Source organism: Hordeum vulgare, chromosome 2H, assembly GCF_904849725.1.
Source record: "Hordeum vulgare subsp. vulgare chromosome 2H, MorexV3_pseudomolecules_assembly, whole genome shotgun sequence".
NCBI lineage: Eukaryota > Viridiplantae > Streptophyta > Magnoliopsida > Poales > Poaceae > Hordeum > Hordeum vulgare.
This window is the reverse complement of record NC_058519.1, coordinates 591,485,716-591,557,175: the sequence shown is the minus strand read 5'-3', so window position 1 is coordinate 591,557,175 and position 71,460 is coordinate 591,485,716. Positions and strand designations below refer to the sequence as shown.

At 47.0% G+C, this 71,460-nt stretch overlaps 3 protein-coding genes and 1 pseudogene across 4 annotated transcripts; 2 read left to right on the top strand and 2 right to left on the bottom strand.

The window, feature by feature from the left end:
* Positions 1-18,232: 18,232 nt before the first annotated feature.
* Positions 18,233-18,896, top strand: LOC123428680 (annotated as a pseudogene).
* Positions 18,897-20,812: 1,916 nt separating this feature from the next.
* On the top strand, positions 20,813-23,204 carry LOC123427527 (rop guanine nucleotide exchange factor 3-like). The gene is made up of 6 exons (XM_045111600.1): positions 20,813-21,338; positions 21,435-21,551; positions 21,657-21,886; positions 21,977-22,267; positions 22,374-22,706; positions 22,824-23,204. Exons 1-6 carry the CDS (start codon positions 20,837-20,839, stop codon positions 22,938-22,940), a joined length of 1,590 nt encoding a protein of 529 aa, XP_044967535.1. The 5' UTR covers positions 20,813-20,836; the 3' UTR covers positions 22,941-23,204.
* Positions 23,205-23,269: 65 nt separating this feature from the next.
* Positions 23,270-29,234, bottom strand: LOC123427526. Of its 2 annotated transcripts, XM_045111599.1 has the most exons (8): positions 28,343-29,234; positions 27,308-27,504; positions 27,167-27,219; positions 24,982-26,443; positions 24,783-24,877; positions 24,654-24,695; positions 24,446-24,614; positions 23,270-24,358 (listed from the first exon to the last, which is right to left on the bottom strand). In XM_045111599.1, the coding sequence occupies exons 2-8, from the start codon at positions 27,456-27,458 to the stop codon at positions 23,796-23,798; spliced, it is 2,535 nt and encodes an 844-aa protein (XP_044967534.1). In that variant the 5' UTR covers positions 27,459-27,504; positions 28,343-29,234; the 3' UTR covers positions 23,270-23,795. The 2 variants fall into 2 exon arrangements, with proteins under 2 accessions (XP_044967534.1, XP_044967533.1); XM_045111598.1 differs by having other exon boundaries at positions 24,446-24,695; positions 28,343-29,233.
* Positions 29,235-46,141: 16,907 nt separating this feature from the next.
* Positions 46,142-49,928, bottom strand: LOC123430668 (branched-chain amino acid aminotransferase 2, chloroplastic-like). Its single transcript, XM_045114518.1, has 10 exons — positions 49,668-49,928; positions 49,439-49,530; positions 48,752-48,929; positions 48,421-48,597; positions 48,209-48,340; positions 48,021-48,119; positions 47,582-47,698; positions 47,187-47,282; positions 46,965-47,077; positions 46,142-46,559 (listed from the first exon to the last, which is right to left on the bottom strand). Exons 1-10 carry the CDS (start codon positions 49,926-49,928, stop codon positions 46,442-46,444), a joined length of 1,383 nt encoding a protein of 460 aa, XP_044970453.1. The 3' UTR covers positions 46,142-46,441.
* Positions 49,929-71,460: the final 21,532 nt, after the last annotated feature.

Below are 71,460 nucleotides of genomic sequence, written 5' to 3'. Positions count from 1 at the left end.
TTGCTTTTGTTTCTTGTTTTACACAATCATTTCTTTATAGACAGACCAACTTGATAAATACACATGTTCACCATAATTCGTTAGAATACTCTATGTGCTTCACTTATATCTTTTGAGCTAAGCAGTTGCTCTAGTTCTTCACTTATATCTTTTAGACCACGACGGCGTGCAAATTTTATGGAAATAATTGAAGTCTCGTTAGTTACTTAAATTATGTTGTTATTTTAATAAATAGTTAAGGTAATTTACATGGGTTATAAGACTAGTCAAAAAATAATAGGTACTCAAAGAGTGCATAATCAAAACCTTCATGTAGCACATAAAAGATAAATTGTGGGTTAATGATATTGATGTGGTAATATGAAAGGTCGTGAGTGCATGGTTGTTAGTTCGTAGAAATATCAATATTTAAAGGTGTTAATTTGTTTTTCATCTAAATTTGGTTATGGCATGGTGATGGTGTGTGAGCATTCTTATTCCTCGTTGAAATCCTAGTGTTGTTTAGGTCGGGGGCACCCGATGGTTAACTCCCCCCAACCTCCTTCGTAGGGTATGCGAATAGTACTTTGCTTCAAGAGAGCTAATGAAGCTTTGCAATAAGTATGTGACTTCTTTATGACTAATGTGAATCCATGGATGTACACACTCTCACCCTTCCATATTTGCTAGTCTCTTCGGTACCGTCATTGCCCATTCTCACATTGAGGATTGGTGCAAACTTCTCGGTGCATCCAAACCCCATGGCATGATACGCTCTGTTGCACATAAGTCACCTTATATATTCCTCTAAAAAGCCATCATACCTACCTATCATGGCATTTCCATAGCCATTCCGAGATATATTGTCATGCAACTTCCACCGTTACATCATATGACTAGTACACTCATTGTCATATTGCTTTGCATGATCATGTAGCTAACATAGTACTTGTGGAAAATCCATCGTTCATCAGTGTTTACATGTTATGCTAGATCATTGCACATCCTGGTACACTGCCAGAGGCATTCATATAGAGTCATATTGTTTAGTAGTTTTCATATCGAGTTGTAAGTAGATAGAAGTGTGATGCTTTTCATTATGAGGGCACTATCTCAGTGAGGACAGGATGATGGATACAATTATTCCCCGAGAAGTCGGGGTGAGATTCTGAACCAAAAAATAAGAAAAAAATAAATAAAGAAAGAAAAGAAGGAAAAATGAGGAAAATAAAAATGAGAAAAAAAGAAAAATAAATAAAATGAGATAAAAGCGAGAAGGGACAATGTACTACCATGTTCTTCATATAGAGAGTTTCATGCTTTGTCATTTTCATATGATAGTGGAAAATTTTCATTATAGAACTTGGATTTTATATTTTGATGGCAAACCTCCTCAAATGCCCAAGGTCGTTACGAGCATGCATATTGGATGCACAACCACTTAGCTTCGGCTGAGCTTTCATACACATATAGCTCTACTGCATGTGTTGCATGGCAATCCCTACTCCTCCCATTGATATCGGTTGATGAGCATCTCCATAGCTGGTTGATCCGCCTAGTTGATGTGAGACTTTCTTCTCCATTTTTACCCCTTTCTGAAAACCTACCATCATATTCTATTCCACCTATATTCTATGTCCATTGTTCACGCTCATGTATTGCGTGAGGTATAAAAATCTGAAGCGTGTTAAAAAGTAAGATCCAATTGATTGGCTTAATGCAGAGGTGCTTGACATTCGTATTTATGTGGTGAAGACAGAGCCATGCCATGCTAATATAATAAAATCAATGGGTGTAAACATTTGTTCAGTATCGTATATTTTGAAAATTGATGATTATGTTACTTATGTTTATGAACATTACTATGTTAATGTTTATTGATTCATTGTTTCTCGATGATCATACCTGAAAGAGATTACATGTTGGCTAGCATCTCACATCAAAAATTCTGTTTTTATCATTTACCTACTCGAGGATGAGCAGGAATTAAGCTTGGGGATGTTGATACGTCTCCAGCATATCTATATATTTTTTATTGTTTTATGCTATTATATTATCATTCTAGGATACTTTTAAGCGTTTTCTAGTTGTTTTATATTATTTATGAGCACTCATCTATTAACCTAATGCCAAGTACCAACTGTTGTTTTCTGCATGTTTTTGGCTTTTCACGAATACTGTACCATACGAAGTCCAAATACCCCAAAACTTTTTGATGATTTTTCTGGACAAATTAAGGACCTAGAAGCTTTGGAGGAAGACCGGAGGGCACACGAAGCACCCCTAAGCCAACACGGCATATGCCTAGGGGTTGGTCGCGCCTTGATGGCTTGGGGCCACCTCCCAGCTATCTAGCACTCGTTCTCTCGTCTATAAATTCACATATATTACCAAAACCATGGAGAGACTCCCGAAACACTTTCTCTGTCGCCGCAAGTCTCTGTTCTGTCGTGTGCCAATATGGAGCCATGTTCGATGCCCTGCCTAAGGGGGGTCGGTCATGGAGGGCCTCTACATCAACCTTGCCGCTCCCGTGGTGATGCGTGAGTAGTTCACCACAAACCTACGCGTCCGTAGTTAGTACCTCTCTCTCTCTCTCCTTATGTTCTTCGTTGTCATGATCACCAGGATTCCTGTGGTGATCTATCTTATGTAAGCACTCTTGTGCGGTATGTTTGTTGGGATCCGATGAATTGTGGGTTTATGTTCATATTACTCATGAATAATATTTGAGTCTTCTCTGAATTCGTATATGCATGATTGTGATAGCTTCGTAATTCTCTCTGATATATTGATATGGTTTGGCCAACTAGATTCATTTATCTTCAGTGGGAGAGGTGCGTTGTAGTGGGTTTAATATTGCGTGATCAATCCTAGTGACAGAAAGGGACATGAAACATATTGTAGTGCTGCCACTAATAGTAAAACGATGGGGTTAATTCATATTAATTGGATTTACTTTGTCTACATCATGTCATTCTACTCCAAGGATTACTCTAGTTTTACTTAATATTCTAGATGCATGTTGGATAGCGCTCGATGGGTCTAGTAATAGTAGTAGATGCAGGCAGGAATCGGTCTACTTGCTTACGGACGTGATGCCTATATGTGTGATCATTGCCATGAATAAATATTGCATAACTATGCGCTTTTCTATCAAATGCGCAACTCTAATTTGCTTACCCACTCTATTCTTTCTTCGAGAGAGAAGCCTCTAGCGAAAACTATGGACCCTCGGGTCTATTTACAAAAACTCTTAATACCTTGCTGGTTTTTATTATTTGTGTTTACATGTTATATTTAATATATTTAGATTATCTATTTATCACTACTTATCGCTTGCAGGTAACGAGTTCAAGGGGATTGACAACCCTCTTGCCCATGTTGGGTGCAAGTGTGTGCTCTTTTGCATGTAGACGCTCAAGACGGGCATGATAGGAGTCGCAGACATGCTGGTTTGGCCACATGAGCAAGTCTCTAGTGCAGTTTAGAAAGTTGCACCATTTTTTCCATGCCCACAATGTGTTCGACCGCATATCAGGGCTAGCTAGAAACATTTGTTGGGTTTTAAAATTGGTAGGATGGGCCTCATTGAGTTCTAGAGATGATGGTATACTCATATGGACAAAAGTGATAACTTGCAAGTGCAAGTTTTGGAGAAGTTCAGATGTGGCACCTAACTTCATAGAATTATTTGGTGTTCTTAAAAGAGGCAAAAAGAACTGATCTTCTCGACTTAAGGGTTTGGTAGGAAGGACTTCAAGATGGAAAATTTTCAAAAATTATAGAGCTAGGAAAATCAAGGTTGTAGTGTAAACCTCAAACTCGATGAGAATTGGAAATGGGATGATTTGCTCAAAAAAATCAAAAGAATATGATGTTTTTTTTGAATAAAATGGATTTGTAGGCATCACATGACATTTCCTTATTTTGTGGGGGGTTTAAAAGAAATATATAAAATAGTTGTAGTGCAACAAAGGCACTTCAAGACTGAAAATGACATTAAAATAATTGAATTTCAGCATGTTTTATTATAAAAATATTTCCTACTAAATTTGCAAAAAATAAAATTGAAAGATTTATGAAAACATGTGAAGCTCAAAATACTTTCCAAAAAATTCTATTTGGAGGGAAGAAATTTCGAAAACAGAGAACAAAAAGGGTGCTCAAACCAACATAGAACCAAACATAATTAAGTAAATTATTTATGGCGAAATTTTAATTGATAAAAACATGGTTAAATTTCTGGGGTGTTACAAACTCTACCTCCTTAAGGAAAATCTCGTCCTTGAGATTTGCTAATGCGGTTGCTAGAATTACTCCTACTCCTCCGTGGGAATACTACGAAATTAAATATTCAACTCACGTGATCCGACATGGTTATAATGATGGTGCTAATAATTGGTGCAACTACAGTGAGGTACTGTGGCTATGAGTAAAAATCTACGGTTGGGGCAATCGGGGGATTCCCACTTCGAACTACGAAAAATTTGGAAAAAGTATATTTTTCAATTCCAAATTTTGCTTGTCGTACCCTAGTGTACAGTGTTTTCTCTGGCTGGACCCAGGGCCCACCATCATTATCTTCTTCTACCTCCGGCTCTCCTCTTCCTTCTCTATTGTGCACTTTCATGTGCTTTCTCTACTTGTGGCGTCTAGCGCGTAGGGGTCTAGGGCCGTATTGTGGTAGTGTGTGGCGTGTTTGTTGTCGGCGCAGGTACAACATGCACTCACCTCGCGGGCTAATACCTGTCGGCACTGCTCGCGGATTCGTCGTCGAACACCGGTGATCGTGCGAGGAGCGGCACTGATGGACTTCGCTCACCGTACACCGAACTCGAGCTATAAAAACGACTGTGCTGTTTCGCTCTTCTTAGGTCCCTTTGATGAACCCTATGAAAATACTAAAACCTAGCGGGAAATCATTTTGATGAGCGGTCAAATATGAGTACACTACTAAACAATGTAATCCTAAATAATCCAAGATAACTCTCTTAATATCCATGACTCCAAAAAGAAGCTCAAAAAATGTATATCCATGATCCGCTGCACTTATATAAACATACAGCACAAGTCAGCGAGAAGCCAGCCAGCCAACCAGACTCAGCAGGCATCATCAGCACAAAGCATGTCATTAGCAAGCAGCTAACCGCGTGGCGCTACAATCGTAGGCTATGATGCGGCATACAGGCTAATCAAGAGTTGTTATGAGCGTGCCACGGATAAGCTAAAAAAATACACTACTAGCATTAGCGCCTTAAGCTAAGCCGAGCGACAGGCTCACGCCAGAGCTGGATCTATTTTATTCTGCCTCACCTATGCATGATCTGAACCCCTCGTCCTACTCTCCCTCCAGGTATGCTACTAGTCCTGCACTAGTGCTCGTGGGCCGTGACAGCAAAGAAACACCCAGCTTTTCTGTACTTTACTTACTACGGCACCAGGCAGATGATTAGATTAGAGCGCCTTTGCGTCTATCCTAGTAGTTGCAAAGGCTAACGAACAGAGGACGATGAATACAGGAGATGAGGAGAGAAAGCAACAGTTTCCTTTTCGATAGAGAGCAAGGGTGTAATAGCACGTCACGACCATGGACAATGACTGGTCTGTTCTCAAATTTTCTCGTCTACGCCGACGTACGTCATAGTAAAATCTCAAATCCATACAAAAATATGCAAAGGAAAAAATTACACGTAGTACATAGATCATCTATCCGATTCCTCGTTAGAGATGTCCACTCTCTTCGTGTCGAGCTCCGGATACATAGGCGACAGCTACAACTCATGCTCCTCCGATTCCTTCCTGCTCGCTTTCGCGCTCATCTTCGCGCTGAATTCGTTGAAAAGAGCGTCGGTTGCTGCCCCGCTCCTGTCAGATATAGGGATGACAATGCATACTATTACACATGTATTCGGCGGGTAAAAACCCTATTAAAGTAAGGGTATGTGATAAAAATTTATCCATGAGTATATAAAATAGAAAAAATCTGAAACTCATTGGATAGAGTGGATACGGGTATGGATCATATAACCATACCCATATACTCATGTATCCATATAAAATCTATGTTAAACTTAAATTTATATCTACAATCTAGACTACGTCAAGAATTTGTGAACATAAAGCGTTTCTTGTTTATGACTATATGATGTTGTTCTTAAGTATATATTGTTATTATAGTCTATTTTGTAAACTATATTATATGATGTAGTTTATGACTATAAGTTGTTCAAATTGATATTTTGCAAACATGAATAATTTTACCTGTGGGTAGCCATCTACTCTATCGGGTGACGGATCTGGAAAAGAATTGTATCCATTGACGGATATAGAGAAGGGTGATGGATAAGCCCAGACGAGGCGGTAAGGGTATGGGGAGGCTCCATCCGTATCTATACCTCACGGGTGCCATCCCTAGCCAAATGAAGCTTCGGTAGGCATGCACATAGGCCTCATCCTAGATAGACTCCAGGATGACTGCTGCTTCGCCATCTTCTATGCTTGGGCGACGGTGAACTCTGCCTCCGTGTGCTCCATGTTGAAACTCGGAGCCAGCGCCATCTCCTGCTCCCCCCTTTTCGTCTGCCTGCTCCTCCTCCATCGGAGCGAGCTGCTGCTCCTCTCCCTACTCATCCTCCTTATCCTTCGGCTTCGACGAGTCCAGAGACAGCCCGACAACGATGTGGGCGGCTCGTCTTCATACCGGCGCTCCGACATGAGCGTGACATAGGTGGTGATCTTCGTACGGATCATCGCGTTGCCGGAAAGCGTTGGAAGAGCGCCGGAACGGGAGAGAGGAGATGGATGGGCTCGGGCAGGTGATGCGGAGAGGGATGAGGTGGATGGGATATGGTTAGGAGACGACGGTCGAATTAAATTGCCGGATTTAGCCTCGGGTGACGAGTTGGGCCGGTGCCACATGGCGTTCACCCCCCCCCCCCCCCCGTCCACCCACCGGAGCAGGCGTCCGACGGACCGTCGGGTTTCTAAGCAATTTCGCATGGGGCCACAATGCGACGTGGTGGGACGCCCTATATCCGCCTCATATTTGGGATGGATATAAGGGATGTCGATCAGCCCGGGCGTTTCAGCCCTACTTCGGACGCCCGTCTGCATCATGTTTTATCTGTCAGTGACCCGGGCTTTAAGGTGAGTTTGAGAGGTCCAAACTTAGATGATCTAAGAGAAACTCCAACGGGGCGACCCATTTCGTTGGCCCATGTCTGTTAGGCTCGTCGCACAAAAAGACATCGGCACAACGCGCCGACCCATTCCCATAATTTGCTTGCATCGCGTCCGCACGGATCCATTTTCGGGCCAAAATTGCGCATGAAATGCGTCGGCGCGGACGCGACGCGCGTCCCCTCAATGTCCATCGCGGTCCCACTTGTCAGCCGCCCAACCACCAGCCATGTCTTATTAAATGCCAGCACCTACCTAGGGGGCCGCCTGGCTGTGTGTGGACGGTTCGCATGCCCATCCTTTTTTATGGAAGCGTGTGGTAGGGCCGACCTCATTCACTTCCAACCTCCGTCCACATGTGGCCATGCCGTGCTCCCTCACCGGCGACCAAGAACCCTAGCAAGCCCAAACCACCATGGGGCTAACTCTTCTCGCGGTCGCCGGGGCGAGCTCCTCCGCCCCCGCCTACTAGACGTGACTCCCCACTAAAGCGGCAGCGCCTATACATACCAGTCCACCAGGTGTGGTGGCACTGGCAGTACCGCTCGCTAGTGTAGTATACGAATGTCAACCTGCCTCACGACTGGCATCTGGATCCGCAGTGGATCCCTATTCCGACAGTGCCATGCTCGGCGCGGATGCACACCCACGAGGTTCGCTGGTGTTGCGAGGCCCTCACTCCGGAGTGGCGGGATATGTGTGCCTACTCGCTAGACTCCCCCAACTGGGAGCGTTGGTTCGCGCTAGAGCATGAGGAGGAGCACCACTGGGGCGTCCACGTTGACCACGACGTTCCTCCGTCGCCGCCTGAGGTTCTGCCGCACAAGAAGGGCAAAGAGGCAACGTACCAAGCCGCCCTCGAGTGCGTCGTGTAGCAAGCGCTGGAGGCGAGCAGGATCGAGGAGGAGGCCCAATGGGGTGGGATGGAGCTGTTGGAAATATGCCCTAGAGGCAATAATAAATTAGTTATTATTATATTTCTTTGTTCATGATAATCGTTTATTATCCATGCTATAATTGTATTGATTGGAAACATAGTGCATGTGTGGATACATAGACAAAACACTCTCCCTAGTAAGCCTCTAGTTGACTAGCTCGTTGATCAAAGATGGTCAAGGTTTCCTGACCAAAGGCAAGTGTTGTGACTTGATAACGGGATCACATCATTAGGAGAATCATGTGATGGACTAGATCCATACTAATAGACATAGCATGTTGATCGTGTCATTTTGTTGCTACTGTTTTCTGCGTGTCAAGTATTTGTTCCTATGACCATGAGATCATATAACTCACTGACACCGGAGGAATGCTTTGTGTGTATCAAACGTCGCAACGTAACTGGGTGACTATAAAGATGCTCTACAGGTATCTCCGAAGGTGTTCGTTGAGTTAGTATGGATCGAGACTAGGATTTGTCACTCCGTGTGACGGAGAGGTATCTCGGGGCCCACTCGGTAATACAACATCACACACAAGCCTTGCAAGAAATGTGACTTAGTGTAAGTTGCGAGATCTTGTATTACGGAACGAGTAAAGAGACTTGCCAGTAAAGGAGATTGAAATAGGTATGCGGATACTAACGATCGAATCTCGGGCGAGTAACATACCGAAGGACAAAGGGAATGACATACGGGATTATATGAATCCTTGGCACTGAGGTTCAAATGATAAGATCTTCGTAGAATATGTAGGATCCAATATGGGCATCCAGGTCCCACTATTGAATATTGACCGAGGAGTCTCTCGGGTCATGTCTACATAGTTCTCGAACCCGCAGGGTCTGCACACTTAAGGTTCGACATTGTTTTATGCGTATTTGAGTTATATGGTTGGTTACCGAATGTTGTTCGGAGTCCCGGATGAGATCACAGCCGTCACGAGGGTTTCCGGAATGGTCCGGAAACGAAGATTGATATATAGGATGACCTCATTTGGTTACCGAAAGGTTTTCGTGCATTACCGGAAAAGTTTCGGGCTCATCGGTAGTGTACTGGGAGTGCCGGGAGGGGTGCCGGGGACCATCAGGAGGGGTGTCACGCCCCAAGGGGTCTCATGGGCTATGGGAAGAGATAAACCAGCCCCTAGTGGGCTGGAATAAGTTCCCACTAAGGCCCATAAGGTTTGAGAAGGAAAAAACACAAGGTGGAAAGAGTTTCCAAGTGGGAAGGTGGAATCCTACTCCAAGTAGGATTGGAGTAGGACTCCTCCACCTCCAATTTCGGCCAAACTTTTAGGTTTTGAGGCTGCCTCCTCCCCTCCCTCCCTCCTATATATAGTGGGGTTTTAGGGCTGATTTGAGACAACTTTTCCAAGGCAGCCCGACCACATACCTCCACGGTTTTACCTCTAGATCGCGTTTCTACGGAGCTCGGGCGGAGCCCTGCTGAGATTAGATCACCACCAACCTCCGGAGCACCGTCACGCTGCCGAAGAACTCATCTACCTCTCCGTCTCTCTTGCTGCATCAAGAAGGACGAGATCATCGTCGAGCTGTACGTGTGCTGAACGCGGAGGTGCCGTCCGTTCGGCACTAGATCGGAGTAGATCATGGGACGGATCGCGGGATGGTTCGTGGGACGGTTCGCGGGGCGGATCGAGGGACGTGAGGACGTTCGACTACATCAACCGCGTTCACTAACGCTTCTGTTGTGCGATCTACAAGGGTACGTAGATCGGAAATCCCCTCTCGTAGATGGACATCACCATGATAGGTCTTCGTGCCCATAGGAAAATTTTTGTTTCCAATGCGACGTTCCCCAACAGTGGTATCAAAGCTAGCTTCATGCGTAGATGTCTTCTCGAGTAGAACACAAAAGTTTTTGTGGGCGGTGATGTGCGTTTTGTTGCCCTCCTTAGTCTTTTCCTGATTCCGCGGTATTGTTGGATCGACGCGGCTCGGACGACATTACTCGTACGCTTACGAGAGACTGGTTTCATCGCTACGAGTAACTTCGTTGCTCAAAGATGACTGGCGAGTGTCGGTTTCTCCAACTTTAGTTGAATCGGATTTGACCGAGGCGGACCTTGGATGAGGTTAAATAGCAATTCATATATCTCCGTTGTGGTGTTTGCGTAAGTAAGATGCGATCCTACTAGATACCCACGGTCACCACGTAAAACATGCAACAACAATTAGAGGACGTCTAACTTGTTTTTGGAGGGTATGCTTGTGATGTGATATGGCCAACGATGTGATGTGATATATTGGATGTATGAGATGATCATGTTGTAATAGTTAATATCGACTTGCACATCGATGGTACGGCAACCGGCAGGAGCCATAGGGTTGTCTTTAAACTAACGTTTGTGCTTGTAGATGCGTTTACTATATTGCTAGGACGTAGCTTTAGTAGTAATAGCACGAGTAGCACGACAACCCCGATGGAGACCCGTTGATGGAGATCATGATGACGGAGATCATGGTGTGACGCCGGTGACAAGAAGATCGTGTCGGTGCTTTGGTGATGGAGATCAAGAAGCACATGATGATGGCCATATCATGTCACTTATGAATTGCATGTGATGTTAATCCTTTATGCACCTTATCTTGCTTAGAACGACGGTAGCATTATGAGGTGATCTCTCACTAAAATTTCAAGACGAAATTGTGTTCTCCCCGACTATGCACCGTTGCGACAGTTCTTCGTTTCGAGACACCACGTGATGATCGGGTGTGATAGACTCAACGTTCACATACAACGGGTGCAAAACAGTTGCACACGCGGAACACTCGGGTTAAGCTTGACGAGCCTAGCATGTGCAGACATGGCCTCGGAACACATGAGACCGAAAGGTCGAGCATGAATCATATAGTTGATATGATTCGCATAGAGATGCTTACCACTGAAACTATTCTCGACTCACGTGATGATCGGACTTGAGATAGTGGATTTGGATCATGTACCACTCAAATGACTAGAGAGATGTACTTTTTGAGTGGGAGTTCTTAAGTAATATGATTAATTGAACTAATTGTCATGAACATAGTCTAATGGTCTTTGCGAATTACGATGTAGCTTGCGCTATAGCTCTACTGTTTTTAATATGTTCCTAGAGAAAATTTAGTTGAAAGTTGATAGTAGCAAACTTTGCAGACTGAGTCTGTAAAACTAAGGATTGTCCTCGTTGCTGCGCAGAAGGCTTATGTCCTTAATGCACCACTCAGTGTGCTGCACCTCGAGCGTCGTCTGTGGATGTTGTGAACATCCGACATACACGTTTCTGATGACTACGCGATAGTTCGGTGCAAAATACTTAATGGCTTAGAAGCATGGCGCCGAAGACGTTTTGAAACGTCACAGAACATGAGTGATGTTCTAAAGAGATGAAATTGTGATTTCATGCTTGTGCCCTTGTTAAGAGGTATGAGACCTCCAACAAGATTCTTTGTCCACGAAGTAGAGGAGAAAAGCTCAATCATTGAGCGTGTGCTCAGATTATCTGAGTACGACAATCGCTTGAATCAAGTGGGAGTTGATCTTCCAGATAAGATAGTGATGGTTCTCCAAAGTCACTGCCACCAAGCTGTGAGAGCTTCGTGATGAACTATAACATATCAAGGATAGATACAATGATCCTTGAGCGATTCGCGATGTTTGACACTGCGAAAGTAGAAATCAAGAAGGAGCATCAATAGTTGATGGTTAGTAAAAACACTAAGTTTCGAGAAAGGCAAGGGCTAGAAGGGATACTTCGTGAAACGGCAAAGCAGTTGCTGCACTAATGAAGAGACCCCAGATTAAACCCAAGCCCGGGACTAAGTGCTTCTGTTATGAGGGGAACGGTCACTGAGGCGGAGCAACTCTAGATATTTGGTAGATAAGAAGGCTGGCAAAAGTCGAAAGAAGTATATTTGATATACATGATGTTGATGTGTACTTTACTAGTACTCTTAGTAGCACGAGGGTATTGGATACCGGTTCGGTTGCTAAGTGATTAGTAACACGAAATGAAAGCTACTGCATAAACGGAGACTAGCTAAAGGCGAGGTGACGATACGTGTTGGAAGTGTTTCCAAGGTTGATATGATCAAACGTCGCACACTCCCTCTACCATCGGGATTGGTGTTAAACCTAAATAATTGTTATTTGGTGCTTGCGTTAAGCATGAATGATTGGATCGTGTTTATTGCAATACAATTATTCATTTAAAGAGAATAATGGTTACTCTATTTGCTTGAATAATCACCTTCAATGGTTTATTGAATCTGGATCATAGTGTTACACATGTTCATGATATTGGTGCCAAAAGATACAAGGTAATGATGATAGTACCACTTACTTGTGGCACTGCCGCTTGAGTCATGTTGGTATAAATTGCATGAAGAGGCTCCATGGTGATGGATCTTTATACTCACTTGATTTTGAATCACTAGTGACTTGCAAATCATACCACATGAGCAAGGCCTTGTTTTCATTGAGATGAAACAAGATAGTAACTTGTTGGAAGTAATACATTTTGATGTATGCAGTCCAATGAGTGTTGAGGCACGCAGTGGATATCATTACGTTCTTACTTCAATGACGATTTGAGCAGATACAAGAGTATTTACTTAATGAATCACAAGTCTAAAATATTGAAAGGTTCAATTCTGTTTCAGGAGTGAAGTTCGTCGTAACAAGAGGATAAACTGTCTACGATATGATCATAGAAACGAATATCTGAGTTATGAGTTTTGGTACGCAGTTAAGACAATGTGGAAATTGTTTCGCAGTTCATGCCACCTGGAACATCATAGTGTGATGATGTGTCTGAACGTCATAGCCACGCACTATTTGGTATGGTGCATGCTATGATGTCTCTTATCGAATTACCACTATCGTTTATGGGTTATGCATTAGAGACAACCACATTCACTTTAAATAGGGCACCGCGTATTTCCGTTGAGATGACACAGTATAGACTGAGGTTTAGAGAAATCTAAACTGTCATTTCTTGAAAGTTTGGGGCTTCGACACTTATGTGAAAAAGTTTCAGTCTGATAAGCTCGAACCCAAAGCGGATAAATGCATCTTCATAGGATATCCAAAACAGTTGGGTACATCTCCTATCTCAGATCCGAAAGCAAAGTGTTTGTTTCTAGAAACGGATCCTTTCTCGAGGAAAGGTTTCTCTCCAAATAATTGAGTGGGAGGGTGGTAGAACTTGATGAGGTTATTGAACCATCACTTCAACCAGTGTGTAGCAGGGCGCAGGAAGTCGTTCCTATGGCGCCTACACCAATTCAAGTGAAAGCTGATGATGGTGATCATCGAGCATCGGATCAAGTTACTACAAGCCTCGTAGGTTGACAAGGTCGCGTACTACTGCAGAGTGGTACGGTAACCCTGTCTTGGAGGTCATGTTGTTGAGCAACAGTGAACCTACGAGTTATGGAGAAAGCAATGGTGGGCCCGGATTCCGACAAATGGCTGGAGGCCATGAAATCCGAGAGAGGATCCATGTATGAAAACAAAGTGTAGACTTTGGATGAACTACTTGATGGTCATAGGACTATTGAGTAAAGATGGATCTTTAAAAGGAAGACAGACGATGATGGTGATAAGTCACTATTAAGAAAAGCTCGACTTGTCGCGAAGATGTTTCCGACAAGATCAAACAGTTGACTATGATGAGACTTTCTCACTCGTAGCGATGCTAAAAGTCTGTTAGAATTATGTTAGTAGTTGTTGCATTATTTATGATATATTGCACATAGGATGTCAAAACATTGTTTCCTCGACGGTTTCCTTGAGCAAACATTGTATGTGATACAACCAGGAGGTTTTGTCGATCCTAAAGATACTAGCAAGTATGCAAGCTCCAGCGATCCTTCAATGGACTGGTGCAAGCATCTCGGAGTTGGAATATACACTTTGATGAGATGATCAAATATTTTGGGTTTGTACAAGGTTTATGAGAAACTTGTATTTCCAAAGAAGTGAGTGGGAGCACTATAGAATTTCTGATAAGTATATGTGGTTGACATATTGTGGATCAGAAGTAATGTAGAATTTCTATAAAGCATACAAGGCTGTTTGAAAGGAGTTTTTCAAAGGAATACCTGGATTGCGCTACTTGAACGTTGAGCATCAAAGATCTATGGAGATAGCTCAAAAGCGCTTAATAGAAGTTTCAACAAGATGCATGCCTTGACAAGTTTTTGAAGGAGTTCAAAATAGATCAGCAAAGAAGGAGTTCTTGGTTGCGTTGTAAGGTGTGAATTTGAGTAAGACTCAAAACCCGACCCCGGCAGAATAAAGAGAATAGACGAAGGTCGTCTTCTATGCCTTGACCGTAGAATCTGAAGTATGCCATGCTGGGTACCGCACCTGATGTGTGCCTTAACTCAAAGTCTGTTGAGAGGTACAGAGAGTGATCCATGATTGAATCACTAGCAGCGGTCAAAATTTATCCTTAGTAACTGATGGACTAAGGAATTTTTCTCGATTATGGAGGTGGTTACAAAAGTTCGTCGTAAAGGATTACGTCGATGCAAGCTTTGACACTAATCCGGATAACTATGAGTAGTGAAACGGATTCGTATAGTAGAGTAGATATTTGGAGTATTTCCGAATAGCACATAGTAGCAGCATCTATAAGATGACATAAAGATTTGTAAAGAACACACAGATCTGAAAGTTTCACAGCCATTGACTAAAACCTCTCTCGCGAGCAAGACATGATCAGACCCCATAACTATATGGGTGTTGGATTCGTTGGAATCACATGGTGATGTGAACTAGATTATTGACTCTAGTGCAAGTGGGAGACTGTTGGAAATATGCCCTAGAGGCAATAATAAATTAGTTATTATTATATTTCTTTGTTCATGATAATCGTTTATTATCCATGCTATAATTGTATAGATTGGAAACACAGTGCATGTGTGGATACATAGACAAAACACTATCCATAGTAAGCCTCTAGCTCACTAGCTCGTTGATCAAAGATGGTCAAGGTTTCCTGACTATAGGCAAGTGTTGTCACTTGATAACAGGATCACATCATTAGGAGAATCATGTGATGGACTAGACCCAAACTAATAGACATAGCATGTTGATCGTGTCATTTTGTTGCTACTGTTTTCTACGTGTCAAGTATTTGTTCCTATGACCATGAGATCATATAACTCACTGACACCGGAGGAATGCTTTGTGTGTATCAAACGTCGCAACGTAACTGGGTGACTATAAAGATGCTCTACAGGTATCTCCGAAGGTGTTCGTTGAGTTAGTATGGATCGAGACTGGGATTAGTCACTCCGTGTGACGGAGAGGTATCTCGGGGACCACTCGGTAATACAACATCACACACAAGCCTTGCAAGCAATGTGACTTAGTGTAAGTTGCGGGATCTTGTATTACGGAACGAGTAAGGAGACTTGCCAGTAAAGGAGATTGAAATAGGTATGCGGATACTGACGATTGAATCTCGGGCGAGTAACATACCGAAGGACAAAGGGAATGACATACGGGATTATATGAATCCTTGGCACTGAGGTTCAAATGATAAGATCTTCGTAGAATATGTAGGATCCAATATGGGCATCCAGGTCCCGCTATTGATATTGACCGAGGAGTCTCTCGGGTCATGTCTACATAGTTCTCGAACCCGCAGGGTCTGCACACTTAAGGTTCGACATTATTTTATGCGTCTTTGAGTTATATGGTTGGTTACCGAATGTTGTTCGGAGTCCCGGATGAGTTCACGAACGTCACGAGGGTTTCCGGAATGGTCCGGAAACGAAGATTGATATATAGGATGACCTCATTTGGTTACCTGAAGGTTTTCGTGCATTACCGGAAAAGTTCCGGGCTCATCGGTAGTGTACTGGGAGTGCCGGGAGGGGTGCCGGGGACCATCAAGAGGGGTGTCACGCCCCAAGGGGTCTCATGGGCTATGGGAAGAGATAAACCAGCCCCTAGTGGGTTGGAATAAGTTCCCACTAAGGCACATAAGGTTTGAGAAGGAAAAAACACAAGGTGGAAAGAGTTTCCAAGTGGGAAGGTGGAATCCTACTCCAAGTAGGATTGGAGTAGGACTCCTCCACCTCCAATTTCGGCCAAACCTTTAGGTTTTGAGGCTGCCTCCTCCCCTCCCTCCCTCCTATATATAGTGGGGTTTTAGGGCTGATTTGAGACAACTTTTCCAAGGCAGCCCGACCACATACCTCCACGGTTTTACCTCTAGATCGCGTTTCTACGGAGCTCGGGTGGAGCCCTGCTGAGATTAGATCACCACCAACCTCCGGAGCGCCGTCACGCTGCCGAAGAACTCATCTACCTCTCCGTCTCTCTAGCTGGATCAAGAAGGCTGAGATCATCGTCGAGCTGTACGTGTGCTGAACGCGGAGGTGTCGTCCGTTCGGCACTAGATCGGAGTAGATCGTGGGACGGATCGCGGGATGGTTCGTGGGACGGTTCGCGGGGCGGATCGAGGGACGTGAGGACGTTCGACTACATCAACCGCGTTCACTAACGCTTCTGCTGTGCGATCTACAAGAGTACGTAGATCGGAAATCCCCTCTCGTAGATGGACATCACCATGATAGGTCTTCGTGCGCGTAGGAAAATTTTTGTTTCCAATGCGACGTTCCCCAACAGGAGCAAGCCCTCACCTTGTCGGCGGCAGGGGACTCCGTCAATGCCCCTCTCTTCGTCCCACCTCCGCCACCGCCGCCGCTGCCCAGCGTCGAGCCCAAGGCGCTCCCGGAGCCCATGCCGACGCGGAAGCGCTCGCCGCCTCCACCCAATTGGCCGTAGGAGTCCTACACGTGGACCGACGAGCTCCGCGAGTGGGTGAGCGCGCCTCCGGTCCACTACGCCTTGACGCCGGAGGAGGAGGAGGCACACCTTGAGCGCTGGAAGGCGCACTGGCTCGCTGAGGAGGAGGTCGACGGCAAGCGGCAGAGGCTTTGGGAGCAGCAGCTGCGCTGCGACGCGGAGGCACTACAGCTTGAGGAAGAGGAGGAGGAGTGCACCCGGCGAGCCGCAATGCCGGCGCCCTAGCAGCCTCCGGAGGAGGCTGCCCTGGCAACATACCAAGCGGCGTTTGGGTGGGCTAGCCCGGCTCCCGTCTTCATCGACCTCACCAACGGCGATGGCATAGTCAAGTACAAGGGCAAGGCCGACGACGTCTAGGGCAGCGTGTAGGCGTGGATTTTTTTATATTTTAATTAACGTTTAATTAGGTTTAAGTTGAGTTTGACCAGCAATTGACTGGCCACTGATGTTTAATTATGTTTATTTCTGTGACGTGTTGTTCATTTTTCTACACAGATAAATTTAAGTCCTCCATTCATTGGACGCTCAAGCCGATCCATATAAAATGCGGACGAGCCTTGTCGACCCAAACGGACGAAAAGCAAACAAAGTGTGCGTCCGTTTAGATCGACGCCTTGGAGTTGCTCTAAGAGCAACTCCAACGGGGCGACCCATTTCGTCCGCTGGCGTCCATTTGGGTCGACGCGGACACAAAATTCGGCCCCAACGCGCCGACCCAAACGTACGCGCTTCGGCTTGGTGTCCGCCTGCCGACCCATTCCCGGCCCATTTTTGAGCCAGATTTGCATCGGCGCGGACACGAGACGAACGGGCACGCGCGCGCCTTCTCCTCCTCCCGGGCCCGCTGGTCGGTGACAGCCTCAACCATTTCCCTCTATTTCCCCCAAAACCCCTCCCTCCCCATCACCGCCATGGACGACGACATCGACGCCGCCGTCGGCCTCGCCTCGTCCAGCATGACGACCGCCCCCTCCATCTAAGGCAAGCCTCGCTTCCCCCGCAAGACTGTCGTCGTGCCCAAGCCAAAGAAGATGGTGACACCCGAATAGCGCTCAAGAGAGTCGGCCAAGAGGAAGGGTCGCACGCACGTGGCGGACGCGAGGGATGAAGCCATCGCGGCGGCCACCGTTGCCGCCGCCGCGCAGCAGGAGGTCACCAACGCCCGCGTCGCGGCAATAATGAGGGAGGCGCTCTATATGCTAGGGCACGGGCTCGTCGACGCCGCCGTGGCCGCGGCTAGCACCGGCTCATCCGCGTTCCCACGGATGGTGCTGCCTAACTCGCCCCGCGCGTTGGCTTGCACCCCGATGCCCGGCTTCCATGTCTACCATCAGGCCTCCCGCCTCTCCGGGGAGTTCTCGCACGAGGTGAGTGTGGTGGCACCTTCCACGCCCGTGCCCGTGCCCATCAACCTCAACGCCACACCGGTGGCCGGTGCCTCCTCATCCGGAGGCGCGAGGAAACAGGCGCGGCAAATGCCAGCCGACGTGTTGTCGGGCGCATGCGACCTGTTCGACAGAATGCCGGTCGCCGACGACGAGGACTACATGCAGAACTTGATCTTCGAGGGTGGTGCGCCGGCTGCTGGCTACGATCCCGACAAGACACAAAGCCAGGATGGCTGAGGGACATTCACGCCGTCCACCTTTATCAAGATCAGGCGGCATTCATGCGTAATCAGGTCGACATGGACCTGGACGGCTTCCCACTCGACCACGAGTTTCCGGAGGACTATGGGCAAGAGGAAGAGGACAGTGCGACGTCGAAGGGGAGCCTTTGTTCGAGGACGAGCTCGCCAACCAAGCCGCCTGGGCGAAGGCGAAGCGCAAGAGCAAACGGACCAAGGCATACACAGCGGCCGAGGACAAGCTTCTTTGCGAGTGTTGGAGAGACATTGGGCAAGACCCCAAGACGGGCGCCGAACAAAAGCAGTCAACTTTTTGGATTCATGTCCACTGTGAGTTCCATTAGCGCAGGAAGTTTCCGCCGTACCAAATAGTAAGCACACGCGGGTGGGTGTCCATTTTGAAACGATGGAGGATGATCCAACAAGAGTGCAGCAAGTTTTGTGACACTCTTGAGAGCGTCAAGGCCCGACCCGTGAGCGGCATTAGCATGTAGTACATGGTATGCTAGCAAGTCGCCCTCTTTTGTGTCATCAAGTTTATGCTTGCGTGTTCATTTGCATACATTTGCCAATATGCTTGCATGAAATACATTTGTAGGCACTTGAAGCTTTGGAGGCATTCAAGGTCCAACACAATGGCAAGTGCTTCAACCTCTCACACTTCTTTAGGGTCATCAAAGATGAGGAGAAGTTCAAGGCGCAATATGCCGCCCTTAAGTCGTGTGAGGGGAAGCAAGCAATGGAGGAGGTTGGGGACGGCGAGAAGGCACGGTCACGGGGGAAGACCAACTCCAAGAAGGAGGACAAGCGGGATGCGGTGTCGAACGCTTGATCGCAAGCGTGAAGGACATGATGAGCAAGAAGGACTGAAGGGAGGAGGAGCGCTGGCATTACAAAGAAGAGCAAATGAGCGCCTTCATAGAGATCCAAAGGAGGAGGCTTGAGATGGACGCACAGAAGCAAGCCAAGATGCTTGAGATAGAGGCGGAGAAACAAGCCAAGATGCTAGAGATCCAGGCCGTCAATGCCAAGACCAAGGCAAAAGAAGTGGCTCTCGCGAGCATGATGACCGGGGTGGAGATCATGAAGGTGGATCTCAACCCGTGTCGCCAAGGAAGAGGCCGTGGTTCGAGAAGATGCAAGCCGAGATGCTCATGTTCGACGATGTGTGATCTATGACGGCGAGCGCCATCCTTTTTTTGTATGCCGACAGGTGTGATGGCATGACCACGGGACGCGATGACATGGTTGAACTCAAGTCTCACCTCTTTTTTGTGTACTGACATGTGTGTCGGCCACTGGCGAATGCGTCGGCATGAACTGTGTGATGATATTTTTTGAAACCAGCATTGTATGCCGGCGCTGACATGATGCCGGCATGAGACATGATCGCTGACATGATCTATGACCGCTGGTCTTTTTTTAAATTATGTACGGACATAAAATGGGTCGACGCATTGGGCGTACTGTTGACCTAAATTTTGAAACAGGGCGGACGTCAGACGGGCGACCGATCTAAACGAACAAAAAATGAACAAATATACCGTCCATGTGAGTCGGTTCGGTAGAGTTGCTCTAACATAAAATAATGACGGCTTTGCGAGGAGGGGGGAGGGGAGGGAGGGGAATACGATCGGACAGTCGGACACTATGCTCCGCTCCTCGGGGCGCGTAGCTGCCGGGTCATGATCGGAAAGGCCGAGCGGCGAGGACGGTTCCCTTTCCTTTTTCTTCTACCTTTGGCCGCCTTTGTCCGTCCGTAATGTCGCCATTATTGCTCCGGTGGGGGTGGCCGGCATGCCCGCGACTTTGTGTCAGGTAAAGCCCACGGCGACGCGACCTCCACGCCAGCCACTGCGCTAATGAACTGCGGCTGCGGTGTTTAGGGGGGACAGATGATGATGATTGATTGGTCGTTACTGTGTAATGTTGACGACGCCGTTAAGCAAGTGGGGGGCGGGCACGTGATCATATGCCGATGCCACATGGCAGAGCCCTGCCCGCCACCGCGGTCCTGCCTGCCAGTGCCAGGCCAGTGGCACAGTGATACTCCTAGTTACAGATTACTGGTGGCAGTAAGTTGCTGCACATTTCAAAGAAAATTTCCCGCGGCAGGCAGGCACGCAGGCAGGAGGCATCGCCGGCGTCAGTGAGGGAATCGCACGCTGGCCAACCTCCCTCCCCGTTTACCTCATGGCCACCGGGCGGGCGTCATCGTGGGGCCTCATGATGGCGATGCCACCTATTTCTGCTCATCCATTGTTCCCGCTGCCACTTCCCCCGCATGTTCCTACTCCTACGCCACCCGCTTTGTCCTCCACTGCGCCACCACCATCGCTATCCCATTCCCATTCCCATTCCTTCCTGCCCGGGCTCGATCGCTCGGCGCGCACCATCACGACGCACGCCGCACGCGCCGCCCAGAGCTCTGCGTGCGTGTACAGAGCGGCCGGTGGTGCTGGTCGACGGTGCATGCGCGGGGATAGGCATGGACACGCCGACGTCGTCGACGTGGGAGGAGGGCTCGCAGTCCGACTACGCCGACCTCGACGACGATGACATGCCCATGGAGCGGCAGCGGGGCGGCGTACTGCGAGCGCTCAACCTCCGCCGCGACGACGAGGACGACGACGTCTCGTCCGAGTGCAGCGGGGAGCTCGGGAGCCCGTACGGGTCGCCGTACCCGCGCTGGCCGGTCTGCAAGCTGGCAGCGCGGTTGCCGCCGCCGGCGCCGCTGCTGCAAAGGCTCGGCGCGGAGCCGCGCGACCGCAAGGCCGGATGCACCGGTACGTGCGTCTCTGCTGCTCTCAGTTAGTTTCTTGGCTTCTGTGCGTCATATAGATATGCTATGTGCTAATGTACTCGTGGATGTGAACTGGCAGAGTTGCAGCTGATGAAGGAGAGGTTCTCCAAGCTCCTCCTCGGCGAGGACATGTCCGGCGGCGGCAAGGGTGTCTCCACCGCCGCCGCCATCTCCAATGCCATCACTAACCTATACGGTAACTGAGCACGCCGGCCTGTCCTTGTTTGTATTACAGCTTACCAATAGAAAACAGAGGACGTCCCCTGATAGTGATAGCATCCGTCGCTTCCTCTGCTCGCAGCGACCGTTTTCGGGAGCTGCCACCGGCTGGAGCCCCTGCCGGTGGAGAAGAAGTCGATGTGGCGGCGGGAGATGGACTGCCTGCTCTCGGTCTGCGACTACATCGTCGAGTTCTTCCCGTCCAAGGACATCCTGCCCGACGGCACGACCCGAGAGGTGATGGCGACCAGGCCGAGATCCGACATCTACGTCAACCTCCCGGCGCTCGAGAAGCTCGACGACATGCTGCTCGTAAGACTAAGATCCGAAGTTCATTTTCTTCGCACCTTCCAAGAGATAGAACTGCTGTTCACGTGGCTTAATTTGATGGTGTGCGCGCAGGAGATCCTGGACGGCTTCCAGAAGACGGAATTCTGGTACCTCAACGACAAGGCGCACAAGGACAGCTGCGACGACTCGGCGCCCTGCCGTCCGGCGAGCCACCGCGGCGAGGAGAGGTGGTGGCTGCCGGTGCCTTGCGTGACAAAGTCCGGGCTGACGGAGTCGGCCCGGCGGGACCTGCAGCAGAAGCATGACTGCGCGAGCCAGATCCACAAGGCGGCCATGGCCATCAACAACGGCATCCTCGCGGAGATCAAGATTCCGGAATCATACACGCAGACGCTTCCCAAGGTGGGTGGGCTGGGCGGCCTCAAACCTCCCGCCATGGAAGTGGAACCGTAACTTTTCCTTTGAGTTTCCCGATCGCGATTCCCCTGACAAAAAAAGTCATGTGCAGTGCGGGCGGGCGAGCGTGGGCGACGCGCTCTACCGGGGCATGTCGTTCCCGGGCAAGTTCTCGCCGGAGTACCTGCTGGACTGCCTGGAGATATCGTCGGAGCACGAGGCGCTGGAGGCGGCGGACCGCGTGGAGGCGGCGATGCACGTGTGGCGGCGCAAGGCGGACCACGGCCACGCGAGGTCGCCGTGGGGCGCCGTCAAGGACCTCATGGAGTCGGACAAGAACGTGATGCTGGCGAGCAGGGCCGAGGACACCCTGCTCTGCCTCAAACACCGCTTCCCCGGCCTCTCCCAGACCACGCTCGACGCGAGCAAGATACAGCATAACAAGGTAGGCGACCAAACCAACCATGATCAGCACAGCACACCAATGCCGCCTGCAACTGCAACTGCCCCAGACATGAACTGCGAATTTGTCATGTGATGAATCTGCTTGCTTGTGCTGCAGGACGTCGGGCAGGCCGTCCTGGAGAGCTACTCCAGAGTGCTGGAGAGCCTGGCGTACACCATAGTGACATGTATAGACGACGTTCTTTTCGCCGACGAATCGGCGAGGAAGATCTGATCATCATTTCTTCATCCTCCCTGGCCCTGGACAAGAAACCAGAACATGGGTCCATACATGATACATCCATCCAACAATATGTACATTATGTCATAACATGTTAGTGGTAGTAGTACACTAGTGGAAGATAGCAGCATGAGCAAAGCAGGCTACTCTCCTCCTAGCACAGCCATGTTTGGGGCTACATTCATTCCCATGGTCCATCAGTTACATTGCATTCTCTATCATGACAATGGATGTCAGAGAGTACTTGTCACTTGTGAATGTTTCTCTTGTATGGATGGGCATGGGCCTCTCAACTTGGCAACTGACATGATTCAACCAGAGTATGAACTGTAATATATCTATCATAAACAGGGAGAATTTATAAATCCTGCCCCTGAGGGAAATTATTCTTCAGACAGTTAAGGGAACAATCTATACACACCCAAACTCATCTTTCCTATTCTCACACTTTTTTACAGCCAACATCAAGTGAGAAGAAAAGCATAACCAAACCATTTCTACTAGTGTTTGGAATTGGAACCACATTTATTCAGAATTATACAACTAACAGCATCGGGCTGTGAAAAGAAACTGTTATTCGCTCCATCCGGAAAATGGGATTCAACCCTATCATGCTGAACTGCCTAACTCTATAATCTTCTGAGATCTCATCTATCATACTCACTTTACTTCCCCGTTATCTCCTAATAACAGGGCGTTTCTGAATCCTCGTCTTTTCTATAAAAGAAAACACTGCCGAATCTATAAAATCCTTTTCAGTTTTTTCCGATGTAACTTTTTTTCCCATAAGACCAAAAGGCCGGGTTTGATCCGATGTAACTTCATGGATGACTAGAAGGATCTACAGTCTCAAAACCACAGGTCAAATACCATCTCCTCCAGTAAGTCATCAAGCATACCATCCCACACATCAATAACAGCGTCTTCAGCATCGCACCGAAGGTCCATCCACGGTCCACCTTCCAAGTCTTTCATCACCACCTCATCTAATGCTTTTGGAGCTTCAGTATCATCGACAAGACAATCAATGCACTTAGCCACCTCTTTAACGAGTTCCATTCCCAGTGGCGCTGGTCTCACGTTGTTCTTCAGAAAAGCTACCCATGGGTCAGCCCCGAAGAAATTATCGCTTATCTTGAGAAGAACTTCCTCAACGCAATCAAAAAGAAGAACCACATCGTCTGTCAGGCAGTATGACATTCCTATTTCAGCCAATACAGATGTCTCAAGCATCAACACATCCATATACCATCTCTCCGAACAGCCCTCGGCCAACGATTCTGACGCTTCTAGCACAGACTTGATGAAGGAAACCCTTTCATGTTTATCATAAAGAACAGTAGTCTGCGAGGTCTGGGATGGAGTGTCAAGTTCTTCGAAAAGAATTCTTGAGCTAGGCATGGACAACTCATCTGCAAGCACACACAATTTTTTTCTCTGTTATCAATCAATTGCAAAAGGAAAAAAAAAGGTGGAATTTCTTATTTTCACTCAAGTACCTTGCTTTCGACTTTTATGGCTAGGACTAGTACTATTTGCCAAGGAAGGATCCAGAACAGAATGTGGGCTCAGTTTCTCCTCTTTTTCATCAGCATTCTCTGGCAAGCAAGAGAATGTCAACATGATTGGCTTGGCTAATCCAACAACTGCTGATGGACTGCGATCGTCCTGTTCCTCAACGGGATGTTCAGGAGAATGCATGGTCACTTGTGGTAACGCATTCATGGGATATGGTTCTTCGGAAGATAACTTCAGTAGACAGGGAAAGTTTATTCATCAAATTTCTGTAGAAAAAAGCACAACTTTGTATCGAAATTGCTAATAGGTATGACTTACCTGGTCAGAATTTATTTGTTCAAATCTTTCACTTGTAGTTTCGACCTCGGTAGAGAGTTGTAGGTTGTCCACTGCATCCTGCATGTTCTTAACATCTGCAGACAAATGGATATGTATATTGCATTACAACAACAACAAAACTAAATCTGAAGAGAAAGCAGTGTTACACTTCATAATACATGAGCAGCAACATACATACCTTCATCGGTTAGCTCCTGAGAAATAGTGTGCTCCTCCGGTAGATGGTTGCCACGATCTGTCCTGAGGTCATCCAGCTCTTTACTAGCTGCAGAGCTTGCATTGGTCGATTCTGTCTCTTGGTCTTTGCTTGGTGGGCTAAAATCTGTTGAACTGTCATCTTGCTCAATTATTTGTGACCTTGAGTCTGCAGCTTCCTGAGATATACTAATCCCCTCCTCTGGAGGGGAATTACTGGGCGAAAATGCATCATCCTCCGGATATGAAATTAATCTCCCAATGGATTCTGATTTATGTAGAATCTGAGAGATGTCTTCATCTTGATTGTCTAGCTTCTCAATTAGATGCTTCCTAGCCTTTTCATAGGAAAAGGAGCTGACACCATGAGTGGCATCATTCCCCATGCCAATTCCACTATCCCTAAAGTTTGTTTTCTTGTCAACAATGGATTGTTCCTTAGCTATCTCACAGTCAGAAGAATCTGTACTTTCTGAACTTACCGACATACTTTCGACAGCAAACTGCTTGGGTGGATCAGCATTCTGGAAAGTACTACTACTCATGGTGGCAAGCCTGAGCCTCCTTCTAAGCTCTCTAAGAGAGAAATGGTGAGGAGGCTTGCCGCTTTCAACCTGACCTTGCAAATTATTATGATTTGATAGTGGTGAAGAAGTTACACTACTTGAGATAAGGTTACCCTGACTTCTTGCAGGACTTGGCTTCAAGATTACTATTGTGCTAAGGCCACGGGAGGTATCGTTTAGCTGTGATGGTTTCCTCATGACTAACTTATCCTCTTGCAAGAAAGAATTATGCTTTCTTCGCACTTTATTTGGTGAAACCTCTGACTGCTCTACGCCGTTACTTGCACCTTGCAGCTTAGTTACTTCAACATATTCTGACGGTTCTAACTTGGGACCTCCTAGTGATGTATAGAGGTTCTGGAGGCACTGTAACAATCTAGAACTCGGGTCTCGCAGAAGCATCAGAAACAACTCTTTGTTTGAGCTCAGCAGCTGCAGTGCATCAACCAGTTCCTTGGACCTAGCTTCACCGCTGCTGGTTATGTATTCTGCATTCGCTTGTTGATGACTTATTACCGCTTCAGCCACATCTTCTAGTGCTTTTTGAATAACACAGGGTATACGACTGGGAGGTGCAGCAGCATCAGTATTGTTCTCTTGGTCAACTGAATAAGAAATGTTACCAGATTTAGCCGACTCGCTACTGTCTTGACTTTCACTGTGACTTCTGTAAATTTCCATGAGACTCGCAGCCAAGTTTAGGTCAATCTCAGATCCTTCAGGCAGATTCAGAGACTTAATATCAGTAGAGAATATCCCCAGTGTGTTTCTTTCTTTTGGCTTCAAGGGCTGTGTGCCACTGGCCATCTCCTCCTCCATCAGTGCTCTAATACTTGGCCTGCCGGCATAAATTGCTTCAGCCCCATGGTTTCTGTCATTCTGAGAAAGGCAATTGATTGTATTCACGGTTATTTTCAAGATCTTAGAAATACTTATGACCATCTTAAACTCCAATATACAGCATAATAAAAAAATGATTGCATCTGTTTTGTATGCTAATAAATTTGATAGTATTACATAGTGCTTTGCCATACCTAAAATATTCCTACATAAGTGTCTTCAAAGTTTTAAGGTTTATAACGCTATTTTGTTGCTTAACGGGGGAAGTTATGTTTTGTCTAATCCACAGAAATAAAGATCTGCAATTTAAAATTTCAAAACCTACAGTCAACAAGTATTGCTTGACATTATTAGAAGAAAATATTTATGGCAAACAGTACTATGCACACAATTATACCAGTATACTCCCTCCGTTCCTAAATATAAGTCTTTCTAGAGATTCCACTAATGGACTATATACGGATGTATATAGACATGCTTTAGAGTATAGATTCACTCATTTTGCTTTGTATGTAGACCCTTAATGAAATTTCTTAAAAGACTTATATTTAGGAACAGAGGGAGTAGTATGCAAGTTCCATTAACCTTTAAAAATAGTTTATGCCAGTAGATGAACCTCCATGCTTTTCTTACTTATTAAATAATATCCATATTTTATCATTCCTTTTCTAGTCTATCTATTTATTAAAATGGTCATGTGAATTTTGTACCTCCTATGTAATAAACTGGGAAAAAATAGTTTTCAGTGGATTCAAAACTTACATCTGCAGCCATAATTCTATTGTAATCTCCAGAGCCTTTTAGATTCCTTTTAACTGCACAAAGCACACAGTTTACTTTTAGCAAATTCATGGACCAGATAATACATTAACACTTACTAAGGAATGTCACTGAGTTCCTCACCTGAATATGTATTCATCCGCCGGCTCCCATCTGAAAGATATTTTTGACCACGACGGAAGTCGAACATGCGGAGCAGCCCCGACATACAACCAACCTGAACCTTCTCGTTCCGCTGTTTGTAACTTTTGTTTGCCATGTTGGGGGACAACATGGTCAAATGGTGTTATCTTCTAAGGACTCTCTTCAGACGAGTTAACCTGAATGCATAAAGCACACGCGTAAAACGAAAGTTGTGTGAACACTGAACGGCACAAAATTAGGAATATATAATGGCAACAAAAGTGTCCCCCACTTTTCTACTCTCTCAAGTCCCAACAACTCAGATTTTCTCAAAGTATGTTCCAATTAGTGAACGGTGGCGTAACTAACTTGATAAACAAATACAACGCGTCAAATAAATGAATGGGAAACCCAAAAGACAAAGACCATATCGAAAAGAGACAAAGATCACATTGGACTTGCCGGATGCAAATGCCGGCTTCGACGTGGTTAGAGTTACGGTCTTTCGTGGTTTAACATTACATTCTTTAGTAAGTTTAACCTTGTCACAAGAACTGAAAGAATCGAAGGAGCAAAATTTGATGCACGAAGCTTTTCGGAATATTGAAAAGGCAAATACGCCACATATTATTTAGTAAAACTAGAGACAGGAGTTTTCCAGGGTACCGGAAAGGTAAATATGCAGAACAGATTAACTGAAACTGGAGGAGGCAGAAGTATTTCGGGGTGCCGAAAAGGCAAATGTTGAACTCTGAAGATTTCAACTCAGTCCCCCCTCGTTTGTCCTGAAAACGAAAGGAACAGCTATGGTGTTGGATTTAGGCATCTCCCAAAGCATGCAAAGAACCGCTGCTATCTGACCAAGATGCCCGTTCCATAAAACAATACACAATACGGAAATGGACTTTGCGTCATTAAAAAACAAAGCACCGACGGAGCACTACAACAACTGAAACCTCTGTTCGTATTGGACCGAGTTAATCAGACTGTTTAGCCAGATGAAGGAAACATCAAGAATAAGATTGGTTAATTTACCTGTTTGCCGGCGAGTGCTGATCACAGAACCCACCAAGTGACAACCCGGCTGTCGCCTTGACCACTGTTCTTGGAGAACGGCCTGCTGAATCGCCTTGTGTTCCGCCTCCGGGGACTCGGCGCCGATATTCCGAGATTAACTGGGAATCCAACCTCCGGGCTTTCAACGATGAAGAAGCTATGTGAAGACGGGCGGGGAAAGATTGGAATGATCTTCTGACAGACCAGGAAACCCTCCTTGTTATTGCCGTGCTCCCTCGGTTTCCACGAGGAAGGACGCCAAGACTTGGAACCCACGTCCGGAATCGAGAAGCTTGGCGCGCCGGAGGGGGGACACCTCGGAAGGATCTAGGCACGCAGAAGGAAGGAGGAGGGCGGAGCAAACATGCAGACCACGCCGTAGCCCGGAGCCCCGGTCCTCCGGCCTCCGGCGATCCAGAATCGCAGAGGCAAGAAAGCCCCGAGCGCCCGAACAATCTCCGATTGATCCTCCTCCGTTTCTTGGCGGCGGACCGGCGAAACGCGGCGGCGGAGATCGAGTTAATTAATTCCCCAGGCCTTCAGAGATGGAAGGAAACGAGCGCGGATGAATACAGGGATGCTGACGGCCGGCCCCTTCCTTTCCTTTCTCACGGGACCGTGTGGGAATTCTAGTTGCCTTTTTGTGATGACGACGACGGTCCTTTCTCCCTCCCTGTGTCCCTCAGCAAACTGAGCCGTCCGCCATGGGGAGGCATGCACGGCTCCTCCTTAGCAATCGGCGGGCTTCTTGGGACGTGGAGGTGGAGGAACCCCTTGCCCTCACTGGCTACTCTGCTCTCCTACCACCACCATCTCTCCCTCTCTCTCTCTCTCTCTCTCTCTCTCTCTCTCTCTCTCTCTCTCGGTGATGACGATGGAGGGGTAGGGTGGATTTGTGCTAGCGGGTTAAAAGAGGGGTGGGTTTGGATTTGATATATGCCTCTGTTTTGGTATGTCCCTCGTGTCCCTCTTTTTGTACGTCGTAGCTGCCCGGTCAAGCTCAGCACGTACTGGATGGCAAGGAAAGGGAAAGAGAAGAATAAATATACACCCCTGAACATACCACCGTATACTAGATTTGTATTTATTTAATATTAAATGTATATTAATTTAATATTAAATTTGCAACACTTATTTTTGAAATGGAGGAAATAGATTGGACAATAGGCATGATGTGATAAATTGTCAACATCATTTATGTTTCTACTAGCAAAAGGACCCGTGCGTTGCAACGAAAAAAAAACTATACAGTCTTAATTTATAAAAAATTATCTATAATCTGAGACTTCGTAGTTACACTCTTAATTTATAAAAAAACTACACACTCTCAATTTCATCTCCAATCCTGATTTTGTGACGTGTCCATCCCCAATCTGGATTAGTACTGGTATGAAAGAAAGACGAATAACGAATTACTTATTAAAATTGCATCCTAGATAAAAAAAATATTAAATGTTTAACATGTAAAATAACATCACATTCAAATTATACATGTTTTTCTAATCATTCCACATATAACATGTTAAATTTGGAGTTACGGTTTAGAAGATATGAGTATTTTTAAAAACATTTAATATGTACTTCGGGTTTAATGTTACAAACATCAGGGGTTTTTATATATAATAGCAAGACGGACTAAGAATACCTATTTCTTTTATTAATAAGTATAGACTATATAAGAATAATAACTACCACACAAACTTCCCGCAAAGAAAAAACTACCACACAAACAAATTTCATAGTGTTGCATCTAAAAGTGTGGCGCATGAAAAGTTGGTAGCTAACCAATTGACTTTTTTTTTCTTGCATGCATAGTGGGCAGATAACTTTTGGCATCAAACCATCAGTTTCTAAAAGTGCAATGCATTAAAACACTTTCTAAACATGAAGCCCGGGTTGCTCCACGTCCTAATAAAGAACGTGCTACCAATAAGAGGGGTGCTTTATAGTTGGATGATAGTTCATCTTCAGTTTACTTGGTGCCTCACGACACCGTGGTTGTCGCCAGGCGATGCCTTGTGATTTTTTTGAGTGTCGTCTTGCATGTATTTTTGATTGCTTTGCCAACAACCGAGTTGATGGAAATGATGATCCGACGAGGAAAGGGCATCCTCGTGTTGAGCTTTGTTCTTCGGATATTTTGTTGTAGCATGCGGTGAGTAACTAAGGATATATCGCCTCAATGGTGTTATGATGTTGGTTGTGCCTCGTACAAACGTGGTCGTAGTTAAGTGTTATCGTGAGGTCTTTGTTTTGTGCCGCCTTGCAAGCATACGTGGTTACTTCACTAGAAACCAAGTGATGAGGATGTCGGGTCAACGAGGCAAGGGCAGCCTAATGTGCTCCACTTGCAGGTGATCGGATTTATTCTCCATTTGTTACCACTTTCCAATTTTTGATAGACCTTCTCTCAGTCTTCGTTAACAAATTTTAGTACTTCCATATAAAATTTACGTAAGCACGGAAGAGGGAACATGGAGTAAGCAAGGATAATTACTCAATGTTCGTGCTTATGTTTTCCTCTTGGGTGCGTTGAGTATGTTTGTGCGCATTTTCGACCAACCACTCTCCTCGGAGCACCGAGCATAGCAACATCCAAAAAAGCGCCACTTCCATTTCAACATTCAACATGAACCACTCGACGAATACCATCATAGCTTTTTTTCTCTCTTCATGTTAATCCAACTCTTAAAATGAAACCCTATGACTTAATAGAGGTGAAGTTGAATTCAAATGTCAAAACAACTACAGCTTACACTAGCTCATTTATGTGAACTATGATTACGACAGTGAACAATAATCAGAGTATACAATTATTCTTTTATATATATATTTGGATCTAATATAAAAGTTCATCGGAAGTATAAAACACTCAGAACATAATAATTACATCAAAGTCATTGAAGCACCGAACAACCACTACCACTGCCAGAAACGAGTTACCGACGCATCATTGTCGCTACTCCCATACCGAAGCCAGTCTGACCTTGTCGATGATAACTGAAAAATCTTCATGCACACGTACCTGATAACGAACATCCTGGAGCAGCAATCGTCGTTTTTGAACCCTTGAATCGATCGGAAGCGGTTGGCACCATATATCGATCTCGTGCACACATGACGAGAAATTATAACCTTGACGTCCCAAGGAGAAGGCATGAATCTACTCGGGAGCTCCGTCATCTTCATTATGACGTACGTATTCAAGGATGATCGAAGCTCGAAAGGCCAACTCAAATATGAATCATCAACCCTTACTCCGAACACCGCCCCTGCAATGACTAAAACCCTAGCTTAAACTACTAGTCAAAGTCAACGCAGCAGGATTCCCCTTCCCGCCAACACCAGCCAGAGAGGTGGGTAGAGGCAAAGAGAACCACGGGTTGAACACCAAAACTTGGAGTGGGGGAGAACATTTGCCCTACCGCGTTTGTGTGGGGAAAGAAAAACAGTCTCAACCCTCCTTTGTTTCAACTAATTAGAGTTACCTTCTGAAGAAAGTCTCGCGTTGAATTAATTATAGCATAAAAAATAAATATATCACTAATCTCTCTGGCTTTTTCTTGCAAATAGTATCTCTCTAACTTTCTAGTTTACCAATCCTTATTGGTTTTGTCTGACCAGAAAAGGCACTAGTTAGGACAATAAATAAGCTTCAAAAAATGATTGTAATACAATAATTCTAATTCAAATAATTAGAATTATCTCCAGTTAAAAAATTACTCTGAATTATTCAGGAATAGATAATTCATCCTCAATCTCTCCCGCTTTTTCTTGCAAAGCAATATTATCTCTTAATTTTCTTGGTTCACCAATCCACATTGGTTTCTTCTGACCAGCATTTGCAGGCGAATGGAAACAGCCTGAAGGTTGCAGCTTGTATAATAATTGTCCTCCGGGCACCGCAGCGGCAGCAAGTGTCATCATCCAATACTTAATTCGGAGGATGTGACAAACCAACTAGAATAAGATTCGCCAGAAACCAGTTGGATTAGCATGAGATAAGAAGCGTCTAACTAAAGCATTCCGGCAACACCCGTTCCTTCTCCTCCTTCATTATTTTTCCATGTCAAACATTTTTTGGTAGCACCGTTAGTAGTATGTGATGCATTTCGTGGACCTCGTATTTTTTTTATTTATTTTTTGAAAATGTGGACCTCGTATTATACGCAAGTTTCTTTTCTTTCGCCTGTGTATACACGCGGATACAGCGGGCCTCGTATTATACGCACGTATATATGCTGGATACATGTCATACGGTGCTGTTACAGCACGGACGTACGTAGCTGGTCTGGATGGCTCTACGGGGCCGTAACGAACATGCATGCATGTGTACTTCCGGCAGTCGTGCTACGTCCGGTTAGCGCGATGGAAGGCCGGGGCGTACGTGGATCGCGACCCGGTCCGACGGCGGTCGATGCAGCATGGTCAGGTCATGGAGGCGTTGGCGGAGGGGTCGCAGTCGCTCGTGTCGGCCGGTGGGCTTCGCGTCTAGCCATCATTGCGCGAGGCGAGCGACCGTGTATGCGTGCGTACGCTGGGCGACCGGTATTCTATTCCGGCGACATCTCAACCTCCCCTTCCCCGAGCTGCCACGGGTTGCTTTTCTGCGGCAAAATTAACAAAAATGTTTCCTGGGGAAAGAACCCACAGAATGACCCCTCGAAGAAAATATTTCACCCGACTGATCATTTTGTATGGCGTCCGACACCTAGGCGTCACACTACACTATGTGACGCCTAACCGTTCGGCGCCCCCCCCCCCCCCCCCCGACCACCTGGCAGAGAGGGTCCATCCCCCAGGCCGTGTGACGCCTAAGCCTCAGGCGTCACACATTGTAATGTGTGGCGCCGAATGCTTAGGCGCCACACATTGACTTTGCCTGGGCCAGCCCCCTCCCCACCCCCTCCTCATTCCCCTCCCCCAGCCCCCTCTCCCAACCACGGGCCTCTCTTCAAATCATTTTCCAAATCATCAAATCTGAAGGTTTGGACCGGGCATTTGGTGTCCAATCACTCCCCTAAGGTAATCCCCACCTCTCCCCTCATTCTCATTCAAAGAAAAAATCTCTTGTTGTCTTTTTTTTACAAATTTGAGAAAACCTTAGTTTTTCATGAAATGTGGGATGTATATGATATTGTTGTATTTGTTTGTATGTTATGATAAGGGGTATGATGGTGTTAGGATTAGGGTTGTTTGGATGTTTGCATTATGGTTGTTTTAGGGTTAGGCTACGGTTAGGCTATGGTTAGGCTATGGTTAGGCTAGGGTTAGGGATGTTTGGTTGTGTTAGATTTATGATGGGGTTAGGGTTATGGATGTTTGGAAGTTAGTAAGTAGATATTGTAGTTGTATGATTGTTTATAAAAAAGTTCTATGTTTTGTTGTTTAGGGATGGGAAGAACATGTGTTTATGTTCATCACATGGACAAGGATGCCTTTTTAAAAGGCAATATTGATCCGGACCCAGATGAGCTTGACATGGTGTTCGATTTGTGTCCTAGCTATGGTGAATTGTTGGAACAAGTCCGAAAGGATTTGAATTGGATGGACCCTAGTGATGTAGTTGAGTTTGATGGTAGGCATAATGTGGGATTCGGAATGCACATTTGTTGGAAGACCATGCGTGTCAACTCCGAGCAACGTTGGCTTGCATACAAGGATACGGTGGCCGAATCACTAGACAAGGCTCTAGAGTTATTTGCCATCAAAACAAATGTTCCTAACTTGTTGGATTTGAACCGGGTTGCCTCTCCGATTGTTGAAGCTATTCCTGCACCCATCAACGAAGAGGCCAACATTGAACCTCTTTCTTGTGTCGATAAGGCCAACGAAGAGGTCAACATTGAACATGAACCATTGCTAGAGGCTAATGATGAGCACGGTGATGATGAGAATGATGGTAATGTTTTTCATGACAACAATCTTGGTGATTTGGACAAATATAATTTGCAAGAGACAATGGACCATTCTATTCTGTACTCACGTGGCTATGCATCTGAGTCTGATGATGAGGGTCCCGATGAAGAAGTTGATGAGGAAGGGTTCACGGCAAAGGAGGCTGAAGCTTTCAGGAAGGTATTAAAGCGTGATCACCGGACAGCATTGTTCGAGGATCTTAGTCTTGCGGATGAAGCCGTGGTTGACGGAGGCGAAGGCATATTGTTTGGAGTTAGGCCACCTTCTCATCGGGACAGACATGGGAGAATATTATTTTGCCGGGGTCAAAGTTCGAAACATTCTTTGAACTGAAGATGTGGTTGGATGAATATTCTGTTACGCATTATAGGCCACACAGAGTTGTTAATTCAAACATGAAGCTGCGTTACACGGTTGCATGTGAGGATAGAGGGTGTCCTTGGATTGTCCGTGCAAGACCATGGAAAGGAGGGCCAGGATGAAACATTGTCAGTTGTATGCCTCACATGTGTCGAGGCAAGAGGGTTGATGGTGCCCTTTCATCGCAAAGCCATAGACAACTCACCTCCGAGTTCATCGCTTATAGGCTTTCCAACTCCATCTCCTCTCTTCCTACAATGAGCATAAAAAGCGTACAAGACCTTTTGAAAGCCATCTTTCACTACGAGGTGAAATATGGTAAGGCATGGAAAGCAAAGCAAGCCGCATTCAAGATGTTGTATGGTGATTGGGAGCAAGCATACAACCGCATACCTAGGTTGTTGGGAGCTATTGCCCACACTAACCCGAGCATGGTTCATGTGGTCGAGCCGTATGGGGAGAAAACAAGGATTCTCAATGGAAATAGGGTCCGCGTATTTGGCCGTGCATTTTGGGCATTTGATCAATGTGTGAGGGCTTTTCAGCACTGTCGTCCTGTCGTCTCCATCGATGGCACGTTTTTGACCGGACAATTCAAGGGCACTTTGTTGGTTGCAATAGAAAGTGATGCCAATAACCGGTTGATGCCTTTGGCTTTTGCTTTGGTTGAGGCAGAAAACAATGTTAACTGGGAATGGTTCTTGCATATTTTGAGAACCAAAGTATTACCCTTTGAGAGGGAAATATGTGTCATATCGGATCGCCATCAAGGCGTACTTGACGCGGTTGACATTGTCATTCCCGGCCATGCTCCTTTGCATCATCGATGGTGCATGAGGCATTTATGTGCAAACTTCTACCGGGCATGTGGTAGCAAGGAGTTGGCGGATGATCTTCAAGATTGTTGTCAAGCATTTTCGGACAAACGATTTGCAAGATTGTACAACGCTTTGCTTGTAAACAAAAAACTTGATGCAGGTGGGCTTGAGTTTCTCAACAGGCACATTGAACTTTGGGCCAAGTGGGCACGAGCTTATGACGAAGATGGCCGAAGATATGGTCAAATGACAAGTAATATGGCAGAATGCTTCAACCGGATGCTGAAGGGTGTCCGTGCGTTGCCGGTGATGGCAATAGTTCAATACACATTCGACAAGTTGAGAGAATACTTTCTAAAGTACTCGCAAGAAACAGATGATCAGATTGCGGGAGAGAACAAGAAAAAGTACAAGTACCAGTTTCCACCAAAGGTTGACAAATGGATGGTTTTCAATCACGGAAGGCTGACTCCCAAACGGCTACCCTGTACAACAACGAGGATTGGACATACCAAGTGAATGAGCCCGGAGGAACGACAAACGATGGCCAGCAACACGGAAACAGGGCGTTCAAGGTATCTTTATCGTTGTGTGATTGCTCTTGTGGGAGGCCAAGGTTGCTTCATCTCTCGCATTTGTACACGGCAGCTCGCAGTAGGAATGTGGACATCAACCATCCACTAACCGTGAGGGAGTCCGAGTTCTCGATCATGACCAGAAGCATACATGGGCTCCTAGATTTGAACCATACTTTGACCAATCACAATGGCCGGAGTATCATGAAGTACAACTATGGCCCGACCCAGAGTGGAAGGTTGTGAAACGGGGAAGACGAAAGACAAAGCGTTTTAGAGGAGACATGGATGGATGGGGCCATGCTGGTGGCAGAGAAATAGGGAACAACCAATTCCAAGAGCCTACTGAGAGATCACATTGTGGAGAGTGCGGTGTAACAGGGCACAACACAAGAAGGTGTACGAAGCCAAAGAAGAAGTCCAAAAACAATTATTCCAGGTCAAGCCAACCAAGTCCTAGCCAACCAAGTTCAAGCCAACAAGGGACGGGTCAAGGAAGCACAAGTCAACAAGGGACGGGTCAAGCAAGCACAACCCAACAAGTTCCTACTCAACAAGAAAACCTGCTGGAAGCTGAATTTTGACAGCAATACAACATTTTGACAACATATATTTAGACATCATATATTTTGACAGAAATTGAAAGCATATATTTTGATAGCATCATCATCATCGTAAGCAAATGGTTCACAACTCCTAATGGTTCACAACAAGTGCAACACCAACTAAATGGTTCACAACTCGAAATGGTTCACAACAAAAGTAAATGGTTCACAACACAAGTGCAACACCAACAAGTGCAAATGCTTCACAACTCCAAATGGCTCCGGTTCACATCTTGGCGCCTCGTCCTCTCTTAGAAACTAGCTTCTTTCTTCTCGCAACTACAAATTGCTCCGGGTCATCCGACTCATCGTCATCGTCATCATCATTCTCATAGTCCATGCTTCTCATCCTTGACAAACGAGAGCCCCCGGCGACAGGGTTCTTTCCTTTCGCATAATCATCCGGGGAGTACCGCCTAAATTCCTTCCTAGGCTTCAACATGTAAGCGGAGCGTTGGAAAGCCTTCAACATCATCCCGTCTGCAACCTAAAACGATATCGTCATACATATGAAGGTTGAAAGTGCACAATGTTTTATGGCTATGTCATACCTCTGGAGTGTCAACATCATCCTCTACAGTATTTCTTTGGGTATTAGCTGCCGAGGTAATGTCACCATCGTCCATACGAGCGCCAAAAGAAGCTGAATCGTCTAGAGTATTTCCTTCGGATGAACCGGATCTCGAAGGTGAAATATATTCAGGGTCACGACAACCTAAAATGTTGGATAGGCGCCGCAACTTCTTGCCCTGTTCCTGTTAGCTTCAAATATAAATGACATATATAAGGAACCGTATGTTGCATTCGTGGGCAAAATAATAATAATGACACAGCACCTTTATGAAAAGACGAAGTGCAGATTCTCCCTTTTTTCCTCCAGGTGTCTTCTCTAGAATATCTTCGGACTCATCAGCTTGTTTCTTGACCTCTTCGCGCTATGATCACAAGACAATGACATGCAAGTGAATAGGTGTACTAGCATTCATACTTAACATAGGTGAGCACACTTACCACAAAGTTTAGGACAGGGGCGAAGGAAGTTTGGTACCCTTCGTGAATTAACTTGTTGTAATCGCCATGGGCAAGTGCATCGTACTTAGTGGGTTCTTCCAATATGTCCTCCTCGTAAGCCGGCGGACAAATCTCGACACGAGTACTCTCCTGAAACCTTCTTAGGTAGTTGTTGAACGCAAGCAGACAATGCTGGCGGTGTTGGGTTCGTTCCGCACTCGAAGCTGCCTGCACACTTTGCTCGAACATAATGACATACTTCTTATGATGCTTATGTCAATCCTTGATATTTCGCTGCCTCCTCCTATCCAACCTGCTTTTAACAAAACCCATCAGTAGCTCTCTCAACACTAAAAACAAAACTCATTAGTACTTCTTTATTGTGCATGATTTTGTTACGTGTGAAGCTGTGTGTCGGTGTCCACCCACTCCGGCGGGTGTGGCTGAAACAACCCAAATTGATGCATCACACGATGCGGGAGATGAAACTCAACCGCCCAATTGCATATAAGGGGACAATGCATTAGCCAAAGATGTTTTTCCTCCAGGCATAGTGGATTGAGCTCGAACGTGTGTGCATCACCAAAGTTTGGCCAGGCACCATATGGCTGCCATTCCACCTACAACACAACATAAAAGGCACAATTCATTTTACTCACAACATAAAAGCTGAAAGTCAACTCTGAAACCATCTTACCTGCTCGGGGGTAAGCGAATCCATCTCGTTGGTGTATTGCTTGTACAATAGGTTCACTTTGCTTGCCACCTCCGATACCAAGTCCCACTTGCAAGCCCATGTAGGAAGCCGTACAGGGTTGCCGTGGTCATCCCAGGTATTTCACTTTGAGCTTTTAGGGCGTCCAACAGGAAGGCGTTCCCAGCTCCATACTGAAAGTAGGAGCATACAACCACCAACTCCACCGTCCTTTGTGGACCTGCGACAAGCATCGTCCAACTACAAGTAACAACAAACATGCATCAGTTTAGCAGAAAAGGATAACAGAGAGTACTTACTATTAACAATTTATTATCTGCCGATACAAGTAAGCAGTGCGGCCGAGCCCCAACTAAACTTGTTGTCGAAAACAGTCAACGCCTTCAACCACATCCATGGAGCATTCTTGCTAGTTCCATTAGCGAAGATAGTCCTAGAGATGACGTACCACATGTACACGCGAGCATACCTCTGGATCACCTCGTCATCTGCGTCCTCAGGACAATGAACAAAGTTCGCGGCAATCCAAGTGAAAGGAGCGCCGGCCGAGACTCTATCTTTCTTCCCTCCATCTTCTACCTCCGGCTCCTGAGGCGACATACCAATAAGGGCCTCCATTTGTTGCCGTCATCCCTCGGAATCAGTGCTCATACAAAGAGGCTTCCCCTCGATCGGAAGTGCGGTGATCATGGAAACATCTTCAAGAGTAACTATCATCTCTCCGGTCCGGAGGTGAAAACTATGTGTCTCCGGCCTCCACCGATCAATAAGTGCGGTGAGTGCCGCAGCGTTTAGATTGGGCGTTGACCGACTCACAAGCTGAATGAATGGAAGGAGTCCTGTCATCTCGATGTATGGGGTGTACCGCTCATCGTACTGCATTACAGACGATGCCCCGTGAGACCGGATCTTCAAGGGCGTAAGCTCCTGCAAACAGATAGGAGTAAGTGATATCATTACATTTTCAAGTGCTTATTAAATACATGATTTTTTATCATATGATCTACTTACCATTTTCTTCGCCGACATCAAATAGGTCCGGTGTTCAACGTCATAAACATCATTCAAAAGCCACACCATCCTACAAATCACAAAAAAAAATACTCATATTCAAAAAATTACTCATCTACTAATCCACTCATCTACATATTATTCAAATCCTAATAACTCATATGAATCTACTCATATCCTAACTACTAATATCCTAACTACTCATATGAATCTACTCATATCCTAACTACTCAAATCCTAAGAACTCATATCCTAACTACTCATATGAATCTACTCATATACTAACTACTAATACTAACTACTCATATGAATCTACTCATATCCTAACTACTCAAATCCTAAGAACTCATATCCTAACTACTCATATCAATCTAGTCATATCAATCTACTCATATCAATCTACTCAACAAAAACCTATTCCACTTGGATAGAAGGATGGGAAACGGAAGAGATTACCTAGTAGCCAACCTTGGGGGATCAATCCAAGGAAGAAATCACCAGATCTGAAGGGGATGGGGGAGGGGATTCGGGCTTGGATGAGAGCCAGCCGCCGCCGAATTGAATGAGGGAGGGGATGGGGAGGGGGGCCGGCCCGTGCCTGTTTAAGTCAATGTGTGGCGCCTAAGCGTTCAACGGCACACATTACAATGTGTGATGCCTGAGGCTTAGGCGTCACACGGCCTGGGGGGTGGGCCCTCTCTGCCAGGTGGTCGGGGGGGGGGGGGTGGCGCTGAACGGCTAGGCGTCACACAGTGTGTAGTGTGGCGCCTAGGTGTCGGGCGCCACACAAAATGGTCAGTCGGGTGAAATATTTTCCCCGAGGGGTCACTCTCTGCGTTCTTTCCCCCGAGGAGTCATTTTTGTCAATTTTGCCCTTTTCCGCCTTGGTACAAATGAACGGGCGTGCGTGGTCAGCGACGCGTCGCTCGGTTTGGGTCAAACGCCAAAGAGGGAGGGGGCCTCGTCGGACAAGCTTTTCTATCTTAGGGCATGTACAAGGCCGTCTACTCAGCCGTCTATAACACCTGCCACATCGGATTTTTTATTACATGAAGGAAAGAGAACAAGGAAAGAGAAAGAGGGAGTCTGCAATTAACAGATCGTCGATATTCCCTCAAAATCGCTACTTACCGACAGCCTTTTCCCGTTGTACGCTCCAGGGTCGCTAATTCACGGTTTTCCTGCTGAACCATCGTGTCAACATGCTGCAGCAGGATGGACGCTCGCTAGCGGAAGTCGACTGATCCAATGTCCGCCATGCCGCACGTGTCCACTGCATCATGGAATGCATCTATTTGTACATGACTTCTACTCCCTTTGTTCTTAAATATAAGTCTTTTAAGAGATTTTATTAAGGGACTACATACAGATGTATATAGACATATTTTAGGGTATAGATTCACTCATTTTATTTCGTATGTAGTCCTCTAATGAAATCTCTAAAAAAACTTATATTTAGGAATAAGGGAGTATTTCCGACACCGTCATGCTTTTGGGCATGCAAGACTTCATTGAAATCACCTAGAGCTACCCATGAGAGTGCGCTCGCGCGTGCTATGCCTGTCAACATGTCCCATGTTTTGTAGCGTTCCTTCACCTGCGCCTTCCCATATACAAATGTAAATCTTGACTTTGTATTGTTGAAACTCAACGAGTGGCATTCTCTCCGAGCCTCCGTGTCTATCGTTTCCAGCATTCGAGCTGCCTGCATGTCCACCTCTACCTCCTCTGCGTCCTTGACCACCTCCCGGGCCTTGACCTGTCTGCATATCCTATGAAGCTCGAAGGTCTTTAAAGTACAACGCCGATGGTGCGTGAACTCCATCATGGTCTTCCTTGTAGACATGGCCAAGGTGCCCACACACCGCACACCAATCGGATAGTTTTTCATACATCACCCTGTAGGTCTGTCGCTCACCCTCTTTAATCATTGAGACGGCATTCTTGAGTGGTTTTCGAACATTGATCTTGACCCACAACGGTAGAAATTACCCGCGAAATCTTGAGATGGTTATGTGTGAAAAGCACTTCACCAACTCTGTTTGCCACAAATCCAACAAGGTATGCATACTTGTCAGGAACGTCGTGGATTTGCACCCATATGTCAAGTGTGTTGGGAGGGACCCTGGACAGTTGTGTAATACCATCATATGGTGCAAGGATGACCGCGCCTCACACAGAAATTCCAAGGGCCTTCTTGCATCACACGCTCCCAATCACCCAAGCAGAAGAATTGCACGGTGTAGAGGTTGTCCTCCAGCGGCCGGAACTTGCAGTCATGGACGAGATCCTGATATGCCTCTGTCGTATCTATAATTTTTGATTGTTTCATGCTAATGTTCTACAAATTTCATATACTTTTGGCAACATTTTATATTATTTTTGGGACCAACTTACTTATCCAGTGCCCAGTGTCAGTTTTTGTTTTTATGTGTTTTTTGTTTCTCATAAATTCCATATCAAATGAAGTCCAAACGCTATAAAAAATTCCAAGATTTTTTATGAAATATATGTGAATTTTTGAAAGAAGAATCAACGCAACATGGTGCCCGAGGGAGGCACAAGCCAACAGGACGCATGCAGGGGGGTTGGTCGAGCCCTGATGGCTTGTGGCTCCCCCATAAGTCGGTTCGGGCCCTACTTTAGCCGCAAGAAAGATATTTTTTTGATAAAAATCCCCTCAAAATTTCAGCCGGAGCGGAATTACAGATCTCCGGCTATTTAAAAAACGGTGAAGGGACAGAAAATAGTAGCGAAAAGAGAAGAGAAACAGAGAGATAGATCCAATCTCGGAGGGGCTCCTGCCCTCCCGGAGACATGGCGGCCATGGACCAGAGGGTAAACCCTCCTCCCACCTAGGGAGGAGGCCAAGGAAGAATAAGAAGGAGTGGGGCTCTGTCCCTCTCTCTCCCGGTGGCGCCAGAGTGCCGCCGGGGCAACCATCGTGACGACGATCTACACCAACAACTTCGTCGTCGTCATCACCAACTCTCTCCCCCTCTATGCAGTGGTGTAAACCCTCTTCTCCCCGTTGTAATCTCTACTTAAGCATGGTGCTTAATGCTATATATTATTACCCAATGATGTGTGGCTATCCTATGATGTTTGGATAGATTTCTTTTGTCATATGGGTTAATTATGGTATGATGTTATTGATATAAGTTGTATCTTGATATGGTGTTGTCCTAAGGCGCCCTCCATGAGGCACACAAGTGAGATAATCCCGCTAGAGGATTTGCAATATGTTCATAATTCGCTTATAGTGGATGACTAGAGTGACATAAGTTTACACCCGAGTAAGAGGATTGTTTGCATACGGGGGTAAAAAGGACTTGATGTTTAATGCTATGGTTGGATTTTACCTTAATGATCTTTAGTAGTTGTGGTTGTTTGCTAGAGTTTCAATCATAAATTCATATGATGCAAGTATGGAAAGTGTGTTAGTGTATGCCTTTCCCTCATTGCATATGATAAGTATCTATCATGTTATATTCAATTGCCTCTGGACAATCTTTCTCTTGCGTTACACAAAAAAGTTTTCTACTAAACAACTAACTAAATTAATATTTATTAAAACAATACCTAACTTTTATTTCCATGTTATTTATTACCTTACAAACCTATCTATTACACCTACTAAGTACTTCTAGTTTTATTCCCGCAAAGTAGTTGCGTACTTGTTCTAGGTAAAGTAAGCATTAGCGTGCGTAGAGTTGTATCGATGGTCGATAGAACTTGAAAGAATATAAATTCTACCATTAGCTCCTTGTTGGGTTCGACACTCTTACTTATCGAAAAAGCTACAAACGACCCCCTACACTTGTGGGTTATTCGATCCCATGTCGCTTGCATGTGTTTGAAGAACCAAAATTGGCTGTAGGGTTTTGCTAATGTGCTTTCGAGCGACGGTAGTCCATCTAGCCTCGTCTGGCGGGGCCTCCTTCTCGTCATAAACGACATCATCTAGGTCTTCCTCGTGAAGCCCGAGCTCCATCATCATTTTCTCCACCTCGCCAGCGGAGTCAACGCTGGTCGCCTTTGCCGACGCTGAACTGTTTGATGCCATAGCTTGAAACCCTAACTTGATGAAGATCCGATCAGGTGTTGCAAAACCCTAGCTCCCGCCTCGCTCCGGATAGGAATAACAAAGGCCGAGTGGTGATCTAGGATCACCCCTTGATCAACCCGAGTTGAACCAGTGGATTGCTCGGGGAAGGGAAAGGAAGGTCTCAACGGCGGGAAGTATCGCCACGAGAGGAAGAAACCCTAGCGAGAGGGGATGCTGGTGGGGGCGGTGTGTGGCCAGTAACGGAGTTTGGGCTGAATTCTAGGTGGGTGGGTGGTGGGGGGACAATATTCCGGGCTGATTTTCCTTGACATATGGGCTAAATACTAAGGGATGCTTCAGAACGGTCAAGGTTCGCCCTAAGAAGCTCAGATGTTTGATGTGGTGATGGTGGAAGTTCGTCGAAAAAAATTGACGAGGCACGAGGCTAGAGGGATGGCCGGGGGCGACGGCAAGACCAACAGTGGGAGGGAGGTTGAAGGAAGGGCGGTGCAACGAGGTTGTCGCGGGAGCGTCGTCGGTCGTGGGGGATGATAGCCTGTCGTTCACCGGTGGAACGTTGGGAGAAGGAGGAAGAAGGGCCACGGGTCATTAGATCTGCATCCAACGTCCAAAATGAATCCACTGGTCCAATTTAAAAAATTAGTCGGCTTAGAGCATCTACAGCCGAACTTAGCAAATATGACCCTCTAAACGTCAGTGGACGTGTCCAGTCAGTGACCAGACGTGTCCCCTAATTGTCTGTTCGTGTAGTCATACTTCTTATTTTGTTCCTCATATGTCCGGTCACTTTGCACGTAATTGATGGAGACGAAGATAGAGAAAGAAAAGAATGAACAAAGAAAAAAGATATGGTGGTCCGGGATGGGATCCTGTCCTACATGGCGAAATTGACCGGGCGCGTCCGGCCCCGTCCGCGAGCCCTCATATCCTTTCATATTTGTACATAATATGAGCGTTCGCGGACAGTCGGGACATATAGGGATGATATGAGAGATACGATTAGGTTTTTTTTCCTTGTTTCTTCTGTCGGTCACTGATAGCATGTATCCGCGGGCGTATGAAAGATCGTTTGAGCCGTGAGGTTATAGAGCATCTACAACCAAACTTAGCAAGTATGACCTTCTAAACGTCCGTGGACGCGTCCGGTCACAGACGTGTCCCCTATTTGTCCTTTTATGTAATCACACTTCTTAATCTGTTCCTCCTATGTCCGATGACTTGCACGTGATTGGTGAAGACAAAGATAGAGAAAGAAAAAAATGAACAAAAAAAAGATATGGCGGTCCGGGATAGGATCGTGTCCTACATAACGAAATTGACCGGGCGCGTCCGGCCCCGTCCGCGAGCCCTCATATAAGTTAATTTAGTTAATTTTTTTTTCTTATTTCATCTGTCGGTTACTGATGGGATGGATCCGCGGACGTATGAAAGGTGGTTTGAGCCGTCAGTCAGGTTATTATAGACGCTCTTGCATGTAGCCACTCCCTTTATTTCGGCAGCAGTCGTAAGCTATATCATGGCGCGGTTGCTCACCGTGTGCTGCAAGCGCTGGCGCTGGGACGACGATGGTGAGGTTCGGCCGGTCAGGGGATGGATGCGCCGGGCGCAGCCATCGACATGAGGTTCCGCTTTCTCCGCGCGCGCGCGGACGGCATCCAGCGGCGACAGTGCGTGCGGCATCCGCACGGTGACGCCGACCGCTGTCCGCCGCTAGGTGGGCGATCGATTCCGTCACGTACGCGTCGCCCCCTGGCTAATCAATCGGCCTCGCGGAAGAAAATAAGGCGATTTGGATATATATATATATATATATATATATATCATCATTCCTGTTCCATCGGTCAGTCGCTTAACACGTAACAGCCCAGGGTTTTGTTGCCAAGTGTTACTTATTCTCGAGGCCAACGCCTCACCAGCCGTCCAGCAGGTTTTTGTCCCCATTCATCTGTCCGCGCGTCAGACCAAGAACTAAAACTGGTTGTTACGGCGTCCTAATCCAACCCCAAACCCCCAACCCCATGCAAGATGCAACTGCCGATCCATCTCCCTCTTCCACAGTTCTAAAGTACAAAGAAACACCAGCAACTCTGTCTTGTCTTGTGTGCTCTGATGTGACCCGCTTTTTTTATTTCTTAGTACTTCTCCGTTTTAAAATAAATATTTTAATTTTGTACTAATTTTAATACAAGTTGTATTAAATTTGAGACATTTATTTTAAAACGGAAGGGAATATTATTTTTCCTGAGTTCCCAACAGTTTTGAGAAAGGATGGTTGATCTGGCAGTTTGTCTCCAGCTAGGTACAGTAAGAATGTATCGCCCGCCACCTGATGCCCCCCTCTTTGATCCACGAGACGGGTGACAGCAGGAGAGCCAAGAAGGGTTTATGGCTTATGAACCCAGAAAGAAGATAATAATCATAGGGATAGCCTTTTAACTAGATATATATGTCACATGTGTAGGTAGCTGCACGTGCTGTAGCAAATTTAAGGTTTTCAGATCAGCAACAGTGGCATGGCGTGTGCTGTTGCACCGAGAAAGAGGAGACCAGGCGAGACGAACCCCAAGCGTAAATGAGATGCAGGGAGCCATTATTGACAAACTGTTGCCACCTGACCAAATATAATTATGCACTGTGCTAATAGCACACCCATTGTCCATATCAATACATAATAAAGGATGTAGGTGACCAGTAATGAACCCAGTTGGTGCAACAAGTATATGTCAGAGTCATAGGATGCAAGACATGCAAGCAAGGCACACTTATGCACAGTGATATTGTAGTCAGTCCAACTGGTAAACGAAATGAGAAGAACTTTATTTGGACCCAGCTTGGTGCTTTCTGCACAGCAAATTGTTGTTCTATTATACGTACATGGTGCAGATTCCGGCCAAGAAAAAACGGCGACTTAAACTATGTTCCGGCCAACAAAATGAGGAATTCGTTAATACCATATGTAGATGATAAATTTGCCGCTTCAGTTTAGATGTTAATTTTAATTCAATTGCACACTCCATCCCATACTGTCCTCTGCGAGGCCTTTCTGGATGGCTGTAAGTGCCGAATACAGTTGCTGGGAGACAGCTCCGACCTTGCCGTTCCCATACTCCACTCTGCAGATGAACATGTGATCAGCGAGAGTTGATTGGTTTCAATAAAGGAATGGTGATCAATAGACGACACGACTGGAAGATCCCATCAGTTTTCCAATATTGCGCCAACTGGCAATTGCAGATTTTGTATGAATAGAATAGAATCAATGCAAGAAGATAATAACTGGAGAACACATAAGCGGCCCAACAATTCAGTGAAGCTAGTACATTCATAGAGAAAACATGAAATGCTGCTGCTCTGCTGCTAGGCGCTTAACTCATAGTTACACATGCAATATGTCTGAATACCAAATTTCATAAGCTTATAAATCCTACCTATCCTGCCTAGATTTGGTAGCCCCATTCATCGAACATGTTAATGGGATACTGGTAGAAAAATAATTACTTCAAGACTATGGTATTTACCTTCTTCCATGGTATACTATGCAACCGACAGGTGATAGTACAACGGCAGTCCCTGTACAGAAGACTTCATCAGCGTCAAGCAACTCATCTATCGCAATAAGGCGCTCTTCGACCTGAAAATAAAAAAACTAGTATGTTAAAGGAAAAGATCGTATTCATATCTCATATTGTTGCTCCATATAGATGATCTGAGCAGAAGCTGAACATCCCTGTTTGAGTTACCTGAATTCCAAGATTTCGGGCAATTTCGATTATACTTCTTCTTGTGATCCCAGGAAGAATTGTTCCCGTTAATAGTGGAGTAGAAATAACATTATCCTGTCAGGAAAAAATGCAATGGTAACATTCCTGCCAGAATATAGTAATTAAAAAATAGTGCCAATAGATGTACAGTTTGGAGCAGTCATTGAATTAAGAAAATATCCTGGGTGCATGTTAATTAGGTGATGATATTCTGCATCCTAGCCTTGTTTCAGTTCTTCCAATAGACTACGCAAACTCTCCCAACATCATTGTCAGAGAAATCGTAGGTATTAATACTCAAACTACTCTACACTGTTGCTTTCCTAGATCCACTTGGAAAGGAAGTCAAATGGAACAAAGTCCAGTATACATACCTTCACCATGAATATATTACAGGAAGAAACTTCCTCCACAAACTTTTTATGCACGGGATCCAAGTAAAGAACATCAGAATGACCTTTCTCCTTGGCCCTTCTCTGAGCACTAACAACCTGCATACAGGGATCCAACAAAAGTGCAAAGCATCAGGAGTCACGTAACCATATGGCAATGTTCTTCTTGATCTTATCAAACCGGTGAGATCAATGTATGCATTTATGTACACCAAATATTTTAAGGAAAGCTACCACTATCCTAGTACAAAATTAGAGTTGAGATGCACTTAGCAGCACAACAGTAGCATGCAAGTTGAGGGTAACTGCAAAATATTGGAAGCCAAACTCATATTCAGAGAACCAGGGAGTAAAGATGTACACAAGCTAATCATGGATCAGATGAATAATATCACACTTCTCACAGAGAAAGGTGTGTTACCGAAGCATAATTTCCAATTGTCTTGATATCACCAGTTCCACCAGGTGCAGCACGGTGATATTCTTCCTCAGTCAATAAGCTAATTGGAGACAGGCCATCCTGAAAGTAAATAAGACATCGAAATATTACTGTTCTAACCATAAAAAATGGATATAGTATGAAATAGAAAATAAGCCATATTCACCAACCTTGAAATAGTGACCAACTGGGCAAACATACACGACAAATGTATACTCCGGGGCAGGTGCTACACCTAGCATGGCTCCACTTCCAATCAGCAGCGGTCTTATATACAACGAACCTTTGCCAGTGGGGGGTACCTACAATCTCATCAAGCACATAACCCATGAGAAACAAAAGATGAATCACAATGTCACTGTTCAAGAAGAGATGTCCTTACCCAACGCTTGTTTGCCAATATAGTTTGCTTGACACCTGATAGGAACTGCTCAACGCTTGGCGCAGGCATGCATAACCGATCTGCACCTATCCTCATCCGCAATGCGTTTTCCTCGGGGCGAAAAACAATTACTGAACCATCCTCCTTTCTGTGTGCTCTAAGACCTTCGAGCAATCCCTGCACGTTTTACAAGCATGTTTGAGCATATCCAACAAAAATGGAGCAAACAAAAACAGCCTACATATCTGAAACCAACACTACTATTATTTACATATCACTGTTCATCAATCATGTAGTGATTGTTCAAGGCAGAGAAGGGAGATAAACAAACCTGGCCATAATTTAACACTGCAGCAGCGGGGTTCAGCTCGATTGGCCCATATGGAACCAATTCACCCTTGGTGAACACCCCATCTGACGAACATTTCATTATATACATAAAGTCCGTCGGGACCAGTTGAAATCCAAGAGTCTCCCAGTCGAAGTCGACTAGGTCCGGAGTTCCTGTGCTGGAACATGCAGCTCACATGAACAAACAATAATTCGGCAAAACAGGAAAAATGCCCATAATTGGCACAGCCAGAACACAGAAGGGAACCAAGCCTAGCAGCTACTGAATGCAGATGCACACTGATACAGTGATAGTACTACCCCGATTTCTTCTTGTTTATTTACCTCCTCGTAGCTAGTAAACCATTTGACATGATCAATTGTGGATTGTAGCGATCTTTCCATCTTCGTTTAACTAAATATCGGTTGCAAAAATAGTTTCCTTCACCGGGACATCAATTGTGCATAACTACGTTTTATGCAAGACAAATAGACACTAGCAACGCTGCAGTGCGAATCAATCATCCTATATACAACCTATAATTTTAAACTATGTCTTATTCTACCAGCATTACAAAAATCGATCCTCCTCATTCATGTAGAACCAATAATTAATTTTTAGCTATGTTCACAACGAAAACAAAAACCAAAGTGCGGCAGCGCGGGGCGCCGGCTCAAGTTGTCGTACTTGTATGATGCCGTCATGAGGGTGGAACACGGGCGCCTCCGGGCCGCAGGGCCTCGTCTGGGGACGGCGCTGCCGGCCAATCGCTTCTGAATCTGCAGACAGCCACACCCTATCAGGTGTTTGATGATTTGCCCCGTAGCTACAGGCAGCACGACTCAACCGATCGCCGTGCTGCAGTCGAAATTCGCAGATGGAAACTCGCCGGCAGTTCGGTGGCTGTGCGACTTACGGGGCGCGAGGGTAGGCGCGGATACGGCCTGGGGCAGGGGGAGACCACCGTGCCGCGCGGAGAGGCGGAGGCTGGGGACGCCGAGGCGCGGAGGCGGAGCTCCATATCTGTACGTCTCGCCGGCGCGGGGGGGCGACGGTGGGCGGGGGTAGGTTGGTTGACTACTCGGCAAGGTGGGGGAGATACATATGAGGAGAAGGAGTCGCGGGGTGGCGGCTGCGGGACGCACGAACGGCGAACGTGCCGGCGGCTTGTTGACATTGGTTCGCCCGCCGGGTGGCGAAAAGGGTCCACCCTGTCAGTGCGGGTGCGGAGGCCGGAGGCGGCGGGGCAGGCAGGGATTTGGCCGTCTAGGTCCACCGGTCAGTATTGTCAAAAAGAAAAAGAAAAGGAAAACGTTTATACACGGCGCGCCGGTCGAACCGTCGGACGCACCGCGTTCGTTCGATCTGCGCGGATTGCGCGTTCCCTTTTACGCAGGCCGCCTCGTCCCCTCGCGTACTCCCCCCCCCCCCCCCCCCCCCGCCCTTGCGTTGCTGCCATCGACATCGCCGGTCCCTGCGTGCGTCGGGCAAATCCGTGGTGTTCCTTCAAGCCGACATGCCTCCCCTGTTGGATCTCGTCCCGCCGGTTGTCATGGAGTCGCATCCAATGCCACCGGTGTTGGAGACGAAAAGCTATGACAGAGACGACGATGTTGCAACCGGCGACGAAAAAAGCTTCAAACCGGCGATCAAAAATGCTACAACCGGCATTGTCAAAAGCTTCAACCAGAGACGAGGGCAATCAAGGGCCACCCACCACGCAAACCGTGAATGCTGCAACCGGTGATGAAAAAAGTTTCAACCAGCTAGAAAAAAGCTTCAACCGACGATATAAAAAGCTTCAACCGGCGACAGCGGAACACAAAAAGTTGCAATCGTTGACACAAAAGCTTCAACCATATGTTTGAAAAGCTTCAACCACAAACCAACGAGAAAAGCCTGTCATTTTTGCTACAACCAACAAAAAGCTTCAAGCAACATGAAAAAAGCTTCAACCGTTGTGGAAAAAGCTTCAAGCGACATGAAAAAAGTTTCAACCAAAGTGAAAAAAACTTCAAATCGAAGTTCGGGGGGACAAGCCTGTGCACGCACGAGCGTCGACGACGACGAGCAGCGGCGACGGGAGGAGAAGGATGGGGTGCTCGTGCGACAAGAGATCGGAGGCGCGCGGGGCTGTGCGCCGACGCAGAGCGGGGACGAGATGCCAGATCTGATGGCTATCACAGTCAGATCGAACGGCTGTCGCCCGACCGACGGGAGCGCTCGCGCCGGTGCGTCGGTGCAGAGTGGTGCCCAAAAGTAAAAGGTCCACCGGTCAACGAGGCAGAGGCATCTTTAGATCGGGTCTCAGGTGTAAATATAAATGATAAAAACCAGTTGCGTATGTGTAAATGATAATTTGATAACGCCACATGTGTGGTGTGCCACCCAACCACACGCTCCATGATCATAGATTGGATCACATCATCGTATGTGTGCATAAATGACGAAACTAATGATATCAAAAGGGATCTTTCGTATTATTAGTTTTTAAAATATTTTATCTATTAAATAAAAAATCAATTGAAAAAACATCGCTACAAGATTATCAAAACTAGATCTTATATCAATATGTATGGATGACTTTTTTGTCAAAATTTATCATGTCTATTACACATAAATTACCATCATAATTACATTGAGGTTATTGTGATATATTTTAATTATTTGTTCTTCTATGTTTAAAGTAAATTTTGACATGTTATAAAAAAATTAAAAACTAAACTTATCATGATGAATTACTAAAATTTTCCATGATCCATGAAATAAATTTGACATGAGTCATAAATAAATAAGAAAATCTATCGTTAATTACTTTAAAAATGCATGGTGAATGGCTCCAATTTACCATGAACCATAAACTAAAATTGTCATGATGAATTACTTAAATTTGTCATGGCTCATACATAAAATATTTTTCATGTTCAAAATACTATAATTGCCATGGTCAAAATACTAAAATTGCCATGATCTGTAAACTCAATTTCCTATGATGAATTGCTAAAAATTGCCATGATCCATGAATTAAATTTATCATGGTTAATTACTAAAATTTGCCATGGTCAATTAATAAATATTATCGTAAAAAGTAGTTGAAATACAATGGTAGCTTTAAACGAGAAGAAAAATTTAGATGAAACATCGTGGCAACTTTATTGTAAACACTATGGCATTCAATGTAAACATCATGACAATTTTTGCTCTCAAAAAAAGGTCATCGAAACATATCAATATGAGATCTAGTTTTAAATATCTCGTCTAGATGGATTTAATGATGAAAAAATAATTTTAATTGGATTTTTTATTTAAGAGATAAAAAGATTTTTAAATCCAGAAAAATAAAAAGATTTCGTTGATGTCATATGATTGACGTGGCGAGATGGATGATTATGAAGGCGTGTGGACCATGTTGCCTCGTGTCACACGTGTGAGCGTTATCATTTAGGTAATTTGATGCATCAATTATTTCTAAAACACATGGATGCAAATAACAACATCTCTGCTATATAAAACAAAAGAATAAATAGCACTAGAAGTTGTAGAACTTGTGCTAGGTGTTCAGTTTGATGCCAAAACTTTTAAAAATATGAAATTACGGTAATTTAACTTGGCATCTAGTGCAAATTAGGGATGACAATGGATAGGTATGGGTGGGTACAACCCCCTTGTGCTCGAACCCATACCCAAAGAAACATGTATACCCACCCACTTCAATACTTGTGGACACAAATTGGCACCCATACCCATACCATCGGGTATCCTATATCCAATGATTATCCAGTGGATACAATATATAGTATTTACATTTTGAATAATAGAGAAATGAGTCTAAAACTCAAGTGATGATGGATGATCAATTTTCAACCCTTTCTGGCTTCATTTGCTATTTTTCATGAATGTAATGATTTTTTGAGCTATAAAACTAAAAGAGCTAAACAAAATCTATTTTTGATTAAAACATCCATTTAAAATGACCTAAAAATTACCAAATTTAATATAATGATAAAACACACTAATATTAAACAACAGGAAAAAGAATCACCCAAAAATCTATTTTTAAAGTAAAGTTATTCACAAAGTAGTGATTCACACAAATTTAAAATAATTCAAATTTAAACTATTAAAATTTGAAAACTACTCACACTAACAAAAAGTTTATAATTTTTGTGACCTAAAGAAAAAAACATTCATTCAAAAACTATAAATATTCTAACAGTTTTTCCAAATCTAAAAACAGAAATTGTCATGTTTAGAAAAACAAAACAAGCCAAAAAAGATAAATAGACCTTTAGTCCCGGTTGGAGACACCAACCGGGACTAAAGGTCCCTTGCCACGCGGAATTTGGGCCGCCAAAAAGGAGACCTTTCCTTTAGTCCCGGTTGATGGCTCCAACCGGGACAAAAGGGAGGGCCTCTAGTCCCGGTTAGTCCTAGTTCGAATGAGACCTTTAGTCTCGGTTGGAGACACCAACTGGGACTAAAGTGCCACTTTAGTCCCGGTTGGTGTCTCCAACCGGAACTAAAGGTCCCATTCAAACTGGGACTAATGATTATCGAGCTCCGTATGGCATCCTAGTCGCTCGAACCAGGACTAATGCTCACATTATTAGTTCCGGTTCGTAACGTGACCGTGACTATTGCTCCGATCCGGCTAGGATGAAAGCCCTGTTTTTTACTAGTGTGAGGAGCCAATTAACGACGCGGACTCCTCCAGTGGGTGGCCTATTGGATGCATAGATTAATGTCACCGTGGGAACCCGCAAGGTAATTACCAAAACATATATGAAGTGAATCAATAGAACACCCCATTGTGAACATGGGTATCCACATGGAAGACATATATCAAGTGTTCTCAAATCCAAAGTATTCAATGCAACATAATGTGATCTCAAAGGGAAAGACTCAATTCATCAGAACAAGATAGAGAGGCAAGAACACCATATGATCCAACTATATTAAAAAAGCTCGTGATACATCAAGATTGTGTCATCTCAAGAACACGAGAGAGAGAGAGAGAGAGAGAGAGAGAGAGAGAGAGATCAAACACATAGCTACTGGTACATACCCTCAGCCCCGGGGGTGAACTACTCCCTCCTTGTCGTGGAGACCGCCCAGATGATTAAGATGGCCTCTGATGATGATTCCCCCTCCGACAGGGTGCAGGAACAGGGCTCCAGATGAGATTTCTTAGATACAGAGGCTTGCGGTGGTGGAGCAGAAGTTCTACGTTTATTTATGAGGGTTTCTCTATTTATAGGATTTTTTAGCGTTAGAATCACGCGGAACAAAGCCACGTGGTGGTCCCCAAGGTAAGCACGCGCGACCATCCCCTGGGCACGCTTGGTTACCTTGGCACCTCCTCGTGAGTCCCCTAGTACTCTATTGAAGCTTCCTCGGCCTCTTTCCTTCCACAAAAAATTGTCAGAAAGTTTCGAGCGATTACGAGAACTTTCATTTTTTGCACGAAAACAACACCACGGTAAATTCAGCTAAAAACAACGTCAATCCGGGTTAGTTCCAATTAAATAATATAAAGTGCATCAAAACCATATAAAAAATTGTAAACATAGGTGAATATGGCATGAATACTTCATAAATTATCGGTATGTTGGAGACGTATCAATCACTTTGTCGTGTGGCTGCTGGACTCCTCCGGAAGCTTCCAGGGTCTATTTTGGTCCAGTCAAAAAGTTTCGTCGTGTTTGGACTACGTTTGGTATGGTTTTTTCGTAAAACCAAAAACAAGCAGAAATCAACAACTAACACTTGCACTGGCTTAACAGGTTAGTTCCCAAAAATGATATAAAATGATGTATAAAGCATACAAGATTGATAATATAATAGCATAAAGCAATCAGAAATTATAGATGTATTGGAGATGTATCAGGGATGGCCACGCGCCCTTGCTTGTGTAGGAACCACACATATCACCTTGAGCTGATTGCACTGCCATAAATCCCTATAAATACTGAAACCCTCTGATGTATTTTCAATAGAATTTATCGTCGTTGCAAGTCTTTGGTCCGCGAAGATGCCATCTCGAGCCCTGCTAGGGGAGCCATTTTTGGAGCCATCTTCATCAAATTTGTTGCCTCCATGACCATACATGAGTAGTTCCCCTTAGGACCTACAAGTCAATAGTAGTAGCTAGATGGTTCTCTCTCTTTTTGGTTCTTCAATATCATGTTCTCATTCTCGAGATCAATTCAATGTAATAGGTGGTGTGTTTATTGGGACGTCATGAATTGTCACTTTATGATCATATTGCTCATTGAAATAAATTGAATCTATTTGGTTTCTTTGCTGCATAGTTAAATAGCTTTGTATGCTCTCCGATCTATCTATCTTTGCTGGCCAAGTTCGATGTGTTTTTCTGTACAGAGAGTTGTGCTTCGTAGTGGGTTCAATCTTGCGGTGCTCTAACCTAGTGACAAAAGGGCCAGGACACATATTGTATTGTTTCCACTAAGGACAAAACGACGGGTTTTACTCATATTGATTGACTTTGTCTTGTCTAATTATGTCATCTTTCTTATTGCGATGCTCTGTTTCTTGCAAACCAAACACTCTGAGTTGCATGTTGGATATAGGTTTCGGGATGGAGTATTTGTAGTAGATGTAGTTGGATTAACAGATTACTTATCACGAACGTAATGCATATATGAGATTATGCTATGAATACTCGTAAATATTGCATTCTTTTCAATTGCCCAACTGTAATTTGTTTACCATGTCATTGACCTATTTTCGAGAGAGAAGCCACTAGTGAACCTATAGCCCCCGGGTCTAATATCAATTAATAAATTCTTCTACAAAAATTGCTTCTTTATTTTCCTTACTATTTTACCACAATCTATCTATATTTGCATTTAATCTTGTATTCCCCCCGTCCGGAAATACTTGTCATAGGAATAGATGTATCTAGATGTATTTTAGTTCTAGATACATCAATTTCCATCCATTGATGCGACAAGTACTTTCGTATGAAGGGAGTAACTAGCAAGACAAGGAGCTTGACAACCCTCTTTCCATATTGGGTGCAAGTTTTTTTTGTTTGTATGCATGTGTTGTTTGTCTTGTTAGCTTAGTTTATTCCTACTGGATTGATTACTGTCGTGGGTATAAGCCTGACAGTAGATGTGTAGGGTACGAAAGGATGGGCAGAGCCTTAGCTACGGCGAGGTTGTATGAGTTCAGGCCCCTCTGCGGTGGAGGTAATAGCCCTACGTCTCAGTGCTCTCGGAGCTTGTTGTCGAGTGGAATATGGAATACAATGAGTTGCTAACCCCTGCACCAGTGGGAGAGGGTGGCTTATATAGAGTGCGCTGCCCTCCACAACGGTTCGGTGCACAGGGGTGGAGTAGTGGCGAATAAATGCCTACGTTACAGGTAACGTACGTCTTAAATGCTAATAAAGGCACATGGAAACGTATGACCGTTTCCCTCCAGGGGGGTTACGATGCACAGAGTGGAATCCAGTCGGTTAGTTTGATAAACTCCGAATGCTAATCCCCGACTGGACGGTCGAGGATCTGTTACCGACTGGATGAAGGGAACTCCTTAGTTCAGTCGTAAGTGACTAAGGGCCTTGTCCCTTATGAGGGGTAGTCCTTGGGTTGGACCTTTAGGGTAGGCCTATGACCCTACCCTAGGACTATAACCCCATCATTAGTCCCCGAATGGATTGGGGTTGGAACGACGAAGCGATGCTTGAAGTTTGGATCTGACTGGAACGGATGTGACTTTGGCGTTGCTTGCCTCGATCTATTTTATCTTTTCTGACCAACGATCCGAGTGGAAGTATTGGTGGAACAAACTGTCGGAAACCGAGTGCTTCCAGGGTATCTCCTGACGTGACCAGTCAACTGACAGCGGCGGATTTTCCAGGATCCTCAAATTTCGGTTACCGCGCGCTCAGCGGGGATGACGACATCGCGCTCGAGTAGCGCCTGACGCCTCGATTCCCGCGCCTTCATCTTCTCCACTGATATCGCCGCGGTTGGTCGGGGGATAAGGTTTCGGGGCCACCTGCCAGTGACGCAGTCGGAACCTTACTTAAACCTCAGCGGCGAGGGTTTTCTCGTTACGCTCGCCGGATCTCTTGCCTTTGATTGCTCCGCTCCTCTCGCCTCCTCCTGCGCACCCAAGCTCCTTCCTTTTCCTTCTCCTCCACGGACCCGCAGCTTCCGCCATGACCAAGGGACAGACTAGCAAGCTGGAGGCGAAGAAGAAGAAGGGGAAGGCGGCGGCTCCTGCTCAGCGGCGGCAGCGAGCGTTGCCGACGGGGTAGATCCAGGGGGACTTCCTCCCCTCCACGGTGATGGAGGGGGATCTGCTGGAGCTGGTGGAGCACGGGATGATCGTGCACAAGTCGTGGAGGTTGCCGGAGGAGATCGAGATCGAGCCGGCGCCCCGGGAGGGGGAGCGCGTCCTGCTGCTCAGCCACGTATATCGAGGTTCCTCCCTGCCCCCGCATCCTTTCTTCAAAGGCATAATGAACCACTTCGGGGCGCAGCTTCACCACTTTGCCCCGAATGGTATAGCTCATCTCTCTGCTTTCATAGTCTTGTGCGAGTGCTTCATCGGCTGTCCCCCCCATTGGGGGCTGTTCAAACATATTTTCTCTGCTAGATCCCAAACTATCAAACGACTTCACCAGTCGGATGATAAGACACACCTTCTCCAGCTCTGCGGAGGCTTAGGTTTCCAGAAGAAGAGTAGAAGTAGTTATCCTGCTCTTCAGCTGAGTGAGTCGGTTAGGAACTGGCAGTCGACATGGTTCTACTGCCAGGACGTTGCCTTCCCGAATGCCACGACAGGGTTGCCTCCTTTTAGCTTAGATCGACCCGCTCCGCCTAAGCAGCTTGCGCTCACGAAGGCGGAGAAGATCGACATCCAGCCTCTGGTCGACGCACTCGTAGATGTCGTCAGAAGGGGAGTCACCGGCATAGATTTGCTGGAGATTTTCCTCGGTCGGCGCATACAACCACTGCAGGCTCGCGACCACGCCATGTGGCACTACACGGGGCCCGAAGACTCCACTCGGACCAACGTCTTGGGCGTGACCGAGGAGAAGGTGGCATCGTGGGTGCTCCAGATCACAGGCGCCTGTGAGAACCCCAGAGGGTCTCGGCGAGTGAGGGCTTTCTGCGCGGACAATCCTCCTCCGAACCAGGTGAGTACCACTTGTCGAGTGCACGTAACTGTCTTAGTTTTATCGCTTTCTTGAATCTCTGTCTGCGTCTGATGTCGCCGACTGTATTTTATGCAGAAGTGGACCAACTAGTTTTCCCCTGTCTCGAACGAGAACCCGGCCGAGGAGGAGGAGGAGGGCAGCGTGGAGAGCGTCGAGTACGTCTCCGACAGTGGGGAAACGGAGGAAGAGTCTAGTGAAGAGGAGGGGGAAGACAAAGAGCAGGACTCGCCACCCCCGCAGCCAGAGCATCGAACCAAGCGCCGACATGAACCTGCAGCTCTCTCGGCCCTTCCAGCATCCTCGAGTGCTTTGCCAACTGCTCCTACGGTTCCGAGTGCCCCGTCAACTGTCCCCGGGGGTCCGAGTGCTCGGAGCACCAAGAGGACCAGGGACGCTGCTACTGAACTTGCGGGGCAGCCTTCCAAGGTGGCCAAACCGAGCGGATCTAAACCTCGGAAGGCTTTACCGCGGATGAGGGTCGCCGTTCCCGTCACCTCGACGTAAGTGTATTGTTCTTCTAACTTCTTCTGATATTTGATTGGACTCCTGTTTATCGGTCGAATGAATTTCACTCGACAGAGTTGCTACCTCTGCCACCTCTCCGGCACGCCAGGGGGATGACCCCATGGACATGGACAACGTCGTCTCGTCCCAGCCAGGTGCGTTGTAGCGATTCCGAGAGTTTTACATTATCGCATCGCGAATTCTGTCTTCGGTCTTGCCCCTTTCTTTTTCTGAGATCTCACGCCGTTCGGTCTGGCAGGGGTGATTTATGTGGATGAAGATGACCAGGGAGACCTGAGCAAGCTGCGGTGCCTGTCCTTGAGGCTGTTCCGCCAGTTACTGCTCTCGCCGCGGACGTGCCGCCGACTGAGGCGATGCCGTCGACTGAAACGGCGCTGGTTGCTGCTGAACCGACTGGAGCGGGTCTTGGGATGCCCAAGGAGCCTCCAACGATGCCTGGCCCGTCGAATGTCGAGTACAACGTCCATCGCCTCCCGGAGGATCAGGTGGGAGCGGACAAGGGGGCCATGGTGCAGGCGGAGCTGATGGCGGGAGAAGCCAAGAAGGCATACGACTCCATCGCATCCGTGTACCAGCGAAGCTTGGAGCTGCGGGACGATATCCGAGTAAGTGGGCTAGTAAGTATTTACTTTTCTCTTGTAACCCACTGGGTGTGCTCCGATATAGTATGATGTTTGCAATGGGTTCACTCTTAGTGAACCCAGTGGGTGTAGTCCCCGAGACTTCTGTCGAGTGCTTGCACCGGCAGTTGTCTTTATACATATTGTGTTTGACTTGATCAGATCCATAATTAATCTGGTCGAATGCTAACAGTTGGTGCACTCGGAGTGCATGTACTGTAAGAGTCCCCGAGAGTAATTTTACTCAGGACGGGTAGTATTAGCCTCGTAGGCATAGGTGTTGTCATGAAGCTCAATAGGGCGGACCTGTTTGAGTGTCAAGCCAGTGGGGTCACTCTCAGTGAACCCACTGGGTGTAGTCCCCGAGACCGCTGTCGACTGCTTGCGTCGGCAGGGGTCTGAAGAACTTAGACTTTTTATTCTTGGATTTGACTGATCGTCTCTTGGCGCTGGCTGGCAGAAAACTTGCGAGATGGGGACAGCGTACGAGACTCTTAGGGCTGAAAAGGTTCAGTTTGCTGGTGAGCTGGATGCGGCACTGGTTGCCATGGCTGGTATGAAGGATGTGCTGGCGGAACGAGAGAAGTCGTTGGAGCAGGCCCGCGAAGCAAACAAGGCACTGACTGCTGAAGTTGAGAAGATGAAGGCGCATAGGTCTGAGCTGATGGGGCAAATGAATGTGCTGAACAAGCGGTGTATAGCGCAGGAAAAATACATCAGTGACTGGGCCCGGCAGATGATAACGTGTCTGGGTGGTAAGTCCTGTTTTTCCGAGTGCTTGTGGTATGTGCGTTACACTCGGCGCTTATTGTTTGCTTGTCCTGTGTTTGCAGATTTTTGCATGGACGCTGAGGCTAAAGCAGCTGACGTGGAGCGGTCGATTCGCGAGAACATTCCACTCGGCGAGGACGCCAATCGAGATCTGCTCCGAGCGCACATTCGCCTGGGCAAAGTTGGTCCTTTCATCGGTCGACTGAGAGAAGTCGTCGGCCGGATCGATAAGGAGCTTTGGCCTGAAGATGAGTCGCGGCATGAGATGGAAGGCTTGATGACTCGACTGGAGGAGGTTCCAAACCGAGTGCAGTCATGGAAGAAGTCTGCGGCTCGTTGTGGTGCAGACGTTGCCCTGTCCGTGGTCCGAGTGCATTGCAAGGAGGTGCGCGAAGAGAAGCTGAAAGCGTTGAAGGTCGCCAACACGAAGAAACTTCGATTCGAAGACTTCATGGAAACCTTCCTTGAGAGTGCCACCCGCATCACCGACGGGATCGACCTGGACACATTCGTGGAGCCCTCCAGTCCTGGCGCCAATCCGGACGACGCTTAAGAAAACTTTTACCTCGGTATGCCGAGTGTTGGTTGTAAGAAACCTTTGCCACTTCTGTTGGCCGTCATATTTTTGGTTCGGTGCGGGTAAACTTGATCCGCACCGAGTCAACTATCTTTAGGTGAACTTCGAATTTAAATAAAATCTTTTGCTCTTCTGCTGCAATTTTGGCTCGAGTTTTTGTTTGGCGTTTCTTGGATAAGCCAATGGCAAACATGCGGAGCATGTCAGTGTCAGTTGTCTTGACAGCTGCATGAGCCTCTCTGAGGGTCTGCCGAGTGTCCGAGTGGATCTGTAGGATACACTGGAAGGTAATAGAGTACTTAGGCGATTCATGATTGCGGCTAAGTCTTCGAGTGCGACGGCCAGGCCGCACTCGAAGTGAGTTGGTACTGATGTAATTGTCAGTGTTCTTGACATCCACATGAGCCTCAATGAGGGTCCGCTACTCATGTAATTATCAGTGTTCTTGACATCCACATGAGCCTCAATGAGGGTCCGCTGAGTCCCCGAGTGGATCTGTAGGATACACTCGGAGGTAATAACGTACTTAGGCGATTCATGATCGCGGCTAAGTCTTCGAGTGCGACGAACATGCCGCACTCAGAGCGAGTTGTTACTCATGTAATTGTGAGTGGTCTTGACATCCACATGAGCCTCAATGAGGGTCTGCCACTCATGTAATTGTCAGTGGTCTTGACATCTACATGAGCCTCAATGAGGGTCTGCTACTCATGTAATTGTCAGTGATCTTGACATCTACATGAGCCTCAATGAGGGTTTGCTGAGTCCCCGAGTGTATTTGTAGGATACAGTCGCAGGAAGCTTTCCCATTAAAGAGATTCTTGATCGCGGTTAGGTCTTCGAGTGTGACGAGTAGTGCACGCTCGAAGGAAATTTGTACTGAGGCGATTCTTGATCGCGGCTCGGTCCCCGAGTGCTACGTTTAGTGCACACTCGGAGAAAGTTATTACTTAGGCGATTCTTGATCGCAGCTAAGTCCCCGAGTGCGACGTTTAGTGCACACTCGGACAAATTTAGTACTTAGGCAATTCGTGATCGCAGCTAAGTCTCCGAGTGCGACGTTTAGTGCACACTCGGAGAAATTTAGTACTTAGGCGATTCGTGATCGCAGCTAAGTCCCCGAGTGCGACGTTTAGTGCACACTCGGAGAAAGTTAGTACTTAGGCGATTCGTGATCGCAGCTAAGTCCCCGAGTGCGATGTTTAGTGCACACTCGGAGAAAGTTAGTACTTAGGCGATTCGTGATCGCAGCTAAGTCCCCGAGTGCGACGTTTAGTGCACACTCGGAGAAAGTTAGTACTTAGGCGATTCTGGATCGCAGCTAAGTTCTCGAGTGCGACGTTTAGTGCACACTCGGAGAAAGTTAGTACTTAGGCGATTGTTGATCGCAGCTAAGTCCCCCAGTGCGATGTTTAGTGCACACTCGGAGAAAGTTAGTACTTAGGCGATTCTGGATCGCAGCTAAGTTTTTTTTTGAGACCGGAGTCTGCGACCGCGGAAGAATTTTGGATCTGCAAAAGCTCAATCTGCTTTATATTATTTCACCAATACTTGTTCTTTGCATTGCTTCAGTCGACGATCACGTGTAGAAGCGCTTCAGGAGATCTCCGTTCCATGCTCGCGTCTCGTCTGTCTCCCTGTCGATGTTGTAGAGTCTGTATGCTCCGTTGTTCAGCACCTTGGAGATGATGAAGGGTCCTTCCCAGGCAGGAGCCAACTTGTGAGGTCTTTGCTGATCCACTCGGAGCACCAGGTCGCCTGCTTGGAACGTGCGACTCCTGACGTGTCGTGCGTGAAAACGCCGTAGATCTTGTTGATAAATGGTTGAGCGAGTCAGTGCCATCTCGCGCTCCTCCTCTAGAAGGTCCACTCCGTCTTGCCGTGCTTGTTGTGCTTTAGCTTCGGAGAAGAGTTCGACTCGTGGAGCATTGTGAAGCAAGCCACTCGGAAGGACTGCTTCTGCTCCGTAAACGAGGAAGAACAGTGATCGCCCTGTAGATCTGTTCGGGGTTGTGCGAAGACCCCAAAGCACTGAAGGTAGCTCGGTGACCCGTGTGCCAGCGGCATGTCCCACCTCTCGCGGGAGTCGGGGCTTCAAACCTTGCAGAATAAGTCCATTTGCCCGCTCTGCTTGTCCGTTTGATTGAGGATGCGCCACGTAAGCAAAATCCACTCGGATACCTTGGCTTGCACAGAAACCTTTGAATCTGTCCGAGTCAAAGTTTGTTCCATTGTCTGTGATTATGCTGTGAGGTACCCCGAATCGGGAGATGATATCCCTGACAAACTTGATGGCTGTTAGGGCGTCGAGCTTCTTGATGGGCTTGGCTTCAATCCATTTTGTGAACTTGTCGAGTGCCACCAACAGATGTGTGTATCCTCCTTGGCCTGTCCTGAATGGACCGACTGTATCTAATCCCCATACTGCAAACGGCCACACAAGAGGGATTGTCTTCAACGCAGATGTTGGTTTGTGGGACTTGTTGGAGTAGAACTGACAGCCTTCACATCGGTCGACCATATCTTTAGCCATTTCGTTCGCCTGTAGCCAGAAGAAACCAGCTCTGAATGCTTTGGCGACGATTGCTCTCGAAGAGGCGTGATGACCACAGGTTCCCGAGTGAATTTCCTCCAGTATTAACTGTCCCTCCTCTGGGGAGATGCATCGTTGAAGAACGCCTAAAACGCTTTCCTTGTACAACTGGCCATCAATGACAGTGAACGACTTCGACCTGTGGACTATCTGCCTGGCCTGGACTTCGTCTTCTGGTAATTCCTGCCTCAGGATATATGCAATGATCGGCACAGTCCAATCGGGGATGACAGCAAAAATTTCCATGATCAGATCAACCACAGCAGGTACGTCGACTTCAGTCGGATTTGTCGAACTCTTTGGTTGTACTGGTTCCTCCGTGAAAGGATCTTCTTTGACTGAGGGAAGGTGGAGGTGCTCGAGGCAGACGTCACTCGGGACTGGTCTCCGAGTGGATCCGAGTTTCGCTAACTCATCAGCTGCTTGGTTCTTCAGTCGCGAAACATGGTGGAGTTCTAGACCTTCAAACTTCTTCTCGAGCTTCCTCACTGCATTGCAGTATGTGGTCATGGTGGGGTTCCTGACGTCCCACTCTTTCATCACTTGATTAACCACCAAATCCGAATCGCCATAGACCATCAGGCGACGGACACCGAGTGCGATGGCCATATGCAGTCCATAAAGGAGAGCTTCATACTCTGCCTCGCTGTTGGAGGAATCAAAGTGTATCTGCAGCACATATTTGAGTTTGTCGCCCTTTGGCGATACGATCACAATGCCAGTGTCGGAGCCATTCAACATCTTGGACCCATCAAAGAACATTGTCCAATGAGTCGAGTAGATGTGGGTCGGTTGCTGTTGTTCTACCCATTCTGCTATGAAGTCAGCCAGGGCTTGAGACTTTATAGCTTTCTTGGCCTCGAACTTGATATCGCAGTACAACATCTCCATTGCCCACTTCGCCACTCGGCCTGATGCGTCCCGATTGTGGAGGATTTTCGACAACGGGGCATCAGAAACAACACACACCGAGTGGTCTTCGAAATAATGGGCTACCTTCTTCACAGTCATGTAAATCCCGTTGATAAGTTTTTGATAGTGGGGATACCTCTGCTTGGAAGGAGTCAGGACTTCGGAGACGTAATACACTGGCCGCTGAACTTTGTATGCTTTGCCTTCTGCTTCTCGTTCGACTGTAAGAACAGTGCCGACGACTTGATTTGTAGCCGCGATATACAGAAGAAGGGGCTCTTTACTGAGCGGAGCAGTAAGAACCGGCTGTGTGGAAAATAGGACTTTGAGGTCATCGAATGCGACTTGGGCTTCGTCTGTCCACTCGAAAGTACCTGATTTCTTCATGAGTCGGTACAGAGGAAGGGCTTTCTCGCCGAGTCGACTGATAAACCTGCTCAAAGCCGCTAGGCAACCTGTGAGCCGTTGAACATCGTGTATTCTGACCGGCCTCTCCATTCGGACGATGGTCCCGATCTTTTCGAGGTTGACATCGATCCCTCGTTCGGAAACGAAGAAACCGAGTAACTTTCCGCTGGGAACGCCGAATGAACATTTGGCGGGGTTGAGCTTGATATCGTACCTACGAAGGTTGGCGAATGTTTCTGCCAAGTCAGTCAGCAGGTCGGAACCTTTGCGTGACTTGACTACGATATCATCCATATACGCCTCCACATTCCGACCGATCTGGTCGAGGAGGCATTTTTGGATCATGCGCATAAAGGTAGCTCCTGCATTCTTCAGACCGAATGGCATAGTGATGTAGCAGAAGCACCCGAATGGGGTGATGAAGGCTGTTTTTAATTCATCGGGGCCATACAGACGGATTTGATGATAGCCCGAGTAGGCATCAAGAAACGACAAACGCTTGCAACACGCAGTCGAATCGACAATTTGATCGATGCGGGGGAGTGGAAAATCGTCTTTCGGGCATACCTTATTGAGGTGCTTGAAGTCGATGCACATTCGGAGCGACTTGTCCTTCTTGGGAACCATGACAACATTGGCGAGCCACTCGGAGTGGTGAACCTCGCGAATGAAGTTGGCTGCCAAAAGCTTGGCTACCTCTTCTCCGATTGCCTTCCTCTTATGCGCGGCGGACCGACGCAGGCGTTCTCGGACAGGCCGAGCGGTGGGATCCACATGCAGACGGTGCTCAGCCAACTCCCTGGGTACACCTGGCATGTCAGAGGGTTTCCATGCGAAGATGTCCCAGTTCTCACGGAGGAATTAGGTGAGCTCGGCTTCCTATTTAGGATCGAGGGTGGTGGAGATATTCGTCGGGGCAGCAGTGTCGTCCGTCGGGTGGATGCTGACTTTCTTCGTCTCTCCCGCCGACTGGAACACAGACTCCGAAGCTGGCTTCTTCGAACGCATCAAGTCAACGGGGTCGACTGTTTTCTTGTACTCGTCAAGCTCGAGGACGGCCATCTGCTGGTCGGCGATTCTTGATCCGTGCTGCAGACACTCGGAAGCCCGCTGTCGATTGCCCGTGATGGTGATCACACCTTTCGGGCCTGGCATCTTCAGCTTCAGGTATACGTAACACGGACGGGCCATGTAACGCGCATACGCTGGGCGGCCCAGAATTGCGTGGTAAGCGCTCTGGAAGTCCACCACTTCGAACGTTAGCTTTTCCTTGCGGAAGTTCTTGTCGGAGCCAAAAACGACGTCCAACGCGATCTGGCCGAGTGACTTGGCCTTCCGTCCAGGGACGACTCCATGGAACTGCATGCTGCTCTCGCTGAGTTTGGACATCGGAATGCCCATCCCCTTGAGAGTGTCGGCGTACATGATGTTCAAGCCACTGCCACCGTCCATGAGGACTTTGCGCAGTCGGACTCCTTCCACCACTGGATCGACGACCAGAGCCTGTCTCCCTGGGGTGGGTACGTGCGCCGGATGATCCGACTGGTCAAAGGTGATCGCAGTCTGAGACCATTTGAGGAACTTGGGGTTGGTAGGGGTGGCCATGTTCACCTCCCTGTTCACCAGCTTCAATCGACTCTTGCTCTCGACGTCAGCAAAAATCATCAGTGTTGCATGGACTTGGGGGAACGGATCCTCCTTATCCTCCTCATCCTGTTCATTGTCCTTTCACTCGGTTTCCCTTCGCCGAACCCCTGGATCAGGAGGCGACACTGTCGAGTGGTATGCTTCGGGTATATGGGGTTGCCCTCTTCATCCATCTTCGTATGAACCGGACATGGCTGGTCCAGGATGAGATTATTGAACTGCTTCTTCTTGGGGGTGAACTGAGCCTTCCCTTTGCCCTTGAACTTGGCATTGGTTACGGCTGCAGCTTCTGCCTGCGGAGTGGACGGAGCTTTCTGCTTCTGCTTCCGAGTGTTACTCCCATCTCCATCGGCGACTGTTTTGTGCTTGCCGCTTCGGATGTCGTCCTCTTCTTCGCCATTTTCATAGCGTGCTGCTATCTCCATCATCTTGCTCATGGAGATGTCACCTGTTCGGCCGAACTTCAGGTACAGATCCCTATACCGCACGCCTGCCTTGAAGGCGCAAACTGCTTGATGTTCTGTGACGTTCTCCACCGTGTGGTAGAGGGTTGTCCAACGCTGAATGAAATCACGCAGGGGCTCATTCTGCTTCTGGACGCAGTTTTGGAGCTCCACGAGGCCAGCAGAACGCTTGCACGTCCCTTCGAAGGTCCTGATGAACACTCACGCCAGATCTGCCAGCTGTAGATGCTTGAGGGGGCCAACTCGTTCAGCCACGCTCACGCCGAGCCGTCGAGCATCAGGGGGAGGTGCTTCATGGCGACATGGTCGTCCCCTCCTCCGATCTGGACTGCCACTCGGTAATCATCCAGCCACGTTTCTGGCTTGGACTCTCCTGTAAACTTGCTAATTCCCGTCGCCAATCGGAAGTTGGGAGGGATGTCAGCCGAACGGATGGCTCGACTGAAACACTCGGGACCAGAAACGATGGTCCTGCTTCCACTCGGACGGTCAATATCGTAACCATCGCGGTGGGCTCGGCCCCTGTCGACCCTCCGCTGGGCGATATGCCCTCTCGCGTCGGGCCTTGGGTCGTAAGTGTCACCGACTGAACGCCGATCATCATGATGTCGGGGCCCGTAGGGCCCACCCCGCGGAGGGGTGCGTGAACGGCGACGATCTTTGGGATTTATGGAATGGCTGCCTCCCCTGTGTCGCTGATGAGAACCAGGGCTGTAAACTGACCGATGCGTATTCGCATGAACAGAACTATTGTGGATCCTGTTGTGCGACTGGGAGACAGCCGAATTTTGCTGCTGCGCCGTGTGCAACAGGGCGCGGATCTGCTCGATCCCCCTGCCAGCTTCTGAATCAGTCGTCTGAAGGGAATCGGCTATCTTGGCAGCCGCAGCCAAGTTGAGGAGGGGTGTGCGGAACAACTCCACGTTGCTCCGCCGAGTGTGCTGACTGGCAGAATGGCGAGGCGGACGACGCGCGCCGGACATTTCGCCGATCTCGTGCTCGTTCCGGCCAGCTTGGCGGGGATCTTCATGGGAGTTGGCCATGTGTACTTCTGTTGTAGGCCCGCGACCCGTGTACTCGGAAGGAAACTGAGTCGGAACCGAGTCCGAGCGCTGGGACGGCGGGGCAACCACAACCGACTCTATAACCGCCACTTGTGAAGACGCGTTCTGGCGCGCCTGGGCGTGTTGCACCCAACGCTGGAGCCGCGGACGGCGGGACCGCTTGTTGCGGCGCGTGACGGTGGTGTAGGTCGACACCGGAGCCGACTGCTGGAGAAGAAGAATGCCGTAGGCTCCGGCACGGAAGTGCGTAGCCCCGCGGCGGGGAAGCGCCTCGACGTCGAGAGGGGCGTCCCGAAGCCATGCCGAATCGTCGATGATGAAGGAGAGAGCGCCGAAGAAGATCTCGTGACCCATGCTCGAATCTCCACCGGACGACATGACGAAATGATGTAGTCGCAAACTCGTGGGAAGTCGCTTAGACGCCCGCCCCATGGTGGGCGCCAACTGTCGTGGGTATAAGCCTGACAGTAGATGTGTAGGGTACGAAAGGATGGGCAGAGCCTTAGCTACGGCGAGGTTGTATGAGTTCAGGCCCCTCTGCGGTGGAGGTGATAGCCCTACGTCTCAGTGCTCTCGGAGCTTGTTGTCGAGTGGAATATGGAATACAATGAGTTGCTAACCCCTGCACCAGTGGGAGAGGGTGGCTTATATAGAGTGCGCTGCCCTCCACAACGGTTCGGTGCACAGGGATGGAGTAGTGGCGAATAAATGCCTACGTTACAGGTAACATACGTCTTAAATGCTAATAAAGGCACATGGAAACGTATGACCGTTTCCCTCCAGGGGGGTTATGATGCACAGAGTGGAATCCAGTCGGTTAGTTTGATAAACTCCGAATGCTAATCTCCGACTGGACGGTCGAGGATCTGTTACCGACTGGATGAAGGGAACTCCTTAGTTCAGTCGGAACTGACTAAGGGCCTTGTCCCTTATGAGGGGTAGTCCTTGGGTTGGACCTTTAGGGCAGGCCTATGACCCTACCCTAGGACTATAACCCCATCAATTACCTTGATTCTCTAACCAAGGGAAATATTTCATTCTTGTCCTACTTCACCCTTTCCCTTTGAGGAATCCCGACAACTCCTACGGGAATAGCAATATCCTCAAAAGTTGTGACTGCGAGACCTTGGGCATCTTTTCCTTTCTTTACTGATTGGAGTTGGGGTTTGATGTGCCGCCTGTCGAGGGAACGAGCCTGAAAATAGTACTAGAGATACGAATGAGGGGGCGGAGCCTAGCTACGGCGCAGGTGTAACACTCAAATGTACGAGTTCAGGCCCCACTCGGAAGTAGTAAAGACCCTACGTCTCAAGCCCAGAAGCTTAGTGTTTGTTTATGGGGTGTGTGAATACACAGGGTGCTCAACCCTTGTCCAGGAGCACCGGGCAGCTTATATAGAGTTGGTCGACCTCCCCGCCTTCTCTGACGCACTGCCGAATGTGGAGAACTGGTTCGTCGACCTGTTTACTGCACACATGGCGCCCTTGGTCGGCCGACTGAAGCAGCTCGAGTCTTCGCTGGGGTTGATGGGCGCGGATGTGATAGCGACCTTCATCTCCCACCGAGTACAGCCGTTGCAGGCGAGGCCGCACCAGATATGCGACATGAGCGGCCCCAAGGATCCATGCCGACTATCGATGGTGGAGCTGCCGCTGCACAAGGTGGTCGCCCAGGTGAACCGCATCACCAACTTTCAGCTAGACGAGGAGGCGTGGAGATTTGGCATGGAGCCGTTCCACCGCGGCAACCGAGCACCACATGTAAGTATTCGACCGGCTGGTACTATTTTCCCTTTGTTGTCTTCTCTCTTCGTTCGTAGCACCTGACGTGCGGCAGAACACCCCAGACGGCCCGAACCCGATGAATTTCCTCGCGGATCGAGAGGATTCTGACTCTAAGGACTATGAGTCGGACGGGGGTGGCTGATACGTCCATTTTGCATCATGCTTTCATGTTGATATTTATTGCTTTTTGGGCTGTTATATTACTTGTGGTACCATATTTATGCCTTTTCTCTCTTATTTTGCAAGGATTATTTGAAGAGGAGAATTCAGGCAGCTGGAATTCTGGACTCGAAAAGGAGGAAATCCTAGTCCACTAATCTGCGCATCTCCAAATGCCCTAAAATTTACGTGGATTTTTTCTGGAATATATTAAAAATACTGGGCGAAAGAACTACCGGAGGGGGGCCACCAGGGCCCCACAAGCCCCCACTCCGCCACCACCCCCTGGTGGCGGTGGGAAAGCTTGTGGGCTGCCTGAAGGCCCACTAGCCCCCCTCTTTTGCTATATGAAGCGTCCTGACCTGGTAAAAATCATACCGGATCTTTTTCGTGGTTTCGCCGCCGCCACGAGGCGGAACTTGAGCAGATCCAATCTAGAGCTCCGGCAGGACGATCCTGCCGGGGAAATTTCCCTCTCAGAGGGGGAATCGTCGCCATCGTCATCACCAACACTCCTCTCGTCGGAGGGGAGGCATCTTCATCAACATCTTCATCAGCACCATCTCCTCTCCAATCCCTAGTTCATCTCTTGTAATCAATCTTCGTCTCGCTACTCCGATTGGTACTTGTAAGGTTGCTAGTAGTATTGATTACTCTTTGTAGTTGATGCTTGTTGGATTACTTGGTGGAAGAGTTTATGTTCAGATCCTTGATGCTATTCATTACACCTCTGGTCATGATTATGATTATGTCTGTGAGTAGTTACTTTTGTTCCTGAGGACATGGGATAAGTCATGCTGATAATAGTCATGTGAATTTGATATTCGTTCGGTATTTTGATATGATGTATGTTTTTTTTCCTCTAGTGGTGTTATGTGAACGTCGACTACATAACACTTCACCATATTTGGGCCTAGAGAAAGGCATTGGGAAGTAGTAAGTAGATGATTGGTTGCTGGAGTGACAGAAGCTTAAACCCAGTCTATGCGTTGCTTCGTGAGGGGCGGATTTGGATCCACTAGTTTAATGCTATGGTTAGACTTTGTCTTAATTCTTCTTTTGTAGTTGTGGATGCTTGCAAGAGAGGTTAATCATAAGTGGTATGCTTGTCCAAGTAAGGGCAGTACCCAAGTGTCGGTCCACCCACATATCAAACTATCAAACTAACGAACGCGAATCATATGAACATGATGAAACTAGCATGACAGAAATTCCCGTGTGTCCTCGGGAGCGTTTTCCTCCTATAAGACTTTGTTCAGGCTTGTCCCTTGCTACAAAAGGGATTGGGCCACTTGATGCACCGTTCCTACTACTTGTTACTTGTTACTCTTTGCTTGCTACGTTTCACCTCGCTACACAATCACCTGTTACCGCTACTTTCAGTGCTTGCAGTTATTACCTTGCTGAAATCCGTTTATCAGAGCCTTTTGCCCCTCGTTGGGTTCTGTTGGGAACGTCGCATGGGAAACAAAAAATTTCCTACACGCACGAAGACCTATCATGGTGATGTCCATCTACGAGAGGGGATGAGTGATCTACGTACCCTTGTAGATCGTACAGTAGAAGCGTTAGTGAACGCGGTTGATGTAGTGGAACGTCTTCACGTCCCTCGATCCGCCCCGCGAACTATCCCGCGAACAGTCCCACGATCTAGTGCCGAACGGACGACACCTCCGCGTTCAGCACACGTACAGCTGGACGATGATCTCGGCCTTCTTGATCCAGCAAGAGAGACGGAGAGGTAGAAGAGTTCTCCGGCAGTGTGACGGCGCTCCGGAGGTTGGTGATGATCTTGTCTCAGCAGGGCTCCGCCCGAGCTCCGCAGAAACGCGATCTAGAGGTGAAACCGTGGAGATATGTGGTAGGGCTGCCGTGGCAAAGTTGTGTCAAATCAGCCCTAAAACCCCACTATGTATAGGAGGAGGAGGGGGAGACCTTCCTTGGGGTCCAAGGACTCCCAAGGGGGTCGGCCGAGCCAAGGGGGAAGGC

Excerpts from the sequence above, each read along its gene's own strand:
- LOC123427527 (XM_045111600.1), top strand. The coding sequence starts at position 20,837 with ATGTTCCTACTCCTACGCCACCCGCTTTGTCCTCCACTGCGCCACCAC. Across the intron at positions 21,887-21,976 it reads AGCTCGACGACATGCTGCTC|GAGATCCTGGACGGCTTCCA; the intron begins GTAAGACTAAGA and ends GTGTGCGCGCAG. Across the intron at positions 22,707-22,823 it reads GCAAGATACAGCATAACAAG|GACGTCGGGCAGGCCGTCCT; the intron begins GTAGGCGACCAA and ends CTTGTGCTGCAG.
- LOC123427526 (XM_045111598.1), bottom strand. The coding sequence starts at position 27,458 with ATGTTGTCCCCCAACATGGCAAACAAAAGTTACAAACAGCGGAACGAG. Across the intron at positions 24,878-24,981 it reads TCAGGAGCTAACCGATGAAG|ATGTTAAGAACATGCAGGAT; the intron begins GTATGTATGTTG and ends ATTTGTCTGCAG. Across the intron at positions 24,359-24,445 it reads CCATAAAAGTCGAAAGCAAG|ATGAGTTGTCCATGCCTAGC; the intron begins GTACTTGAGTGA and ends GTGTGCTTGCAG.
- LOC123430668 (XM_045114518.1), bottom strand. The coding sequence starts at position 49,928 with ATGTCAACAAGCCGCCGGCACGTTCGCCGTTCGTGCGTCCCGCAGCCG. Across the intron at positions 49,531-49,667 it reads CGCGCCTACCCTCGCGCCCC|ATTCAGAAGCGATTGGCCGG; the intron begins GTAAGTCGCACA and ends GGCTGTCTGCAG. Across the intron at positions 48,598-48,751 it reads CAGTGTTAAATTATGGCCAG|GGATTGCTCGAAGGTCTTAG; the intron begins GTTTGTTTATCT and ends TAAAACGTGCAG.